Below are 72089 nucleotides of genomic sequence, written 5' to 3'. Positions count from 1 at the left end.
GTGGTGGTGGCCTGTGGTGAAGGGTGGGAAGGACTATAGGAGATCAATGGGAGAAAAAGGGGGACATATATAATACTTTCAAAAATAAAGATTTTTTAAAAAAGGATAGAAAATCTGAATACACCAATAACTAGTAAGGAGAGTAAATCAGTTATCAAAAACCTCCTAAACCTCCTAAGAAAAGCCTAGAAACAGATGGTTTCACTGGTGAATTCAACCAAACATTTAGATAAAATTTTGTGTTGCTTATCATTATTAATTCCTTTTTTAAAAATTCTTTATTGTTTAAAGTATTACATATAGTATTACAAATGTCTCCCTTTTTCCCCATTGACCTCTCCCTGACCACCCCCAACTCCCAACACATGCCCTCACACCCCTAGTGCCTGTGTCCATTGGTTATGCTTATATGCATGCATACAAGTCCTTTGGTTGATCTCTTACCCTCCCTAACCCCACCTTCCCATGCCTTCCCTCTGAAGTTTGATGGTCTGTTTGATGCTTTTTTGTTTCTGGATCTATTCTTGTTCATCCATTTATGTTATTCATTAAATTCCACAAACGAGTGAGATCATGTGATATTTATCTTTCTCTGACTGGCTTATTTCAATTAGCATAATGCTCTCCATGTCTGTCCATGTTGTTGCAAACGGTAAGAGTTATTTCCTTTTTACCACAGCGTAGTATTCCATTGTGTAGATGTACCACTGTTTTTTAATCCACTCATCTGCTGATGGGCACTTAGGCTGTTTCCAAATCTTAGCTATGGTAAGTTGTGCTGCTGTGATTGGGGTTTCTGATTTCTTGGGATATATTCCTAGAAGTGGGATTACTGGGTCAAATGGGAGTTCCATTTTTAATTTTTTAAGGAAACTCCATACTGTTTTCCACAATGGCTGCACCAGTCTGCATTCCCACCAACAGTGCACAAGGGTTCCTTTTTCTCCACATCCTCAGCCTCCTGTTTGTTGATTTGTTGATGATAGCCATCTGACAGGTGTGAGATGGTATCTCATTGTCCTTTTAATTTGCATCTCTCAGGTGATTAGTGACTTTGAGCATTTTTTTCATATTTCTCTTGGCTTTCTGTATATCCTCTTTCAAAAGGTATCCATTTAAGAACTTTACCCATTTTTTGAGTGGATTGTTTATCTTCCTTTTGTTAAGTTGTATGAGTTCCCTATAAATTTTGGAGATTAAACCCTTATCAAAGATAACACTAGCAAATATGTTCTCCCATGCAGTGGGCTTTCTTATTGTTTTGTTGATAGTTTCTTTTGCTGTGCAGAAGCTTTTTATTTTGATGTACTCCCATTTGCTTATTTTCTCCTTAGTTTCCAATGACCTAGGAGCTGTATCGATAGCAATATTGCTATAATATATGTCTGAGGTTTTGCTGCCTATGGATTCTTCTAAGATTTTTATGGTTTCCCATCTTATGTTTAAGTCCTTTATCCATTCTGAGTTTATTTTTGTATATGGTATAACTCAGTGGTCTAGTTTCATTTTTTTTTTGCACGTATCTGTCCAACACCATTTATTGAAGAGACTGTCTTGACTTCATTGTATGCTCTTGCCACCTTTGTCAAATATTAATTGAGCATAATGGCTTGGTTCAATTTCGGGGTTCTCTGTTCTGTTCCAGTGGTCTATATGTCTGTACTTGTGCCAGTACCAGGCAGTTTTGAGAACAATGGCTTTGTAATATAGCTTGATATCTGGTATTGTGATCTTTCCAACTTTGTTCTTCTGAGTCTTTGTTATTTGCAGCTATTTGGGGTCTTTTTTTATCCCATATGAATTTTTGGAGAGTTTGTTTTAGGTCTGTGAAATATGCCATTGGTATTTTAATGGGGATTGCATTAAATCTATAGATTGCTTTGGGTAGCATGGACATTTTAATGATGTTAATTTTACCAATCCATGAACACGGCATATTCTTTGATTTATTTATGTCTTCATCTATCTCTGTTTTCAATGTCCTGTAGTTTTCCGAGTACAGGTCTTTTACCTCCTTAGTTAAGTTTATTCCTAAGTAACTTCATTTTTTTGGTGCAATAGTAAATGGGATTATTTTTTGTTTGTTTGTTTCTCTTTCTGTGATTTCATTATTGTATGAAAAATCCATAGATTTCTGGGTGTTAATTTTGTATCCTGCTACACTGCTGAATTCATTTATTAAATCTAGTAGTTTTTTGATGGAGTCTTTAGGGCTTTCTATGTACAATATCATGTCATTTGATAATAATAACAGTTTTACTTCCTCATGTCTGATTCCTATGGCTAGCACTTCTGTACTATGTCAAATAGGAGTAGTGATAGTGGGCATCCCTGTCTTGTTCCTGTTCTTAGGGGAAATGGTTGTAGTTTTTGCCCATTGAGTATAATGCTGGCTGTAGGTTTGTCATATAAGGCTTTTATTATGTTGAGGTATGATCCATCTATTCCCACTTTGCTTAGAGTATTTATCAAGAAAGTTTGTTGGATTTTGTCAAATGCTTTTTCTGCATCAATTGATACGATTATGTGATTTTTGTCTCTCAATTTGTTTATGTGATGTATCACGTTGATTGTTTTGGGGTACTATACCATCCTTACATCCCCAGAATAAATCCCACTTGGTTATGGTGTATGATCTTTCTAATGTAATGCTGGATCTGACTTGCTAGAATTTTGTTGAGGATTTTAGCATCTATGTTCATCAGAGATATTAACCTGTAATTCACTTTCTTTGTAGTGTCTTTATCTGGTTTTGGGATTAGGGTAATGCTGGCTTCATAGAAAGAGCTTGGAAGTGTGCCTTCCTCTTGAATTTTTTGGAATAGTCTGAAGAGGATAGGTTTTAGTTCTTTGAATGTTTGGTAAAACTCCCCTGTGAAGCCATCTGGCCCAGGGCTTTTGTTTAGTGAAAGTTTTTTTATTACTGCTTCAATTTTCTCCATAGTTATAGGCCTATTCAGATTTTTTATTCTTCCTGATTGAGTTTTGGAAGGCTGTATTTTTCTAGGAATATATCCATTTCTTCTAGGTTGACCAGTTTGTTGAAATAGAGTTATGCATAGTATTTTTTTTTTTTTTACAATCCTTTGTATTTCTGTGGGATCTGTTGTTATTTTGCCTCTTTCATTTCTGATTTTGTTTATTTGGATCTTCGCCCTTTGCTTCTTGGTGAGCCTGGCTAGAGGTTCATCAACCTTGTTTAGCCTTTCAAAGAACCAGCTCTTGGTTTCATTGGTCTTTTATATTGCTTTTTATGGTCTCTGTCATTTATTTCTGCTCTGATCTTTATTATCTCCTTCCTTCTGCTCACTCTGAGCTTTTTTTTTATGCTGTCATTCTAATTCCTTAAGTTTCAGAGTTAGATCATTTATTACCCGTTTTTCTTGTTGTTGTTGTTTTTTGTTTTGTTTTGTGTTTGTTTGTTTTTTGAGGTAGGCCTGTAGTGCTATAAACTACCCTCTCAGGACTGTTTTCACTGTGTCCCATAGATTTTGAATTGTTGTGTTTTCATTGTCATTTGTTTCCAGGATATTTTTTTATTTCTTCTTCGCTGTCTTTGGTAACCCAATCATTATTTCTTAACATGCTATTTAGCCTCCAAGTGTTTGAATTCTTTTATTGTTTTTATTGTAGTTAATTTCTAATATTAAGCTATTGTGATCTGAGAAGATTCTTGATATGATATCAACCTTCTTGAATATTAAGAGACTTTGCTTGTGTCCCAATATGTTGTCCATCTTTGAAAATTTCTAATGTATACTTGAGAAGAATGTATACTGATACCACACACATACCACACACGTCCAACATGCCCCCTCACTCCTTTACTCTGTCACACTCTCTCCTCCCTGCAGTCCTGTCAGCCACGATGTTAGATATATTAATTCGTTTTTTAAAAATAGAAGAGGCAGAAAGACCTCCAAATTCATTTTATGAGGCCACCATTACCCTGATACCAATACTGTACAATGAAATAAAAAAATTGCAAACCAATATCTCTGTTGAACATAGACACAAAAATCATTAACAAATATTGATAAATAAAATTCCACTGTATAATAAAAAGAATTATACACTACTAGAGGCCCGGTGCATGAGGGGGGTGTTTTCCTCAGCCCAGCCTGCATCCTCTCCAATCTGGGACCCCTCAAGGGGTGTCTGACTGCCCGTTTAGGCCCGATCCATGTAGGATTGGGCCTAAACAGGCAGTCGAACATCCCTCTCACAATCCAGGACTGCTGGCTCCCAACAGCTCACCTGCTTGCCTTCCTGATTGCCCCTAGCTGCTTCGGCCTGCCAGCCTGATCACCCCCTAACCACTCCCCTGCCAGCCTGATTGATGCCTAACTGCTCCCCTGCCAGCCTGTTAGCCCTTAACTGCCCTCCCCTGCAGGCCTGGTCACCCTTGACTGCCCTCCCTTACAGGCCTGGTCACCCCTAACTGCCCTTCCCTGCAGGCCCAGTCACCCCCAACTTCCATCCTCTGCCAGTCTGGTCACCCCTAATTGCCCTCCCCTGCTGGCCTGATAGCCCACAGCTGCCCTCCCTTGCAGACCTGGTCTCTCCCAACTGCCCTCCCCTACTGTCCATCTTGTGGTGGCCATCCTGTGTCCACATGGTGGCAGTCATCTTTGACCACATGGGACAGCCATCTTGTGTGTTGGAGTGATGGTCAATTTGCATATTATTCTTTTATTAGATAGGATAGAGGCTTGGTCCATGGGTGGGGGCCAGCTGGTTTGCCCTGAAGGGTGTCCCAGATCAGGGTGGTGGTTCCCTTGGGGCATGGGGAGGCCTGGGTGAGGGGCCTGTGGTGGTTTTCAGGCTGGCCATGCCCCCCAGCGACCAAGAGGAGGCCCTGGTATCTGGGATTTATTTATCTTCTATAATTGCAACTTTGTAGCCTTAAGTGGAGACCAAGGCAGGTCAGGGCTGTGGAAACTTGGTTTCCTCCATCACTGGGGGCAACTCAAGCCTCTTGCTCTCTCCAGCTCTGTGGCTGCCGCCATTTTTGTTGTGATTTATTTATCTTCTATAATTGAAACTTTGTAGCCTTAAGCAGAGGTCAAGGCTGGCCAGGGCAGACGGAAAGCTTGGCTTCCTCCATTGCCGGGGAAACTCAAGCCTCTTGCTCTCTCCATGGCTGTAGCCATGGGTTAATTTGCATACTCGCTCCTGATTGGCTGGTGGGCATGGCTTGTGGGTGTAGCGGAGGTACAGTCAATTTGCACATTACTCTTTTATTAGATAGGATTGATTTGGTATAAACCCCAACAGTGCATCAAACATTAAATACAAAGTAATCATTAATATTTAAAATAAAGCATTGTGGCTGACTAAGCATTATCATTTTGAATGCTAAGTAGCTAACGATAAACTTATCAAAATTCAAATTGTGATTTTTTTTACATGCATTTGGAAATTAGAAGTATTCAAACCCTCAGGAATTTTATTGACTTTCAGGATATGTATTATTATTAGATAGGATGATCAATAGGATTTATTTCAGAGATGCAAGGATGGTTCAACATCTTCATGTCAATTAATACGTTTCACCACATTAATAAAACAAAGAATAAAATCATAATATTATCTCAATAGATGCAGAAAAGGCATTTGAAAAAATTCAACATTCATGATAAAAACTCTCAAAAGTATAGGGGAAACATACCTCATCATAATACAGGTTATGTATGTCAAGCCCACAAGTAATATTATACCCAATGGTATAAAGCTAAAAGCTTTTCCTATAATATCAGAAACAAGAGAAGGATGCCTACTCTCACCATTATTCATCATAGTACTGAAAGTCCTAGCCAGAGCAATTAGGTAAGAAAAAGAAATAAAAGTCCTCCAAATAAAAAAGGATGGTATAAAATTGTCTCTTTGCATATGATATATTATCTATAGAAAACCCTAAAACTTCCTATAGACTCTACCAAAAAAAAAACCTGTTAGAATTAGTAAACAAATTCAGTAAAATTGTGAGTAAAACTCAATAAACAAAAATTAGCTGCATTTCTACATACTAAAAATAAACTATCAGAACAAGAAATTATTTTTTTAAATCCCATTTAAAATAGCAGCAAAGCCCTAGCTGGTTTGGCTCAGTGGCTAGAGCATCAGTCCTATAGACTGAAGGGTCTTTGATTTGATTCTTGTCAAGGGCATGTACCTTGGCTGCAGGCTCTATCTCCAGCTCTGGTGGGGCCCATGCAGGAGGCAACCAATTGATGTGTCTCTCTCACCTCTCTCTCTCTCTCCCTCCCTCCCTTTCACTCTCTCTAAAAATCAATGGAAAAATATCCCCGGGTGACGATTAACAAAATATATATATATATTAAAATAAAATAAAATAACAGCAAAAAGAATAAAATATTTAGGAATAAATGTAACCAAGAAAGTAAAAGATCTGTACATTAAAAAATGTGATGTTAATGAGAGAAATTCAAGAAAATGCAAATAAATAAAAAGGTATTTTGTACTCATGTATTGGAAGAATGAAGGTTGTTTAAATGTACATACTAGCTATAGAGATATACAGAGTCAGTGCAATCCTATCAAAATCCCAATGGCATTTTCACAGGAAAAAAAAAAAGCCAAAACACTAAAATTTGTACAGATCAAAAAAAACCTGAAGGGCCAAAGTAATCTTGAGAAAGAACAAAGCTAGAGGCATTATACTTCCTGATTTTAAACTATATTAGAAACTATAGTAAATGAAACAGGATAGCATAGGCATAAATACAGACACAGATCAATGGAACAACATAGAGAATGCAGAAATAAACCCATACATGTATTGTTAATTAATTTATGACAAAGGAGCCAAGAATATACAATGGGAAAATAATAGTCTGTCTCTTCAACAAATGGAGTTGGAAAAACTGGATAGCTGGATGCCAAAAAAATAAAACCAGACCCTTATCCTACACCAAACATAAAATCAACCTAAAATGGATTAAATACTTGAATGTAAGACCTGAAACTGTAAAATTCCTAGGCAGTAAGCTCCTAGGCTTGGCAATGAATTATTTTCAGATTTGACACCCAAAACAAAGGCAATAAAAATTAAAAAGTGGGACTATATCAAACTAAAAACTCTCTGTATGGCAAAGGAACCCCTTAACAAAGTGAAAAGCCACCTTACAAAACTGGAGAAAATATTTGCAAATCATACATCTGATAAAGAGTTAATATCCAATATATATAACTTATGTAACTCAATAGCAAACAAAATAAAACAAGCAAAAAATCTGGTTAAAAAATGTGCAGAGGAACTGAATAGTTATTTTTCCAAAGAAGACATACAAATGGCTAAAGGTACATGAAAAGGTACTTGAAATAATTAATCATCTGGGAAGTGAAAATCAAAGCCATAATGAGATATTACCACACACTCACACTTGTTACAATAGTTATCAAAAAGACAAGCAATAGCAAGTATATGGAAAAAAAGGAACCCTTCTTCATTGTTAGTGGGAATGTAACTTGGTGCAGCCACTATGTAAAACAGTATAGAAGTCCCTCAAAAAAAAATAGCATATGATCCAGTAATCCTCCTTCTGGGTATTTATCCAAAGGTAATAAAGTCAAGATATCAAAGAGATAACCACACTCCCATGTTCACTGCAGCATTATTCAAGTAGCCAAGATATAGAAATACCCAACTGTCCATCAATAGATAAATAGATAAAGAAGATGTGGCAAATATATACAATGGGAAATTATTCAGCCATGAGAAAGAAGCACATCCTGCCATTTGCAACAACATGGCTGGACTTAGAGGATATTACACTAAGTGAAATAAGTCAGACAGAGAAAGACAAATACTATTTGATATCACTTATATGTAAAATCTAAAAAAGCCAAACTCATAGAAACAGTGACTAGAATAGTAGTTACCAGGGGCTGGGTGGGGATAGGTGAAAACCGGGAGATGTTGGTCAAAGAGTATAAACCTTCACTTAAAAAATTAATAAGTTATGGGGGTCTAATGTATAGCATTGTGATTCTAGTTAATAATGCTGTTTTATATACTTGATTGTTGCTAAGAAAGATCTGAAATGTTCTCACCACACACAGACACACACACACACACAGACACACACACACAAAAGGTAATGATATGAGGTATTAGCCAATTTTATGATAGTAGTCATTTTATAGAACAGAAGTGTATCAAATCACATGTCTACACCTTAAACTTACACAGTGGCATACATCTCAATAAAGCTGGGGAAAAGAAGCTAAAAGTGGGTTCTATATGTATTTTGTTTCTGTTTTTTGAACAAAGAGGTTATTCTTCTAGAGCAGTGGTTTTCAACCTTTTGTACCTCTTGGCACACATAAACTAATTACTAAAATTCTACGGCACACCAAAAAATGTATATTTTTGTTGATCAAAATAAGTATAATTTTGATTCATTCACACCAGACAGCTATTGTTGTCTTGGCTGTTGTAATTTTTTCATTTGATAATCAGTGCTCCTGACTGAATAGTCAGGTATTGCATGTTTTAAAAATTCTTGGAGTACATGACGGGTTGAAAATCACTGTTCTACAGAGTCTGTTTTTTTTCTATTGTTTCCACACCAGTGCAGGGCTGGGTGTGGCACCCAGAAGGAACACAGATCACCAATATTGATGCCAGGGAAGTCACTCGGGAGCAGGAGATCTGAGGATTTCCAGTGGTTGAAGGCAAGTCTTTGAAGAGCCCCTCTGCTTGGCAAGCCTTAGATCTGATTTGACTTTTTTGCTGCAGCCCTGATAAGTAAGATTCCTTGAAGCTAGAGGTCTGCAAACTTCATTCTTCCTTCTGACCGTACCCTTTGACAACAGTCTATTTTATCTATTTGTTTTAAAGATCATCACACTCTGAACCCTCCCCACTTCACCTCCTCACACAGAGAAGACTACAGAGCCTTTCTAAGTGATGCATACCTGGGCAACTTGAGATAAAGCTTTCCTCTTTCCATCCAACCCTTCGTTCTTGTGTGAAACGTAAATCTTGTAGGAAGAAACTGAAATCTCCATATGTGGGTGAGCTGGTGACATTCCTCTTTTAGGCCCCTCTCTAGTTTTAATGATCCAGCAAACTACCTTTACTAACACCACTTTCATTTTCATATTTAGAGAACATAATAATGGAAATAGATTTATTAAAAACAGTCCTAAGCATACAGCATCTGATAATATCATAAATGTTAACTTGGTAAGGAATAGAATGTATTAGTAGAGTTTTTAATTAATGAATCTATTTATTTATTTACTTATTTATTTATTTTTGCCAACAGTTTTAGAGAGAAAATAATTGCTAAAATTTCAGGGGAAATATGTTAAAATTCAAAAGTATAAAATCCTGTGCTGGTTAGCAAGAAATTATCTAAGAATATATAGAAATAGTTGTCTCTTTCTAATGAACTGTTCACAGTGAGGCCCAGAAACGACCACTGTGCCTTTGGTTGATCATCACGTGGGAAAACTATTGCTGTTTTAACATTGTTAGAGTGACCTCTCCAAAACAATGAAAACTACCCTCTGCACCATTTCCTGGAGAAGAAGGCTTCCAAAAATGGTGTGAGTTTGAGGAGTTTTATTACTATAGTACATAGAACAGATAACTCTTTCCCCTTCTCCTATCGCAGTGGTCGGCAAACTGCGGCTTGCGAGCCACATGCGGCTCACGAGCGGTTTGCCGCTCTGTTGACTAATGAGTTTGCCAACCACTGACATATACTACCCTTTTCTTCTTTGCACACAATATGTCACAATTGCCTAATCCTCACAGCTTCCAACTACACGGTAACATTTAGTCTAGTCCAGTGGTCGGCAAACTCATTACTCAACAGAGCGGCAAACTGTGGCTCACAAGCAGCATGTGGCTCAAGAACTGCGGTTTGCCAACCACTGTCCTATCCTAATATATAAAAATCCAGGGGCCATCACTACCTAAACAACTGAAAGAACGACTGAACAGGAGGCTGTGTGGGGCGACCAGGCCAGCAGGGGGGCGGTGAGGGACAACCAAACAACTGGGCATGGCAGAACTCTGGGTCTCCTGTGATCAGGGGTGTGGTTGGCCCTCAAACCTGGGGCCCAGAGCTCCTTGTTGCCGCCACACCCAGCCAGGGCTCAGAGCTCCCTCCTGCCAGGGTGTGGTGGAAGAAGGGAACTCTGGGCCCTGGCCGGGGTGTGGCGGAACTCTGGGTCTCCTACAATTGGGGGTGTGGCCGGCCTTCAAACCCAGGGCCCAGAGCTCCCTGTCACCACTGCGGCCTAGCCGGAGCTCAGAGCTCCCTTCCGCCACTGCGCCCCAGCAGGGAGGGCAGTTAGGGGCAACCAGGCCAGCAGGGGGGCAGTTAGGGGTAACAAGGCTGGCAGGGGGGACAGTTGGGGGTGACCAGGCCAGCAGGGGGGCAGTAAGGGGTGACCAGGCCAGCAGGGGTGGGGGCAGTTAGGGGTGACCAGGCTGGCGGGGGGGCCAGTAAGGGGCAACCAGCCCAGTGGGGGGGCAGTTAGGGGCAACCAGGTTGGCAGGGGGGTCAGTGAGGGGCAACCAGGCTGGCAGCAGGGGGCAGTTAAGGGTGACCTAACCCACAGTGGAGGGCAGTTAGGGGGGACCAGGCCGGCTGGGGAGGGGTGGCAGTGAGGGGCAACCAGGCTGTCAGGCAGGTGAGCAGTTAGAAACCAGTGGTCCAGGTCCTGGGGATAGAGCCTAAACCGGCAGTTGGACATCCCCCGAGGGGTCCTGGATTGGAGAAGGTGCAGGCTGGGCTGAGGGGACCTCCCCTGTGCACAAATTTTATGCACTGGGCCGCTAGTGGGACTATAAATTAGGTTCCTCTGAGATGACTTGGAGATATCAACTGAGGGGGGCATGAGGTGCCAACCAGGGGAGGCTCTGTTAATCCCTAACAAGCGTTAGACCTGTTGATGTATTAAATGTTCACTTCTAAATGTAAAGGATAAGTTAAGGCACTGTGTAACAATAACTCTTTAAATATACCTGATCTAAAGCTACAAAACCAATTCTAACCTTCATAGTGGTTGTTTTAACTTTTTATTTCAATTCAATTCAACAAAAGTTTTATAATTTTCTAGTACTGGTTTGGTTTGGTTTGTGTTTTAGCCAGGCTGTGCTGTATCACCTAAACCCACCACTTAGCACTACCACAGGGCCTGGGAGCCCTCTAGGTTTATCCTGTGCATGTTTCTCCGGCCCACTATCCCTGGGGCGGGACTGCTTATCTTGCCCTCTTGCTGCTCTCAGTACCTGGATATTGCCCCACCTCTCTCTTCTCACTCCTTGGGCTGGCTCTACGGCCACAAAGTGAAGAGATTTCTTTTTCCTTTTAGCCCTTACATCTCTTTAGCTTTCCAAATTACTACAAAGTTCCAGTTTTACAGTTTTGCTTATTACGTAGTAAAAGGAGTTCTTTAGAAATAAGATCAAAGAGAACTGGAGGCTACAACCCAATGCTGCATATTTTCCTTATTGATCACAAGGCTTGTATCTCAGGCCAAAAAAAGACTAAAAAATTCCCACACCACTCCTAACCTCAGGGCATGCTTTTGTGTAACCTCCTCATAGTTATTTCTTCTTTCTCTGCTGTCCTCAGAGGCCTGATTATTTGTCACCAAATCTTTCCTTATTCCCAGAAAGTCAATGAGGTATTCCTGAAACTAGGGCTCTGGGATAACCTGTCATCATCCCGGAATTCCTAAGTGGGCATATCATACACCCAACAATGGCCTTCATGTCAGTCTCCAGAAAATGTTGGTAGTCATAAATATGACTATCTATAAATAGAGACATAATAAACCAAGGAAACCACAATCTTCTCCAGTTTCATACACATTGCCTTTTGTCAGAATGATAATCCTAGCATTACGTATTCTTCTTTAAAAAAAAAAAAAAAGGCAATCACTTTTTATTCATCTTGTTATCAGAGAATTGCATGGGTGGAATTTCTCCATGGCTTTTGGGAATGGGGTTCTTGGGGTACAGCTGGAATAAGCCTTTCTGGAGGTACCCACTGGAGAATGAGATATGGTAAAATGCTTTATTTGTATGAAGTCATATCCCTCAGTTTCTAAAGTCCTATATCCCTTAAACCAGTCCTGGAAAATAAGCAGCTGTGGATTCCTCAGCGCCAACAGCAAAGCCAGTGTACAGAGCTTTCATTCCATGGTGGAGTTGAGTCCAGCATAGCATTAGACTAGTTTCAGTCCATCAATCCACTGTGTGGAGTCCACATGGCTATGGGCCATGCGGGCGAATGCAGGGGAGCACTCCCCCTGCAACAAGAGAAGAGAGCAAGAGGGCCAAGAAAGGGAACTCCCTTTGTTCAGGAGCTTAATGTATCTCAGATTTTGTGCCCTTGCAGTGGCCATTCCTGTTCTGGCCAATGACCTGCTATCAGGCGTGACTAATAAGTAATCACCTTTCCTACATCATTCAGACCTTACTGGGCATCCTTCTATTCTTTCTTTGACCAGACCCATCCCCCAGGATCTGTGGGGAACAGAGGAGAGTGTTAAACTGCAGCTTTCTGGCAAAGTTGTACAAATGGTATGCATGTAATGTCTAGCCTTCCCTTTGCTCCTTTCCTGTTAATTAATTAATAACTGGGTTAATTACAACAGTACCAATCTAATATGTTTTCTCAAATACAGCTCCATATTTCTGATTCATTTTTTCTCTTTTCACAGGTTTTTCTTATTTCAGATTATGTGCAAGCAATAGAGGGGAGAATTTAGATAAATTCTAAAGTTATCTCTTGATTTCTGAGACTTAAAACCTAAAATTAAAATAGTCAAGTCTGACATGATGTTGATAATAGTGTTGCTAAATTATAAATTAACTAAATAAGGAGATCATTAAACTGAGGTGGCGCTAATGTTGTGGTGGCCAACATAAGTGCACCAAAATCTAAGCCTAACAATGCCTCAAGTTATAAAATCAAAACCTAACAACAACTAACTCATCACAAACATCCACCTGCCTTTAAACGATAGCCAATCAATCATTCTCTTGCTTTGCTTCCATCTTTTCTCTATAAAAGTCTCTCCCCAGTTCCTGTCACTGGAGTCTGATAACCAATTCCTATTTGGTGCTGCTAGATTTGAATTAATTTTTGCTCAAATAAACTTGTAAAAATGTTACTACACCTCAATTTATCTTTTAACAGTGGAAACTCAATTAGTGTTGTTTGCCAGAATAAAAACCAAAGTTAAATAGCTTTTATTGCACCAAAGTAACATAACCAGGCTATACTAAACCTTCTTTCCTCACCTTATCTCAACACCTTGTTTGGCCACATGTCATAAAGTCACTTTTTTAAAATTATAATAAGCAGTTCTTCCAAAAATAAAAACCAAATTTCATGTGGAAATGCATATTGATATAAATACTATACCATATCTATAGGATGTTTAAATATCATAAAATATACTCCAAATGATGGTTCATTAATCACTAATTCTCAAGATAAAAATTATTTAAATGATAAAGTTGAATATTTAAAACTAGGGGTGAGTAGATGCTTTTACTGGAAAAACATGGTAGTTAGCAAAGTCTTAGAGCAAATAGAACTATATACTTATTTTTAAGAGTTGAAAACTGATTGTATTTCAGACAGAGAGGAAAGGGAAAGTCAGACATAATTAAAAGAGACATCTGCTTTGAGGATAAAGGCTACAATCCTTTAGCTCTCTAAAATGCTTCTGATTCTTTGTTCTACCAGAGATATTCAGAATTCATAAAGAAAAACATGGTATGTCAAGGTTCCAAAACTATTGCCCAAGGGTGGTCAAAAAACACAATTTAAAGATCAGTGATCTGTTTGTTTCTCTAGTGACATCTTTTCCTAGTAGCACTTTTTCCAAATTGGAAGCATCAATTCTCTAAATCTCAGAAATATTTCATAAAAACTCTGGTTGTCTTTCATCTAGAGCAACTATATAGCTATCAACAGCACATGGTCATCTAATTTTTAACTTAATTTTAAATGAAACCCAGTTGCATTAACAATTTCTTATGTCATGAATTTCCTTTTTATTGTTACTAAAAAGGTTATCTAATTTGTCAAATATCAAAATTATCTTGACTATATAGTAATGTTTAATTTATATTTGTATTGATCTCACATTTTCTAAGGTGTTTAATCACTTGTATGGCCAAATAAAAATTACTATATTTAATTTTTTATAATTAATTAATTTTATATCTTAGAGCATTTTTAAATTCACAGCAAAATAGAGCAGAAAGGACAGAGCGGAGGTTCCCCATATGTTCCCTGTTCACACATATGCATGGCCTCCTCCTGAAGCATCCATCTTACATAAAAACTGCTGTTTGAAATTTTAACCCTGCTATTTTGGCTTCTGTAGATGCTTGCTTGCTTAAATAATAAGAGAAATAAGACTACTCCCATTCCATAGAGGCCATAAACTATGCCTTAGACAGAGTTGTCAGTGTTGGCAACAGGCCAGGCCTTGAGATATAGTCTCATGGCCCCTTCCCAGCACCATGCAGGCCTTCTTTCTCAGAAGGCCCAGAAGTCTCATTCCAAATATGGGAGACAAAGAGCTAGAAAAAGTATAAATAGAAAAAGCTTCCTCCATGGAGTGGGGAGGGGGAGCCAGAATTTGAAAGACACATTTTTCTCTGAGCCTATGACCATATTAGAATAAAATGTAACTCCCTTTCTCTAAGCGTGGCTTGGTTTTTCTCCGGTCTTCTGTAACACTCCATTATCAACATCCCGCACCACAGCAATGCATTGTTACAGTGGAACCTGAAGTCCACAGTTTTCACTAGGGTTCACTCTTGGTGTGGTACATTCTATGGGTTTGGACATATGGGTATCCACCATTGTAGTATTATACGGAAGTTTCACTGTCCTAAAAAATCCCCTGTGCTTAGAAGTCATGATGTACCTGGTAAAAAGAACAATAGTAAATAGGCATTTAGTAATGTAGTGGAAGGGTGAAGGGGGCAATTTATAGTCCTACTAGAGGCCTGGTGCACGAATTCATGCACCAGTGGGTCCCTCAGCCTGGCCTGCGGTATTGGGCCTAAACCAGCTCTCTGACATCCCCCGAGAGGTCCCAGATTGCGAAAGGGTGCAGGCCAGGCCAAGAGATCCCACCAGTGCATGATTGGGGCTGGAGAGGGGCACGGGAGGTTGGCCAGCCAGGGAGGGGCCACAAGAGGGCTCCAGGACATGTCTGGCCCATCTCGCTCAGTCCTGATCTGCCGGACCCCAGCGGCAAGCTAACCTACCTGTCAGAGCATCTGCCCCCTGGTGGTCAGTGCACATCATAGTGACTGGTCAACCGGCCAACTGTCTGCCCCTGGTGGTCAGTGCACATCATAGCAAGCAGTTGAGGGGCCTTAGCATATCATTAGCATATTGCGCTTTGATTGGTTGAACAGCTGACCGGTGACTGGACACTTAGCATATTAGGCTTTTTTTATTATATAGTATGATCAGGTCTCAGTCTTTTGGTGAGGCTATGTCCCTGGACTGTGAACTTCACCAGTGCTTCTCAGGTTCCCTCTTCCCCTCCACCACTCTCCCTTGCCTGTGTTGGGACAGGATGGATGAGGATGCTGGAGTTGTGTGTTTCCCTTCTCCCCCTTGAAAGGTGAGAAGAAAAAATTTGAGATGCCCTAAATTAAATTACATCAGGCCAGACAGGGGTGAAAAAAGAAACCAAATCTACCAAATTGGCTAATCAGTTAATAACTGCAGGGCAAAACCAACAAAAGACAGCTTATATTCCTGAATGTATGCTGGAATTTTGAATTGGCTTCCAGGTAGCTATTTCTGTAATTTTCTAAAGAGAATAGCCAGGTGCCTCAAACCATTAGGCACCTCAATCCAATAGGCACCTCCATTTTAGCTTACACACAAGTGCTCCCAGCATTGCCCACCACCCATCCGGTGGAGCAAGTACTTCTCCCTTCGGGACTCTGCACCTGTCCCAGAACTAGCCTCGCTCCACCTTCTCACACCCCCTCCATCTACAACCAAGGTAAGTTTTTTTTCAACACACATCTATCTTCCCCAAACTGTTTCCATAAAAGACCCAGTCAACTCTAGGAATGCAGACATGCTTGTCTTTTCTACAGAGCCCTGCTGCTGGCGGTTTGGACCTCATTCCCCAGACCTCTTCCCTCTGTGGCTGGAGGAAAGTGCAGTTGAGGATTTCCCCTCCACCAATAAAATTAGTCTCTGATAAAATAATTTCTCCTGGAGGTATGGCTTGTTGAGAACAGAATGCCCTGGTGTATTTCAAAATGGTTCCTTTCCACCTCGCTGGAGGGAATTTTTCTGGATGGACCAGGAGTTAAACTCACAAAAATGTACACCTCCCCCACGATGGCAAGGTCTCCTTGGAGTTTTTAACTCTCAGTCTTACCCACACTGAGAAGCCAGATTTCCTCAGTGAGGGTTCAGATGTTCCTACCTGGCACTGGTTCCCATGGTGCTGTGGGTTTCTGTTCAGGTAAATGGTGATTCTTGGTACCCTCTTGTCACTCTCCCTTTGCCCTGCGACATCACTTTTCTCACGGATCTAAGAAGAGTTTTCATTTTTCAATTTCTTTAGCTTTATACCTGTTGTTAGGATGGGGTGGCAACTTCTAAGCTCCTTACATGATGGGTCAGAAACCAGAATTCACTGTTCCCATTTTAAGATAAGAAAACTAAGAACTATAGAAGATAAGTCACTTCCCAAAGATCATACAGGTATTGCAGATAGAATTGAGACCTGGGCCTACTGACCCCAAGTCTGAGTTATTAACCAGTTTTGTAATTGTGTGAAAGACTTGCATTCTTACTTACCTATTCTGGAAAGGAAGTGAATTAATTGGGATATACAATCAATTTCTTATGTTCTGGAAAGAAAGTCACTAAAAGAGCATTCTATTCCTAAGAATTTATCTAACTTAAATTATGAAAACTTATACACACAAATAGCTTTATTATACAGTGTGTTTTATAAAAAGAAAAATGTAAATAGCTGGAGTGGTTATGGTGATTATGCTCATATTTACAGTAGGATATTAAGAAAAGCATGTAACAGCAAAGTAAATTATTATGACACCATATTAAGTGAAGAAAGCTGACTATAAAACTCTATTTAAAATAGACAATGAAAGAAGTTTTTTTTTTAAAAAAAACTACTAGTTGTGAATATGGAACTTTATTTAAAAAACTAGAGGCCCGGTGCACGAAATTCGTGCATGGCGGGTGTGTGTCCCTCAGCCCAGCCTGCACCCTCTCCAATCTGGGACCCTCGAGGGATGTCTGACTGCCCATTTAGGCCCAATCCAGGTAGGATCGGGCCTAAACAGGCAGTCGGACATCCCTCTCACAATACAGGACTGCTGGCTCCCAACTGCTCGCCTGCCTGCCTTCCTGATTGCCCCTAATCACTTCTGCCTGCCAGCCTGATCACCCCCTAACCACTCCCCTGCCAGCCTGATTGATGCCTAACTGCTCCCCTGTAGGCCTGGTCACCCCTAACTGCCCTCCCCTGTAGGCCTAGTCACTCCTAACTGCCCTCCCCTGCAGGCCTGGTCCCCCCCAACTGCTCTCCCCTGCAGGCCTGGTCACCCCAACTGCTCTCCCCTGCAGGCCTGGTCCCCCCCAACTGCCCTCCCCTGCAGGCCTGGGTCCCCCCCAACTGCCCTTCCCTGCAGGCCTGGTCACCCCCAACTGCCCTCCCCTGCTGGCCATCTTGTGGTGGCCATCTTGTGTCCACATGGGGGCAGGATCTTTGACCACATGGGGGCAGCCATCTTGTGTGTTGGAGTGATGGTCAATCTGCATATTACTCTTTTATTAGATAGGCTAGAGGCCTGGTGCATGGGTGGGGGCCAGCTGGTTTGCCCTGAAGGGTGTCCTGGATCAGGGTGGGGGTTACCTTGGGGTGTGGGGTGGCCTGGGTGAGGGGCCTGTGGTGGTTTGCAGGCCGGCCACGCCCCTCAGCAACCCAAGCGGAGGCCCTGGTATCTGGGATTTATGTATCTTCTATAATTGAAACTTTGTAGCCTTCAGCAGAGGCCAGGGCAGGCCAGGAACTTGGCTTCCTCCATTGCTGGGGAAACCCAAGCCTCCTGCTCACTCTGTGGCCGCAGCCATTTTTGTTGGGATTTATATATCTTCTATAATTGAAACTTTGTAGCCTTCAGGTGAGGCCTGGGCCAGCCAGGGTGTGCAGGAAGCTTGGCTTCCTCCATTGCCAGGGGCAACCCTAGCCTCCTGCTCACTCCGTGGCCATAGCCATCTTGGTTGGGTTAATTTGAATACTCACTCCTGATTGGCTGGTGGGTGTGGCTTGTGGGTGTAGCAGATGTATGGTCAATTTGTATACTACTCTTTTATTAGATAGAATTATTACATAAGAAAGTTTTTTTTAAAATGCCTCAATGACACTTTTATATGCAAATTGGAGACAATGTACTAGTCCAGGAAAAAAGGACAGCTTGTTTCATACAACTTTAGTTTAAAATTTAGAATCAAAAATATCAGTTTTTGACAGGAATATGTCATTGTTCACATGCAGTAGTATGCTAACATGATGGGTGCCAGTGGTTCCCCTTGCTATAACATGTACACAAATGCATGACTCTCCAGAGGCTTACTAAAATGGCATTGTGTCCTAGTTTAAACCAGGTATTTATGCTACAACAATGTAGAGAATAAAAGGAATGGAACACTGAGCCATTTCTATAGAAAAAGGATTTTCGCAATGTCTTAGGTGCAAGGTGCCATCAACGCAGAACTGTATTCACTCTCATTCATTCAGCACACAGTAGAAGATGCATGTGTCTAAATCCAAGAGCATAGATAAGTCTGACTTGAAAAGTGTTCTCTCTTTTGGTATAACGCTTTTTTTTTAGGTCTTTTTCAATAATTCCTTGCAGCTTCAGTTCACCCACAATGAATTATTGGCTTCTTTATTGAAGGGGAGGGGGAAAATGCCACTTTTTAAAGCCAATACCAAAGAAGATAGCTCCTTTTGTGAATAGAGGCATCAATAGTAGTCTCTGTATTCTTTCTACTTCTTGTTTGTATTTTCTATTGATGTGTACAAAACCTTGACTTTGGCTTAAAGTGTTGTTTAAAAAAATTTTTACAAGATGAAAACAGAGTAATTTTAACCATTGTTGACCTATTTTAAATTTTTTTCATTCTATTCTATTTTATTTTATTTATATTTACATGATATTTATTCATTCATTCATTCATTCATTCATTGGTTAATCCTCACCTGAGGATATTTCAACTGATTTTTAGAAAGAGTGGAAGAGAGAGGGAAAGACAGAGAGAAACATAGATATGAGAGAAACACATTGATTGGTTGCCTCCTGCAGGAGCCCCTACCAAGGTCCCGGCTGGGGTGGAGCCTGCAACCAAGGTATGTGCCCCTTGGCCAGAATAGAAGCTGGGATCCTTTGGTACACAGTCGGACACTATCAACTGAGCCAAACTGGCTAAGGCTCATTCTATTCTTTAATACACATGCCCCAGCAAAAGTAGAAATCTTGATGCATGTCTACATGCCAAAACATTTCCTAACTTAAGTTTCATTATTTCCACTAGGGCAGTGAATGCAATTGTGAAAGAGATCTAATTTGAATTACTTTAAGATAAGAAATTTTCAACCATGTGAATTATTTACCTATAGCCATTTCTGCATTTAATATTATGGCATATGATTGTCTCCCTTTGAACACTTGGCTGAAGAGAAAGGAAAGAGGAGAATTTCCTTCCCATGTGATGGCCATTTTTCATATGCAGGCCTTGGTTGTTTTTATACAAAATTGGAAATGGAAATGCCCAAACCCATAGGAATGTTTAGTTTTTTTCATAAGTAATATGTATTAAAAAGCCATTTTCCTTCAGAAATTTATAAGCTGAATAGGCAAACAAAACAAGAAATTGCTGTTTAGATAGACTGAAGGGTTAAATGACTTAAGAATCAAACTCAGTAATGTCTACCTGGGTTTAACTTATCTATGGACCAATTAGCTAAAATACATAAATAAATGTATTACATAATGAAAGTAATCTAGATATGTCTCTGATTGGAAACTTGATCTTTTTTTCATTTATTCATCAAATATTATTTATTGTATACTTGGTCATGCACCACATTAAGGACTATAGATAGAGGATATCAAAGAAAGGCATTATTCCTGCTTTCTTAGAACTTAAAACTGAAATACAGTTGTAATGTAGAGTGATATAATCTACATTGAAAAGGCCATAAATTCATAGAACAGCTATCTAGAAATAGTAAGTTTATTAGTCAGAGTTCTCCAAAGAAACAGAACCAATAGGAGACAGAGACAGAGAGACAGAGAGAATAAGGAATTGGCTCAAATCGTTATGGAGGCTGAAGTCCAAAGATCTGCAAGTTGGCAAGCTGAAACCCAGGTTTGCCAATGGTGTAGTTCCAGTCCAAGGGGAGGAGAAGACCAATTCTCAACTCAATCAATGAGGCTACAGAAGTTTCTTCTTACCCAACACTTTTGTTCTATTCAGGTCTTGAATTGATTGAGTGAGGCCCATCTACATTCTGAACAACAATGTACTTTGCTCCTCACTCAAATGTTAATCTCATCTAGAAACACCCTCACAGACACACCCAGAACAATGTCTGACAAAAAGTCTGGTTACCCCATGGCCCAGTCAAGTTGACACATAAAATTAACCATAACAGTGGGTTAGGTTAAGAAGGATTTCTGGAGGAAGAGAATCCTAGCCTGAACACTGAAGGACTGTATTTCATAAATAGAATCTTAAATTACTATTTCCTCAAAATTAAATCGTACCACTAAAGTATACAGGCTGTCCTTGGGTTAAGTCGGACTTGATATATGTCATTTCGTGGTTATGTCGCCATCTCCCATTTATTTATACCAAAAAAAAGTTCTGTCATTTGGACATATGTACATCTGTGCTTTGTGTTTTTTATTATTTATTTACCACAAGTAAAGATCAGGAATTATCTTTCTTTTAATTTTTTTTTACTGTTTCACTTCATTACTGCTGTGTATGTACTCCATGTGAGTAACGTAGGTGCTTATGTAGGTGGGTTCTATTCAGGTCTTTGATGAAAATTGTATTATATCGTGCCGTAGAAACAGATTTCCGATGTAACCTGAGGACCTACTGTATATGTGTCTTCAGAAATGCAATGTTTGCTTTCATTTTTAGGGGAAATTATTAGTTTTTTCATTATATTGGGTTAAAATCATAGAAAAGCCAGTATTAGAATTTAATTTATAAAATGAAGATCTCACATGACATTTTGCTATTATGTCAATAGGATATATAATGATTTCACTTCCTCAAAATATTTTTACTTAGATTACCTTATTTTAGGCTACTGGTTTTCAATGAGATGTTTCATTACTGAGAAATACATACATTAAAATTTTTTATTGGAAATAAACTTTTCAAGTGACTGCAAAAATAATGGGAATACAGAGGTCTTAATTTAATATTTTTGAATGGTGTGTGGGTCCTTTTTCTAATACTTTAAAGATGAAGAGGCATTCTAATTGGGATAGTCCTTAAGAAGGCAATTTTATTTGAGTGATTACAGCTAAAAAGACAAAAATACTGAAACATTCTTCTTTAAAAAAATAAGCATTTAGAAAACATTAAGGTGTTTACTACTTTCAATCTATATATATAAAAGGCAAGCGATTAGAATGCCAGAACAACAGGAACGAGCAGAATGACCGGTCACTATGATGCACGCTGCGGCAGCCAACTGGCCTGATCAGGGCCCTGATCAGCACCCCCCAACCTCCTGTGGCCACTCCTCAATCACCCCCCCAATTGTGGCGAGGCTGGTTGGCCAACTGAGTGAGGCCCCTCCCCTGACCATCCCCACCCCTGATCAGCCCCCCAACCCAATCAGGGGTGAGGCTAGCCAGCCAACCACATGCAGCACCCCCTGCCAGCATTGCCCCCCAGCCAGCCTGGCCCCCATTGGCCCACATCGGGGAGGGCCAGCCAGACCCCACCTGGGCACAAATTTGTGCACCGGGCCTCTAGTGTTTGACATAGAGAAGTAAATCTTTGTATTCAAAATTACTCAGTTTCTTGTTAGATACTTTGCTTCCCCCACTCCCACCCCCTGTATTCCACCTTTGGCTTTCTTCACTGTAGTGTTCTTGTTGCTAAAAAAGTATGCTGCTTCTTGTGGAAACAAATAAACAACAAAAAAACTCTACTGTAATTGAAAAGGAGACAGTGGTTGCTCTTCTCCTGATGACCCATGTGCCATTGCTTTCCTCATTTTTCTCTTTATTACTTTTTGTTAAAAAATAACCTGTACAAATGTTTTTAAAATTTATTGAGACTGTTTTATAGCCCAGAGTATGGTCTATCCTGATAAAAGTATCATTGTACTTGAAAATAATGTGTATTCTGCAGTTGTCTGAGCTATTAAATATAAATCAAGTCAAGATAGTTGATAGTACTGTTCAGATCTTCTATGTTTATGTTGATTTTTTCTTTTAGTCCTATCAAATGCTGAGAGAGATAGGTTTTTAAATCTCCAATGTAGATTCTGTAACTGTCTATCTATTAATTATGTAAATTTTTGCTTTATACTGTCACCTGGAGTCAGTATATAGTTGGGTCTTATATTTATTTAAATATCGCTATCTTTTAAGTGGAATGTTTTGGTCATTCATGATTAATATAATCATTGAAATGGTTGGTACAGTAGGCAGAAAAATGTTCCCCAAAGATATTCATTTCTTAATCTTCAGAACCTGTGAATATTACCTTGCATGACAAAAAATAAATAAATAAAATAATAACATTGAAACTGGGTGATCATCCTGGATTATTTGGGTAGGCCTATTCTAATCTCATAAATTCTTTAAAGCAGAGAACCTTCCTCAAATGTGACCAAAGCGAGATGTAACCATGGTGAAAGGTTTATAGAGATGCAACATGAGAAAGACTTAACTCACTATTGTTGGATTTGACCAAAAGCTGGTAGCATTTATTTCTGGGAACAGCCCTCAGTTTGCAGCCAGAAAGAAAACAGGGACCTCAATCTTACAACCTCAAGGAACTGATTTCTACTACCAACCCAAATGATCAGGAAAGAGATTCTCTTCTAGAGATTTCAGAAAAAAAAAAGTACCTTGTGGTTACCTTCAGTTTATTCAGCCCTGTGCCATATTTCTGACCAACAGAGAACTCCAAGATTATAAATTTGTGTTGTTTAAAACCACAAAGCCAAAACCGGTTTGGCTCAGTGGATGGAGCGTCGGCCTGCGGACTCAAGGGTCCCGGGTTCGATTCCGGGCAAGGGCATGTACCTTGGTTGCGGGCACATCCCCGGTGGGAGGTGTGCAGGAGGCAGCTGATCGATGTTCCTCTCTCATCGATGTTTCTAGCTCTCTATCCCTCTCCCTTCCTCTCTGTAAAATATCAATAAAATATATTTAAAAAAAAATAAATAAATAAAAAATAAAAAAAAATAAAACCACAAAGTTTGTGGTAATTTGTTATGACTACAAAAGAAAATTAATTCAGCCCAGCCACAGTGGCTCAATTGGTTGAGCCTTGTCCTATGCACCAAAAGGTTGCAGATTCAATTCCCAGTCAGGTCACATACCTGGATTGAGGGTTTGATCCCTGGTTGGCGCAAGAGTGGAAGGCAACCGATCAGATCAATGTTTCTCTCTCACATCTATTTTTCTTTCTCTCTCTCTCCCTCCCTTCCTCTCTCTAAGTATGTCCTCTGGTGAGGATTTAAAAATATATTTTTTTATTATTTTAGAACTTGAGAATTGTATAAAAAAAATAAATGCATCCACTTCAAAATGCATATATTCCCCCTTCTCTTAGCTCCTAGGAACCACCACTCTACTTTTTGTCTCTATAAATTTCACTACTCTAGGTAACTCATTTAAGTGGAATCATATAATATTTGTCTTTTCACTTAGCATGATGTCTTCAAATTTCATCCATGCTGTAGCATGTATCAGAATTTTCTTTCTTTTTAAGGTTGAATAATATTTCAATGAATCCATGTATCACATTTTATTTATCCATTCATCCATTCATGGACACTTGGGTTGCTTCCACTTTTTGGCTATTGTGAATAATGCTACTATGAACACGGGTGCTTTTTCTTGTTTTCTTAAACAATACTTGGAAAATGTAAAAATCATTTTTAGCTTGTAGGCTATTTTGGCCCATGGGCTATAGTTTGTTGACTTCTGAAACAAGCTCTTTTAGACTCATTTGTGTAACTTGTTTTTTTCAAGTTAATTTACTCTTTCACATGGCATATTCATTTGGCTGATGTGTCCAAGCAGATATTTTTTTTTAATTTATTTCAGAAAATATATTATTTAGTGCTAACATTTTCATCTCAGGTATTTTGATTCATTGTAAACATGTTTAGTTTAGGGTTTATTAATGATAGTTATAAGTGTTATTTTAAAATCTTTGAGTTCCAACATCTTGTTTCATTTTGAGGCTGGCTTTGATCCAACTTTTTTTCCCCCCTTGAGGTTGTTTTATTTTTATTTTATTTATTTATTTTGGTTTCATTCATGTTGGATAATTTTGCATTGTCAATGTTAAATTTTAGAGATTTTGAATTTTTTTTTTATTGATATGTTGTTTCTTTTAGTTGGTAAATACAGGGTGAGCAAAAGTAGGTTTACAGTTGTGAGTACACAGAACACAGTATTCTTGTACTAGAGGCCCGGTGCACGAAATTTGTGCACTTGTGGGGGGGTGGAGGTCCCTCAGCCTGGCCTGTGCCCTCTCTCAGTCTGGGAGCCCTGGGGGGATGTCAGACTGACGGCTTAGTGGGCCTAAGCCATCTGTCAGACATCCTTAGCAATGCCATGGAGGCAGGGGAGGCTCCCACCACTGCTGCTGTGCTCGCCAGTCGTGAGCCCGGCTTCTGGCTGAGCAGCACTCCCCCTGTGGGAGCACACTGACCACCAGGGGGCAGCTCCTGCATTGAGTGTCTGCCCCCTGGTAGTCAGCGCGCATCATAGTGACTGGTCATTCCACCATTCAGTCATTTGCATATTAGCCTTTTATTATGTAGGATATGCTGTAGATGAGGCCCCCCATAAGAAATGCAAAAAATTCACTGTTAACTCATTCTCAAATTGCCCCCATTTAAAATCAAATTGCCCTCCCCCGCCCCTGTGGGGCATGTGCTGCACCTTGGAAACCATTGGGCTTGACACTTTTCCTCTCTGAGCTTCATTTCTGAATACATATGCATATACTATGGGAATTGTAATCTTTTCCTGCCTACCTCACTGGGTTGTCATGAAGAGGTTCTGAGCTAATAAACCTAGAAATGTTCCATCAAGTAAGTGATGTCTAAACAGGAAGGGATTGTTATTATTAAGCTCATGGGTACCCTTGCAGGTAGCAGGTGCTGATTAGGGGAGGAGGGCATGATTATTTCCTGAGACTGTAGCTATGGAAGCTTTGCAGAGGGTTCCGCAGGCCTTGGAGGGGCAGATTCTGGCCAGCAGCCCTGTAGCGGTGGTTGTCCCTGGAGGTGCTGGCGGGGGGCAGGGTGATAGGGGGGTGCTAGGGGGCCAGCGAGGCCAAAGGGGGAGTAACTGTCAAAACTTCCCACTTGGTGCCATTCTTTAAATTGTATGTGACTGTTTCACAGCTGTACCTGCTCAGGGCGGGGCTCCAATCTCCTGGAGCGGGGTGGGGGTCGGGCCAGGGCAGAGCCAGGCAGGCTAGGAGGGCAGGTTTAGCCATGCCCCCAGCTAGGTTCAGCGCACTTCCTATGCAGAGACAGTGCTGCTCCTGTCGGGGGGTGGGAGGACGGGGGGAGGGATTACGAGGGGGGAGGGTATGACTCTGGCGGCCACTCAGGCCTGCCTCCACTTAGGTCTGGAGTTGTAAGGAGGAGAGGTGTGCCCAGCCCCAGCAGAGGGGACCCGGCAGCGGCAGGCCACGGGCCTTGGGTGCTTCGGGGGTGCTGACAGGTGGTCACCGGCGTGCTATTGTTGTGGGCGCCCCTGGCAGGGGTGGCTGGGGAAGAGATCAGGAGTCAGAGGTGCGGGCTGCAGCTACCCCCAAGGCTGAGTCTTCTCCCTGTCTGGTCAGCCTCCCCGTCCCCTCAGGGGTGCAGGGGCTGAGGTAGGGTGTCCATGCAGGGGGATTGGAAGAGCTCCCCGTGGCCGCTTCCTCTTCCTTCTTTGCGGTCTGGGCTCCTGTCAGGCACTCTCCTCAAACCTCCAGGAACTTGGCTCTGGCCGCCCGCCCCCTGCTGTGCGCACAGCCTCCTGCTGGTCTGTCAATATGCAAATTGGTCATTACTGGGACACCGTAATGGACAATTAGCATATTACCTCTTTATATGTATAAATTATTATTTGTTTATTAATTATTATGTTATATATTATAATTATTAACCCACTTTTGCTTACCCCAGTTTTATTGTCCTGGCTTAAGCTGCCTGCTCTGTTTCTTGAGCACTTGCTCTGTTCTATTTAGATATTTTTATTTAGTTCAACTGCTTAGCCTCTGTCCCACACATGCATAGTTCCGGGGTCAAAGGAATGGATTAGGCAGAATTTAGGAGTTTAGTGTTTGACTCATTCTTTTCTGGGATTCCCCTACTCTGCAAGGCATTCACAATTTCAAAGCTTCAGATTCTGATTCCCCTACCACAACGATTATCAATGTTTCCATGCGTGCCCTGCTACAGCTCTGCTCACCACATGGACGGCACTTGACCAGACTAACAGCCACAGGGAGAAAAACTGAATTGATACCTTCAGCTTCCCTAAGAGCATGCACTCCTCAGCACAGTGCATTTATTTCTATGCACTTTAGATAGTTATACCTTCAGGGAATTGCTTTTTGTATGGTCTGGTTTTATAGTTATTTTCTACAGGGGAGTCATCTGGTAGGATCTGAGTCTGTGTCTATTCATACAGATTTAATCAAAGATTAATAAATCTCAGTATTATAATAGCTGGGAGGAAACTTTTTTCTATGTTTTGTGCAGGAAATAATTAACTTCTTCCCCCACACTACCCACTTTCATGTATTGATTAAGAATCTTATTTTGGTGACTTAATGTTCAGTAAGAGTTCTTGTGAACCAAAGAAGTAAAAGCACTAATAATAGGCAATTCCATTAAGAAGGACATGAATAGGAGAAGTGTTATCCACCAGGGCTCTAAGAAGATTTAGAATTTAATACTCCTAGAAAGGTTTATATTTAATATCCTAAGTATTTTAACATAAAATATGGACAATGCAGCATACAGTACACACCAGACCTTCAATGTTGTACTTACTCAAATACTTGGTTTCAAGAATTGTATGACCCAATTTAAGAGAATTTGTACTTAGATTATTCCCCCTACCTTATTTCTTAAGTTAAAGACATGATTAAGTGTGAGTGGAAAACTAATCCCTTGCTACATTGGAACAGCCATTGCAATATTCAATACTTTTATATTAAACTGTTTTTATGTTTATGTAGAGAAAGAAATAAAACAGTCGCACTACAGTGTTCAATAATGTGGCACGCCTGAGTCTAACGAATTTAAGGGGAAACAGACAATAAGGTACCTAAGAATCCAAAGCAATTTAAAATTATTTGTCCCATATTAATGCTTAAGTTGTTTATGTTTAAGCTACATTTTACTTTTGTTACCAAGTGAGTTTTACCTCAGAGAAACATTTATTTCAGAGACCTCAAATAAAGCGGAATTATTTTTTTAAATAAAGACCTTAAATGCAAAGTTCAAAGAATTTTCACAGTGTGAATGTGAACATATTTATTTAACAAGACCACAAATCAAAAATAGCATATTACCAGTCACTATTTTGCCCTAGATGTAAGACCTAGTCTGATTTCTTACAGCATAGATTCATTTAGGCTGTTTTACAAATGTGTGTAAACACAGTCATACAAAGGGTATTTTTTCTGACTTTTTCCCTCAACATTATGTTTGTAAATGTTATTTATGTTGTATAGCAATAATGTATTCATTCTTACTGATTTATTCTTTTTCATTAAATGGCATTTTTTTTTACCTATTCCCCTTAAACATCTAGTTTATTTCTAGTTTGGGGCTCCAACAGAAATATTGTGAAAATTCTTGAACCTGATTTATTGGTGTACATTTGAACATATTTTGATTGAGAATATGCATATACCTGGAATTTCCAGATCATAGGATAAGCATAAGTTCAACTTATTAGATACTGACATTTTCTAAAATTATACTATCAGTTTATACTCTCAACAGCAGTGTTTAAGGGTTTTGATTGTTCAAGATTCTTGACAACACACAGTATTATCTTTTTTTTTTTAACTTTAGTCATTTTAGTTGACATGCAATGAGAAATTTGGATTTCAGTTTGCATTTCCATAGTAACTAATTAGATTAGAATCCTATATAATAAAAGTCTAATATGCAAATTGTCCCCTCGACTGGGGGACGGGGCCAGCCAGCCAACCACCTGTGGCCCCTCCCCTAGCCAGCCAAATCCCTGATCGCCCCCCCAACCCTGATTAGGGGCAGGGCCAACCCACCAAATGCCCGAGGCCCCTCCACCTGGCAGACCCACCCTTGATCATCTGCCCCCCCAGATCAGGGGCGGGACTGACCAGCCAACCTCCCACATCCCCTACCCCTGGCCAGCCCAGCCCAATTGGCTCTGATTGGGGTGGGCCAGCCCGACCCCAACCATGCATAAATTCGTGCACTGGGCCTCTAGTCCTATCTAATAAAAGAGTAATATGCAAATTAACCACCACTCCGCTACACCCACAAGCCATGCCCACCAGCCAATCAGGAGTGAGTATGAAAATTAACCCAACCAAGATGGCTGCAGCCACGGAGCGAGCAGGAGGTTTGGGTTTCCCTGGCAATGGAGGAAGCCAAGCTTTCCACACACTCTGGCCAGCCAGGCCTCCACTCAAGGCTACACAGTTTCAATTATAGAAGATACATTAATCCCCCCAAAAATGGCTGTGCACAGAGTGAACAGGAGGCTTGGCTCCGCTGAAGGCTACAAAGTTTCAATTATAGAAGATAAATAGATCCCAGATACCAGGGCCTCCACTTGAGATGCTGGGGGGTGTGTCCAGCATGCAAACCACCACAGGCCCCTCGCCCAGGCCACCCCACACCCCAAGAGAACCCCCACCCTGATCCGGGACACCCTTCAGGGCAAACCAGCTGGCCCCCATCCATGCACTAGGCCTCTATCCTATCTAATAAAAAAGTAATATGCAAATTGACCATTACTTCAACACACAAGATGGTTGCCCCCATGTGGTCAAAGATGGCTGCCGTCATGTGGACACAAGATGGCCAGTAGGGGAAGGCAGTTGGGAGGGACCAGGCCTGCAAGGGACGGCAGTTCTGGCAATCAAGCCTGCAGGGTAGGGCAGTTAGGGGTGACCAGCCTGGCAGAGGAGGGAAGTTGGGGGGGACCAGGCCTGCAGGGGAGGGCAGTTAGGGGTGACCAGACCTGCAGGGGAGGGTAATTAGGGGCAAACAGGCTGGCAGGGGAATAGTTAGGCATTAATCAGACTGGCAGGGGAGTGGTTAACAGGTGATCAGGCTGGCAGGCAGAAGTGGTTAGGGGCAATCAGGAAGGCAGGCAGGCAAGCAGTTGAGAGCCAGCAGTCCTGGATTGTGAGAGGGATGTTCGACTGCCCATTTAGGCCCGATCCAGGTAGGATCGGGCCTAAATGGGCAGTCGAACATCCCTCGAGGGGGTCCAGATTGGAGAGGGTGCAGGCTGGGCTGAGGGTCACACCGCCCCATGCACGAATTTCATGCACTGGGCCTCTAGTATTTTTATAAGTTAACTAGAAGCCTGGTGCACAAAATTTGTGCACAGGGGGGTCCCCTCAGCCCAGCCTGCACCCTCTCCTATCCAGGACCCCTCGGGGGATGTCCAACTGCTGATTTAGGCCTGATTCCAAAGGATCGGGCCTAAACCAGCAGTCAGACATCCCTCTCACAATCCTGGACCACTGGCTTCTAATGGCTCACATACCTGCCAACCTGGTTGCCCCTCACTGCCTCTCCATGCCAGCCTGATCGCCCCTAACTTCCCACCCATGCTGGCCAGGTCACCACCAACTGCCCCCCTCTGCCTGCCTATTCACCCCTAACTGCCCTCCCCTGCTGGCCTGGTCACCCCACGCAGACTGCTTGTTCAGTCGTTTGGTAATCCCTCACTAACCCCCCTGCTGGCCTTGTTGTAGGCAGCCATCTTGTGAGGGCATGATGGTCCATTTGCATATCACCTCTATTAAATAGGATTGAACACTTCTGGAATGTGATTGCTTATGTCTTTTTCTCATTTTATTGAGTTTTCTTTTTTTTATTTATAAAATTATTTATATATTTTGTATATGAGTCCTTTGTAGCCTATATGTATTTTATATTGTAAATATATTTCCCTTCTCTGTGGTTTGCTCTATACTCTTTTGATGAATGTAGTTCAATTGTCATGTAACCCAATTTATTAGTTTTTATTTTTATAGTTAGTTCTCTGTATTATTTTAAAGAAATAGTTTACTACTTCAAGTTCATGAAGATATTTTCCTATAGTATCTTCCAGAAGGTTTTGTTTTTTTCAGTTTTTTTGTTTGTTTGTTTGTTTGTTTTACCTTTCATCTTTTTATATGATGTAAGGGTAGGGATCAGGATTCTTTTTTTTTTTTTTTAATTTGGCTATCTAATTAACCTAGCACTATTTTTGAACAGCCCATTATTTCCTCCACTATACAGTACTGCATTATCTCATTTGTGGTAAACATGTATCAATATATATGGGTCTGTTTTTATAGTCTTTGTTCTGTTTTATTTCTACTCTGGTTTATTTTTTCCACTTTATGTGAATACATTGATGACCTAATTATTGTTGATTTATAATAAATCATGATCTCAATGGTGTAAATCTTTATTCAAAATTATATTGGATAATTTTATAATCAATTTAACATGTTTAAAAAGTATTGAGATTGCCCTAGCTGGTTTGGCTCAGTGGATAGAGCGTCGGCCTGAGGCTGAAGAGTCCCAGGTTCGATTCCAGTCAAGGGCATGTACCTTGGTTGCAAGCACATCCCCAGCAGGGGGTGTGCAGGAGGCAGCTGATCGATGTTTCTCATCAATGTTTCTAACTCTCTATCCATCTCCCTTCCTCTCTGTAAAAAATCAATAAAATATATGTATTTTTAAAAAGTATTGAGATTTATATTACAACTGTAGTTAATCCATTAGTTAACTCAGGGAAAACTGGCATTTTTTTCAATAGCTTCTTCAAACTACAAATATTCTATTTCCCATTTCTTTATGTCTTTAATTTCTGTCAATAAACTTTGTTGATTTTTCAGTATAAGAATCTTATATATCTTTTATTATAGTTTTTTGGAATATTTTATGTTATTCTATGCTGTTACAAATAGTAACATTTACATTTTATTTTTAATATATTTTATTGATATTTTACAGAGAGGAAGGGAGAGGGATAGAGAGTTAGAAACATCAATGAGAGAGAAACATTGATCAGCTGCCTCCTACACACCCCCTTCTGGGGATGTGCCTGCAACCATGGTACATGCCCTTGACTGGAATTGAACCTGGGACCCTCCAGTCCGCAGACCGACGCTCTATCCACTGAGCCAAACCAGTCAGGGCTACATTTTATTTTCAAATTCTTTATTGATAATTTATAAAAATAAAAAGGCTGAATATTGAAATTCATTCCTTGATCTTTTATATGTGACAACCTCCAAAGCAACTGATTTATTGATTGATAATCATTATTTCAACCCCTCTCCATTTCTACAGATAATATATTAAGTTATATGTTATACTATCTCCTAATTTACTGCCCTAATATTTTACCCTAACTCGTTTTCTATTTTAAACTATTATCCCAGTCTTCACCTTAACTTACCTCTAATCCATTTTCATAAATCCCAAACTAATCACATCACTCTTCTGATTTAAAACTTTTCATAACCTACAGATAAAACTCCTTCATGTGCATGGTCTTTGATGGTTGTATCTCCTAATTTAGCTATGTAAACCATTACTAAACTACTAACAGGTATTAAAACAAACAGCACTCTGTATGTTTTACCCTGTGGGTGTTACTCTATTTGTAATGTATTTTCTTATCTTCTCTACTTGGTTAACTCCCACTTTGCCTTCAAGACTTAATACAAATGACAGTACTTCTGAATAGCCACTCTGACCTCACCAAGCTGATATAATCACTCTCTCCCCAATGTTTTGTTTACACAGCTATAAAACACATACACACACACACAAAACAAAACAAAACAAAACAAAAAAACATATCGCCTGGGTGTCCTGGCTCAGTGGTTGTCAACTTACGAACCAGGAGGTGATGGCTTGCGGTCTCGGTCCCCAGTGCGAGGCATGCAGGGGGCAGCCAATGAATGATTCTCTCTCATCATTGATGTTTCTATCTCTCTCTCCCTCTCCCTTCTTCTCTGAAATCAATAAAAATATATTTTAAAAAGAGCAACTACATAGCTACTATTTGCTATCATATACTTGTTAATTTTATCTTAATTTACAAACATAAAACAACTTAATAAACATGGAATTAAACAAAAAATGTTTCTCAAGACAAAAGTTCACGGTTATGTGGTGGCTTCAAAAGTCCCCAGTACAGCATCAAGTCTTCCTTCATCTTTTTATTCTGACTTCCTCAGTGTAGCTTCCATCCTCAAGGCCCCTGTTGGTCCAAGAAGCCAGCTGGAGCTCTATTGATTAGGCCTGTTTTTCAGGTTGCAGCTTTTTTCAGGTTGAAGCAAGAGAGATAATGATCATGGTAAAGGACACATCTCCCAATTTTCTTTACAGAGCATTCCAGACAGTCCTACAAGATATATATTTACATGTCATTGACAATAAATAAATAAATAAATATCACATGACCACATCTAGCTAGAGGTAAGGATGGGAATATAATCTTTTTTTCTAGGTAATTTATTGTCCAACTTTTGTCCAAATAGTGTGTTGTCCAATTACTATGAAATAAAGTCAAAATTGATACTGAGTTGGCCACTAACAGCCTATGCTATATTCTTTACTATGTTATGCGCTATGAAGCATTGTCTCCTACATTCTCTTAATCCCATGTGAACAACACAGGGGTTGGCAGAGTAGGCACTCACGAAAGATTTGTTGAAGAATGCCTTTGAGATAGTTGAGAAGTTTGTGAATGTAAATCGCAACAATGCTTATTTCAAGAGATTACAAGCAACTAGCACTTGAAATGAATGTAAAGTTTTGCCTCATTTTTTAAAGATTTGTAAAATTATGTCCCTGAAATGTTGAGTACTTTTAGCTAATATTGATTTTATTGATTTGAAGTATAATTGGGCATATTCAGCCACTGAGAGGATTAGAAAAAATATTACAAAAGAGAAGAAAAGAAGAAACTTTGGCTATGAAAAAATAGATAGATGGTAAGTCACTCCAACAGATTTTAGAAACTTTCTCATTCGGAAAGAACTGTATTCATACTTTAAAATATTTCAATGATAAAATACTATGTAGTAGGATAAAACAAGAAAATATAAATGGGTGAAGGGAAAGTTCACAAAATATTACCCTTGTTTGTGGTCCCTTTCTAGCATGAGTGGGTAGATTAAGGTCACAAGAATTACAGCACCAACAAATGATTACTAAAATTCAAAGTTCTGAAGCTAATTATTTGGCCAATTTTCATAAATTAATAGTCATTCAGTTTTCCAAATGCTACTACTTATTTTTAAACCTTTAAATTAACCTAGGTTATATTCCTTAAGTTTCTCATTAATTATCAGTGGATTTGAAGTGGTTTACCCATTATATCAAGTAAAAGGGAAAGTGGTACAAATTAAAATACAGTGAACTGACAATGCATATTACTGAGAAAAAAAAGTGTTGGTGGACATTCAGAGTATTTTACGTACTGGAAGGCAGGATATATTGAATTTTACTCCCACCCAGTGTGAATAAGTTTTGCTCTCACATTCAGTATTTTATTGAGCATGTATTAAATGTCAGACTCTGTGAGTAAAAGAGGCATGCTTCTAGTTATATAGAGCTTAGACCCTGGTAGAAGAGACAGATTTTAGTAAAATAATCACAGTAGTGAATGTATAATTATGAAGAGAAAAGTGAATTGAGTGAAATGAGCATGATACCATAATAGCATTTATAAAGGATCCTTGCCCAAAAGGAAAAGGAAGGAGGTTCCATATAAGACTTTCCTAAAACATGATTTCCTAACACTATTGTTGGGAAATACAAATAATTAACTATTGATTAGGAGGTTTTGATTAGTTGGTTGTATTATTTTAATTCATGTAGTAAAGAGTTTAGTGAACAAGATATCTTAAAAAGCTGTATTTACCAAAGCACAGGAATAAATTACAGGTACTCCACACATTAATTTTTCAGCAACTTTTGATAGAGAAAATGTCTACTAAATAGTTTTATTTTCATCTAAGGGTCACACTTATAGAGCTTTATCACATCACTTTTTCCCACCTATCTGGGATTTTCCTCCTCATTCAGTTGTAGTTCAGGGCATGTTGTATGCTAGAAATAGCAGGAGACAGGCTCTTTTCTGAGTTGCTCTTGGACTAGATGTGTTTTTTAGGTTACAAAGGTATCACTTCTGACAGTTTAAACTGTGCAATTCAGTATGATACTATTGCTAAATGTGGCTATTTACACTTGAATTAAAATTTTTATTTCTCAATTTCACTAGACATATTTCAAGTACTCAGTACTCATATGTAGCCAGTGGTTCCTGTATTGAACAACAGAGAACATATCCATCACCAATAAAATGTCTATTAGAAAGCACTGGTCTAAGTACATAAAGTGGAGTGGCTTCTGCGACTGGCAGAAAATGAGACCTTCAATCATCAAATGGCTGTATCAAAATCTATGCTGGTTTGGTAGCTGGGAGCAGAGGGACCTCAGTGACTAACCTTACATCGATCCACTTCGTTTGAGACTCTTACTCCATTTTATTAAGAAAAACAACAAATAATGGTGAGGGATTTAGCAAAAAATTAAAAAAACTAAAAAGAACAAAACAAAAACACAGGCAAAAGTATGGTGATCGCCAGAAGGGAAGGGGGTTGGGGGAGCTGGAAGAGGGCAAAGGGGGGATAAATGGTGGCGGAAAGAGACTTGACTTTGAGTGCATGTAGATGATGTGTTATAGAGTTGTACACTTGAAATCAGTATGGCTTTATTAACCAATATCACTCCAATAAATTCAACTAAAAAATCCACTTTCCACTTCTATGTCAAGATATTATATATTATTGGATATTTAAAAGATGAATCTCATTGAATGTAGAATAATGTCAGGTTACAATAATGGTTAAAGAAACACACAGTTAGTTTAAACTCTAAAACTAGTACATGTAAACAAGAATAGTAAGATTTGCATTGTAATTCTGTACTTTGTATTATTATTAAATACTGGATCACTATGTCTTTGTTATATAACACATCTGATTGCTAGTAAACTCGACTTTTGATTGGAAGCACATGCCACTGGCTACATGTGACTACTGAGCACTTGAAATATATCTAGTGAAACTGAGAAAATGATGTGAGAGCTTAAGATTAAAAGTTTTAGCACATTGATAAGTAATAGAAATGTGGTAAATAATACTTGCATATTATATTTAGTATGTTTTTATATTGAGGCCTTTTAAATTACAAATTTTTGGAAGGAAGGAAGAATGTTGTATCCTTAGAAAGTAGTATTTGAAATGCATGTTGTGATAGAATTATGTAATTTATGTCATTATTAGTATATTTTGTACACAAATGATGTAACAGAATGTCTGGTTGCATACTTCACACATATCACACATAGCCAGTAGAATCCCAGAAAATTTTGTAATAAATCATATGCTTTGCTTGTAGATTGTTATTGTGTGTGTGTGTGTGTGTGTGTGTGTGTGTGTGTGTTTTGCTTTAAAATTATCAAAATTATTGGTGGTCATTGACCAATTATTGGATGTTTAAAGTTTTTTCTAAATATAGAAATTATATATGCCATTTTTATTCCCTTAAATTTAAAAGCTGAGAAAATAAAGGTAATTGTTAAAGATGGACAAAAAAAAATGTAATTGCAGATAAAATAAAATCAAAGAACATCCACTAATAAAGGAAGCAGAAAAAAGATATTATCTTGTGGCTCATTAAGCATTGATTGTGCATCATCTTTCTTAAGCACATGATCCAAAATGAAGGATCCACTGGAATAGAATACAGTATCTTCTTATTTCACCTTGGAAGTTTCTTATTGATTGCCCTGTGGTCTCCACAGAATATATTCACAGGTATTAACTATTTATCTTTGTTCCAGAATTCTAGTAAATAAAGTCTGAAAAGGGAGAAAGTCCAAGGCAGTGAACATGAAGAAATTAAGAGAAATGAGGCAAAGAAAGACACAAATGATGCAATAAGAAACAGTGCTAAGCAGTACACGTTATAAAGAGACAAGGTAAGTCACTCAGCAGTACACGTTATAAAGAGACAAGGTAAGTCACTCAGTTTTCAATCAGTATATAAGACTTCTCTGGAAAGTTTGTAAGGAGAAAACATACTTTGGAGCAGTCTATGAAAGGGAAAGATAAAGAGATATGTATGTGCCCTACTTTCTCTCATCTCCCATTTCCCATTGGTCAAGGTTCAGATAATGAGGAACCCGCTCACAACAAGATGTATAATCAAACAGAGTAGCACTCCATCCAAGTTTGTGTGTGTGTGTGTGTGTGTGTGTGTGTGTGTGTGTGTGTAAATAGGTCACAGTCTATGGTCTGTGCAAGACCTGGGGTTCAATTTGCACTCCATTGAGACTGGAAAGATTGACAAGGGCACCAGCAAAGGAGACAAGTGTGGACCAGGAGTAATGTTGGAGTGAGAGCAATTGAGACTACATCCTATGTTTTCCTAGCATGCTTACTCTTGAATGAAAGTTTAGGTTGTATATAATTAATTGTAATATGGTGTCTACTCCCCAGTACTTTGAAGCTATTACTCCATTGACTTCTGACCTTTATTGCTCATCAATGCTTACACTCATTCTAATTATTAGATAATTTGCTTTTCTCCCAGGGAAGTTCTAAAATTTTCTCTTTAACTTTAATATTTCACTGTTGTACAAAATTGCTTATCTTTGTATCTATATTTTCTAAATGAGGACTCAGTACTTTGATCTAGATATTTCTAAGTTATGATCTCTTTAAATATGGTCATTTTCACTTTTCCAAAAATTTTATGGGTGGAAAATTTTAAGTCAGACCATTCTCCAAGTCTATTATAAATTTAATGGCATAATTTCTCTTCTTTATCTTTCTTTCATATGTTCTGTATCAAATCCACAGTATTCTTTTCTAATTCATTAATTTTCTCTTCAGTTCTTCCAACCTTATGTTTATGCAGTTTACTTGGCTTTTTTGGTTATTGTTGTGTAATTTCAAGGGCTACATTTTTTCCCCCAAGATTCTCCTCAATACTTTTTTTTTATAGCCACGTGTTCTTTATTTTTTTACCATCTTTTTCATATTACAATCATTTGTTCATTCTTTCTTTTATGCATTTTAGGATTTTAAATAGACATATTAAGTCTTTTTCAAATTACTCAAATATAATTATGTTACCAGATTAACACCTGTTTGAGGACTATCTTTCATCATTAATTTTTTTGCTTTGTATGCTTTGCTTTCTTCAATGTGCCTTTCCTGGTTTCTGTGTTTGTTTATTTGTGTTTAATCTCTCCTTTCTCACCTTTCCACATGTGGCTGTTTTACAGTTGTCTTTACCTGCCTTGCTCTTTTATTGGCAACCAATCTCTCATCATGCAAGGATATTATGGAAATATTATTAAGCTAGTTGGGGCTTGACCCAGCTTTGGTGAAGCAACTATTTGTGCTTTCTCCCAACCCTCTAGGTAACAGCTTGATATTTGCCTGAAACCGTAGGTGCCCTGGCCTGGTTTCCTATGTTACACACTGAACCTGGCTCTGTTCTTCCACCCACTCTGCTTCTTAGAAGCTGAATATGTGGTCATTTCTGCTTGTGCCTTGTCCTAGAACTCAGAAGGCCTGTGAATTAAGCCGCACATACTGTTAGTGTTTTTATCTGCTTTTGGTCTTTCAGGATGTTTATCTTGCTTTTGGTTGTAGCCATGTCTTTTAAATACATATACAATATATCATCTATCTGTTGTGATTTTTGGAGGAGGAACAGGGTAAATATTCTGCATAAACTGCCAGTGCCAACTTGAACAGCAACCCCATTGCAGGTGACTTTATGTAAACAAAGACCATGAGAAGCTGTTAACAAACCTAAATACACACTTTACGTGAAAGTAGTAAAGCACTAGTCCTTCTGTCACAGTTACAGCTGTTGGTGCCACTTATTTAATTGGGGAGGATCACTTATGTAATATGATTTCAGTTTATTGATACTACTTGTGTCCCAATGTCTGAAATTTTAGGAAGAGTTTCAAACATTTGACATAATTTCCAAATAATCTTTTCCCCATAGATTACAGAGTATTTTCTAGTGGTAAAATACACACCTCCTTGTGTTAGGTATGAATTTAACTCTTATGAGTCATCTATGTCCTATAGCCTTATTGTGTATCAGTTTGTCAATTCTTTCCTGAAATCAAGTATTGATAAAAAAGACAGAAAGAATATGAGGAGGTGCCATCACTTACAACTGTGTCATCTTGGAAAGATTTTTACGTTCTATGGTTTGGTTTCCTTAGTTTCTAAAATGGAATCTTTATGAAGATTATATGAAATGATATACTGTACATAGTAGTAATTGGAATATATTATTACTCAATAATTGCTAGTGGAAAGACAGAAAGTAAAAAACACAGGTAAGATCTGGAGCTTCAAAGAGGTTTCCAAAGTCCTCTTAGTTTTGCCTTTGTCAGTCACAAATTCAGAAAACTAATCTAGTAAATAATTTAGGTTCTAATACTGCAAAATTAGACATCTGGTTATTAACTTTGGGGACACATTTAGGTATAAAGATCTTATAATCATGGCCTCAAAGGAAAACATTAAAATCAAATTGGCTTGAATTAACTACTAAAGCCAAAGATTCTGCATAAATTTGTTGTCGTTGCCTATTTATTATTTTCATTGACAATTCATTTCAGTGGAGACTCTATAAACTAACACATTTGCAAGGAGCAAAACAAATCACTTTGCAGAATGGCTAAGTAGGCAGCAAAGGACAACTGAGTTTGTTGATAGTTAAATGTGTTTGCTTTTATTAGGCCTATAAGAAATATCATGGCCCAGAACTAAGTCAAATTACACATACAGATAATATAAGCCCACAAATTAGCCTCACATTTCCTACTACTCTTATGAAATAATCACAATTAATTTCCATGTTATTAAAACTGAGCCTAAAGGATAGTAATAACCATGCCTTATATTTTCATAGTTCATTGCAGTTTCCAAAGTACTCTTATAGACATTGTTTTACTTCAGCCTCACAATAAATGTATAAAACAGGAATAACTTCCTTCAGTACACAGATAAGGAAACCGAGGTTAAGAAAATTGAAAGGATTTTCTAGAATAATTTGTAGCTCCTCCATATATACTGTAGTCAGCAGGGCTGATCAAAATTTGCAGTGCCTAATACAGTGTTATCTACACTGTGGGTTAAAATTTTTATTACAGTCTATAAAATTCACTGAATTAGTATGATACAGTATATTCAAAATTGTATTCTCAAGATAGTTTAGATGATTCATGCTATAGGAAATGTGCATTTTGGGCATGTATAGTGAAAGTCAATGATTTCTAAATCTCTGCTCTTGGGAAATTATTTTTTACATTTTTATGTTGGAGATTTCTAGTATTTCACAACTTGTTAAGTGGCTCCAAACTATTAAGAAAAGCAATTTGTAAATATAATTTTGTACAATACCACAAAACTGAGTTTCAAGAAAGGAAAGACTCCTCCTTACTCTTGGTTAAGTATGACACGTCCTGATACGTCCAAAATTATCTTATGAGACATCAGATACCGAGCTCAAATAACTGCACCAAGGATTAAGCCCAGGGCTTGCCTTAGCAACAAGTTCAGATTCTTTTTGTTAAGACTTTGCACTTAACATGTCAGCATGTTTTAAATATAGCTTAGTTCCTCTTGAGCAAAGGGGCTATTGTAATATCTGTAGCCTCACATATTTCTATGACTTTATGTTTCAGCTCTCCAGTGAGTTTTAAAAATTATTTCTATGATTTTAAATGAGGTGCTGTTCCTCATATCTGAAGAATAGTACCTTTTCCCTATTATCTGCATGACGCTCCTTGGCCTTATTCATCTATATTTCCTTCTGCTGTGTCCTTCCACATGAGAAAGTTACTGTGCTGACATATGTCAATATCAGTCTGAGAAAAACATACCAGAACCACTCTAACAAGACAACTGCACCACTCTACCTAGCCACCACCATGCCCCTCATCCCTCCACCAACAATCCAGCAGAAATAACAAATGAAACTCTACTGTTTGCTTTTCAACTGACTCACTATGTCTCCTGGAGAAATGTCTATTACCTGGACATATCAAGCAGGGCTGACTTAAAACTTCCAAAGGCCTTTGGCAGTTCTTTCTTCTTAAGTCCCTTCGTCCTTAAAAAAAAAAATAAGTAAAATTCTTTGAATGTTAATTTACAACATCAGTTTAAACATGACTATATTGATATTATATATTTTTACCTAAAAGTTTATATTTTTCTTCTGATTAAAATAAATTAGAATATTTACTAAGCCTACTGTACCTAATGTATAAGTCAGCCCTAACTATAAGTCCAAGTAATCCCCAGGAAAATGAATTTTTAAAAACTATTTTAAGAAAGGTTTTCTAGAAAACTATATTAATATTGATGCTCTTCCTGATGTTCAAGTATTTGAAAAGTATTGGGCCCTCTTCAGCACCTGAGACAGAGGCAAGTCATACAATGAAATGAAGACCACAAATAATTTGCCTAATCTCACATAAAAAAATTAGTCTAACATTTACTAAGGCCTTACAATGTTCTGGGGCTATGCTATGTGTCTTCTATGAATCATCACATTTAATCCCATAAATACAACAAGAAATAGCTGTTGTTTACTTCCCTGAGACAAATATGGAGCTGAGGGTCAAAAGAATAATGTAATCTGTCTGGTGTCCCATAGGAAATAGATGGTAAAGGCAAGATCTAAACTAATATCTGATCCTTAACCACAATGCTTATGCCAGTTGTTGTTTAATATATTATTTTAATGATTATAATGTACTAGAGGCCCGGTGCATGAAAATTCATTCACTGGAGGGGGGTCCCTCAGCCCAGCCTGCCCCCTCTCACAGTCTGGGAGCCCTCAGGGGCAGGAGGTGACCCAGTGATCAGGGGAAGGTGATGCCCCATCACACCTCTGCTGCTGCCACTGCAGGCAGCGCAAACCTTGGCCGGCCCTGGTTACCTGAGCCTTGGGTGGCCCTGGGCAGCTGGGCAGCTACCATCTGAAGCTTGCCTGCACCTTGGGCTGGCTCTGGGGGTCTAGGGGGCTGAAGGGACTGGAGGACTCTTGAGGCAGGCGCATGGAGTGGCCAGACCCGCCTAGGGGTGGGTCTGGCTGTGCTGTGTGCCTGCTGCCCCAGTGGGGCTGAGGAGACTGGGCGCCGCCATCTTTGAGGGCATGGCAGTCAATTAGCATATTCCCTCTTTATTGGCTGTGGGTGCTGCCATCTTTGAGGGTGTAATGGTCAATTAGACTAGTCCCTCTTTATTAGAAAGGATTAGCATTACTTTTACAATGCAATGTACAAAATATGTTAATATTCATTGTTGAAATGGGAAAAGAAAAGAATCTGTTTCTACTGTTTTATATCATAAGGAAGAATAAGGAAGTCTAATTGTAGCCTGGTTTTAACCCACCCCCTTCCCTACACACATCCTATATAATAAAGAGGTAATACGCAAATTGACCATCACACCCTTGCACAAGATGGCTGCCCCCATGTGCTCACAAGATGGCCACCACAAGATGGCCAGGCCAGCAGGGGAGGGCAGTTAGGGGTGACCAGGCCAGTAGGGGAGGGCAGTTAGGGGCGACCAGGCCTGCAGGGAAGGGCAATTGGGGGCAACCAGGCCTGCAGGGGAGGGCAGTTGGGGTTGACCAGGCCTCCAGGGGAGGGCAGTTGTGGGAGACCAGGCCTCCAGGGGAGGGCAGTTGGGGGCAACCAGGCCTGCAGGGGAGGGCACTTAGGGGCGACCAGGTTGGCAGGGGAGGGCAGTTGGGGATGACCAGGCCTGCAGGGGAGGGCAGTTGGGGGTCAATTGGGCCAGCAGGGGAGCAGTTAGGCATCGATCAGGCTGGCAGGGGAGTGTTTAGGGGGTGATCAGAATGGCAGGCCGAAGTGGTTAGGGTAATCAGGCAGGCAGGCAGGCGAGCGGTTGGGAGCCAACAGTCCCGGATTGTGAGACGGATGTCCTACTGCTGGTTTAGGCCCAATCCTACAGGCAGTCAGACATCCTCCAAGGGGTCTCAAATTGGAGAGGGTGCTGGCTGGGCTGAAGGACACCCCCTACCAGTGCATGAATTTCGTGCACTAGGCCTCTAGTATACATATATTTGTTTGTGCACCTTGCACACCCACACATATGACATACATGCAGTCTTGCCTATCCCTCCTCCACAGGCATGGTTTCAGATTCTTCATGGACTATTAAGTCTCTTTTTCTTTTACTTTTCATTCAACAAATATTTTTAGTTCAATTTCTAAACCCTACTCAGCACAAATAATGTAAATATGAAAAAGACATACAAGGAAAAATGAATCTTTTTCTTAATTAATAAAAGCATTTATTTTTAATGAAAGAATACACTTCTTTTATTATTTTGACTAAGGGGTCATATCAGGTCCCAGTTCTGCTGATGTCCACAACCCATTAGCTCCAGGCAGCCTCTGTTCAGCTAAAAATAATGTGTATGAAAAGAATTGCATATTACTTGCCAAAGTGAAAATGCAAGTGAGCAAATTAGTAAACATGTGGGATGAAGAACTGCCACCGACTAATGGCCTGAATTTGCACTAACTGTTTGGAGTATATGGTGCTAAGATCCGACCCAGCTGCTTCGGAAAGAAGCATGATGGATATCATGACCTTGCTCAGTCAACTGTGCCTATACTCTGTCCCTATCCACAACTGTTTTGTGGCTCCAATTCATACGCACAGTTTTTCTTAGTGGATGCTAACATGCTTAAAGAATTTTTAGCAATATCAATTAACTTTGAGTCGAAGAACAATGAAAAGGTCGGCCATTTGTCATTTTACTACAGTTCCACATATAAATCTTTAGACATATTAACACAGAGCATTGATAAATTCAGATTATACTCATTAAATGTCTTGAATATGTACTAAAGTGGGGAGTGGAGCATTAAACACTTCAACTGATTTGTGAAGCTATGTCTTACCTCATGAAAGTCCCTGGGCAGACACTGCTAAGTCTATGGGCATCATTTTCACAGGGTGGGTTGAGGTGACCAACAAACAGCACAATGCAAATTGTACTCATTTCCTCTTTCTATTCATGATCTTGTGGGCAGGGGCCTCCTGCCTCAAGAGTGAAAGGCAATTCGGGAATAAATTCCTTTCTTTTGGAAAGGGAAGTCTTAGGTTTTAAAAAATGTGTAAAGGCAACTGTAGTGTACTACCTAAGAAATAAATAATTACGTATTGTCTTAGTACCAAAAATTATTTTCTCTGAGTCATATATAGAATTTTTTCCAATCATGATTATTTTAAGACTTCAGATTTTCCAATTCTAAGTTGGAGTCAAACTGACATAGGGAATAGACTGGAAAAATTAGAGCATGATGAGACTGCAGTGGTTTTCCAAACTGTAAATCCCTGTGTGCTGAAGTATTTTATTGCAGTTGAAGCCTGGGTAAGAAACATCTGTGGTTTATACTTTTAGACCAGTCCCATACCACACTGGGGCTACTGACCAACTTCCTCTAGCAGCGGCTGTAAGGGCCACTTTCAAAAATGCCCTCAGCACTTTACATGTTTTCCAACCAGTCTGCCATTCCATTTAGCATTGATAATTTAGACTCAATCATCTTGATCATTCTGGCTTCTTATCATACCTGGCTGGCTATGAAAGCTCACATTTTAGAATACAAACCTATATTGAAATAAACTAGACTCTGAACAAAACCACCATATAAATGAAATACTATTAGAGATGTAGGTGATTACAAACGTAATCAAACATTTAAACATGGATGTGTGAGTGGCAGTGGATTTTTAACTACCACATATTCTGTTATATGTCTGAGGCGCTATGCTAGTAGTTTATCTACAATTTTCATATTTTTGCTTAAGTTCACAGAGCAACAAAGTGGCAGAAATAGGTCCAGTGATAATAAGAAAAGGGGGAGGGGTTTAAGAAGAAAATTTGATTTGATAAAATGTAAATTAAAATCAAGACAAAGCAACAAAAGATAAGTAAATAAAACCAAAGATTAGGTAAATATATATATATATATATATATATATATATATATATATATTTTTTTTTTAATCAAGAAGATAGTCTATTTCAAAAGAATTCTTAATCCTAGGAAATGACCAGGCTCCTTTCTCTCTCATTCCTCCTTTTGACTCATGGCCCCAACTTCCTCTGTCCTACCCAATATTTTAGGGACTGTTCAGTAATTCATGGCTCTCACAAGGTATTCCAAAACATTTTTGCTTAGAACTCATCTGTCCCTCTGCTGTTCTCATGTTGCACTTGTGGCTTGCTTATGATTTTTGTATGTTTCTCTCGCTCCTACTAGATTGAAATAAAGGAGTCTAGAATATGCCACTGTGGCATAAAAATTATTTTGAGCAGAAGACATTTAAATTCCTGAAATTTCTTATCTGCCTAAAAGTTGGGCTTCTCAAAAGAATTCAATTAAGAGAAATTCCCTGCTTTGGGAGCAACCAGGCAAGATTGACTGTTATCACTGGAGATGAGAATGTCCCACATCACACCTAAACAGATGTCACAAAATGATATCTCCTATCTGTCCTCCTAAGGGCCCATTTGTCTTTCCTAAAAGTCATTTATTTTCCCCTAAGTGCCTTTCTCCCCCTACTCTTCTCCTGATAAGAATTATGCCCCAAGTTCTAAATACCTCCTAAAGTCACATTTTTCTGTGCAAACTCACTCTCATACATACTTAGTGGATAAAAATCTGTCTTTCCTCTTGCTAATCTTTTGTACGCAAGACATGAACATAGAAGGTAGAGAAAGACCTACAACTCCCCAACAAAAGACAATGAGGATCAGTCATCTCTGTCATCCCTCAGTGCCAAGTCATAGGAGGAATCCAATGTGGTTTTGCTGAGGGGATCTCAACTTAGGTGAATCGAATTAAAATATACTACACTAAATTGGTGACTAAGTATTCTGAAATCTGTGAAAAGAAAAAATGCAATCTGTAATTAAGAGGTAATTGAAGCCAAAGTTTAAAAACATAAAAGTAGTTTATACGAGACCTACAAGAGCTTCATAAGGCTGAGGCTGAAATAAACATGAATTAAATGGGCGATAGCATAATATATCAAGAGTCTAATTTGTAGGTTAACATCTGACAAACTAGACTAAAATTTGGTCTTGCCTTGTCATTATGTATTTATATATTCATTGTATTTTTAATGTTCACATAGTGTGGTAGTTTTGCATCGTGAAATAGGTAAGGCAACTTGACTGAGAGGATGATGTGACTAGGATCCCAGAGTCACAATGTTTTGAGGAGAAATGCTTAATATACTCAAAGTAATCAGAAATTTTATCATTCAGAAAATCATAGTGAATTCATCTTAATAGCATTCGGTCCGAGACCTGTTTTATCGCATTGTTAGTGCTTTGGGTTCTGATGTTGATTTTAACTCTTTGAAATGGTTTCTGACTTTGACCTCAAACTTTTTTTAAAATTTCTCTTTATTGTTGGAAGTATTAGAAGATGTTCTTGATTCATGGTAATATGAGTTGTACCCTTTCCTGCACTTCCGAGGTCTGATGTCTGAAGAGTTTTGAAGGCCATTAACATTGAGATTTACTCAAACATGGAACTATCCCCAAGGCTCAGAGAAGATTCCAGAGAGGCTTCCAATCCTCTTTCGGGGAGTGAGAAAGAAGTACAGAACAAACCAGGACAAAACATCTCTTAGACTTGTGTTCCTCACAGGAGGTCTAGACCAAAAAATATTAAAAGTGCAAAAGCGGCTTGATCTGATGCTTTGCAACCATCACCACATCAAGGCCACCATTACTCTTACTGCTGAAACTTGTCCTTCAGGTTTCAACCTTACCAAATGTCCCAGGCAGGGTGAGTTCTCAAAACCAGCACTTTCCTACAAGTTGCTGCATCCTAACATGATGTGCTGAGAAGCTGAGGTATTGCTCTCCTCCACCCTCTGTTGATCTCAACTGCTAATCATATGCCATCATATGCTGTCACATGGAGCAGTGTACCTTGACAGGGAAAATGATGTGACCTCTGCTGTAACCACAGACATTGCTCTCTCTTTCCCTTTCCTGCTATGTACCATAAATATCTCTATAGTCCTCCAATGCTAGGCAGGGTGTAACACAAGGACAATGACTCACCCCCTTACACAGTGCAGATCACCTATGCCCTGCAGTGCCTGGATCCCAGTGTGTCATCAATACACAGTTGTTGAATAGCTAAATTAGTTGGCCATGTCTACATTTCATAGCCACTGTAAAGACAAAGGGAATAATTTTGAGCCCAATCACCTTTTCCAGATAGTTTAAATGAAAGAACCAAAAAGGTGGGTCCCCTATTGGTTCTGAGAGTGGGGGATTTCAGAGCCAGGGTAGTAAAGAAAGAGAATAGGGTAATAAGAGTTAAGTGGAGACTGGAAAGATGTCAGAAAGCATTAAATTAAGCACTGGTGAAGAACAATCAATGTTATGCCTAGTTTGTCATAATAGGTGCAATTGTTGGTTTCAGGGAAGAGGAAGGAGGTGGGTTTTAAACAAAGGAAACCAGAAGAGACACAGGAAATGTATTTTAAGTTCCTTAATACTACAGTGGAGCTCTAAGTTTTAAAGTCAGGTTTATTGAGATAATTTACATGTTGCAAAAATTCATCTTTTATAGCACACAGTTCCATGATTCTGACAGGCCCAAAGATGTATGACAACAGAATCGTGATAGGCAACATTTCCATCACCTCTAAAATTCCCCCCGTTCCTTTTTCCAAGTCTCCTTCCTCCATTCCTTCTGATCTACTGTCACTATTGTTTTGACTTTTCCAGAATGTCATGTAAATGGAATCAATTTATAGACTTTTGAACCTGGCTTACTTCACTTAGCATAATGCACTTGAGATTCATCCACGTTGTATCACTATGCATGTATCAATAGTGCATGTCTTTATTTTAATTTAATTTATTTTGCTGAGTACTATTCCATTGTGTGGACATATTACAGTTTGTCTATCCACCAACTGATGGACATTGAATTATTTTTAGTTTTTATTATGATTAAGCTACTATAAACATTGCTACACAGGATTTTTAGTGGGTGCATGTTTTCATTCATCATGGGTAAAGACCCAGGAATGAGATTGCAGGGTCATAGGGTGAGTATATGCTTAGCTTTATAAGAAATTATCATTCTGTTTTCCTTAATTCTTCCTAAATATTATTTTCTTATGTCACTAACATCCTATCTTCTCACATAACCATTGGCAAGGCTAAGGTCCTGCAGATTGCATTTGACAATTATAAAGAAAAAACAGAGATACAGATTTGATGGAAAGGGAATAATAGACCACAAGTGAAAGTGTGGGTACCTGGTACCTTCTGAGCTAGGCTTGCATTCCATAGTTTGAAAACGTAAGTTAGGATAAAATCAAAGTGGGACAATGCTGCCCATCAACTACCATTTGCAAGCACCCGCTCCTGGTTCTAAGGCTCAGTACTTCTCCTGACACACACATCCTACCACCACACACCATCCTGACTCTGAGTTCTGCCAAAGGTACGAGGAGTGTAATTACTAGAAATGTGATGTGTTCCAAGAAAAAGCAATCATGCCACTCTGTTTGATAGCATTAATGGTGTCCTGGAGATTTTTTTTAAGAGGAAAAAAAAAAGCAAAAAAAGAAAATCTTGCTCATAATACATTATTTTTTTTTTTCCTCCTGGCACATTTACTGAATTCAGCAGGAACTGGAAAAGCATGTGCCAAAACGCAATTTGGAAAAGTGTTCATATTTGTGGGTGTTTCAGCCCTGACTGGAACCAGGAAGTAGCCGAAGTCATAAATGTGAATGAGTTTCCCCTTGAGTTTTCCAAACCAGATTTACAGTATTATTTTGCTACACATTATTGCTATCCAAAGTTCTAACTCCAAGTCTCCCGAGATACATTTTCAGGCAGGAAGGATCTACTTACATTAAATCAAAGATTAATGAAGATTGGGACGGAGATGCTTCTTTGCTTCTGGTTACTGACACTGTCAGACTCTTGCATGAAATGTATAAGGCAAATGCCTTCCAGAAGAGAGGGAAAGGATTTAAGGGACAGATGAACCCTGTACCTTTAGATCTTGGAGCCCTCAGTTGGTTTGCAGATCTTCCTGTGACTTAAAGGAGCAAATGCGCTCCTGTCTATGTGTCATTTTTAAAATTGGCAGGTGCTATAAAGAGTTCAGATAACTCAGCAATGTAGAGTCCTTTAAAATAACTGTTCACAGAGTTAAAATAGCACTCTTGATGAGTAGCTCTTCACAAACACGGACTGAGAGTCATACTTTAGTCAACACACATGATCTATCATTTATGACTTACAGAGCACAGCTGTTTGTGAGTGATCTGTTGAGTTGTCTTAATAGAAGTTGAGCAAGTAACTTACAGGCTTGTTGCTCATGAAATCCTCCTTCAAAGTACTTGAGAGATAGAAGAAGCTGCCCAGAATTTAATAATCATAGGACAGTAGTCATAAACCTTGTGGAAAAGGGACATACAGAGAAATTAAGCCATTTAGAATCTGTCAGAGAACAGGGAATTTCAAAAACAACCTTTAGTTTCATTAAAAATTTATTTATTCAACTCTAATGTACTTTGAATTAAATTTGCATTTTATTAAAAAAACACAGAGTATATTTTTACAATGCTTCATCAAGGAAATACCACCCAGAAAGGTCACTTATATGCTATGACAATGTCATATGGGTTATGTTTTAAATTTGACATGCTTGAGTATTAAATTCTTATTCCATAAATTACTCAAGATAGCATCTTACCTTTATAATAAATATAACGTGGTTCTTGATCAAAACCTCCTTAAAATACACTTTGCATTTTAAGGTCCTTTAATCTGAATATACCCAGTCTTAATTCCTATCAAGGAAATATGTATATTACATCCCCTGAAAGAGCACATAGCAAGAAAGATAAGAAATATAATTTTTGCTTCTCAAATAATCTTAAATGCTAAATGGCCTGCCATGCAAAATTTTGGCTTACAGACCTGTACTTCCAGTTTTCTGACAAGGAACTTCTGTTATCAAACCACATCGTAATTTTCTAGAATATTTTCTTTTTCATTAAAGTGGAATTATAACATGTTAGTCTATTAGGGAACTTTATCTATTATTTAATTTGGTGGTCTGCAAACTATGGCCCATGAGCCAACCAGGTATTTTTTGTCAAGATTTATTGGCAACTTCTGTTCATTTAAGCCATGTCTATAACAGCTTTCCTCTATCAAAGCAGAATTGAACAGTTGCAACAGGGACCAGAGAAAGCTTAATCCTCTTATTATTTGACCCTTTAAGGCAGTGGTTCTCAACCCTTCTAATGTCGCGACCCTTTAATACAGTTCCTCATGTTGTGGTGACCCCCAACCATAAAATTATTTTCGTTGCTACTTCAGAACTATAATTTTGCCACTGTTATGAATCGTAATGTAAATATCTGTGTTTTCCGATGGTCTTAGGCGACCCTGCTAGCGTTCTCAACCTGTTGCGACCCACAGGTTGAGAACCGCTGCTGTAGAGCCTAAGACCATCGGAAAACACAGATATTTACATTACTATTTATTAACAGTAACAAAATTACAGTTCTGAAGTAGCAACAAAAATAATTTTATGGTTGGGGGTCATCACAACATGAGGAACTGCATTAAAGGGTCGCGGCATTAGAAAGGTTGAGAACACTGCTTTAAAGAAAGGTTTTCCAAGCTGTAATATAGTCTATCTCCTACATTTTATAAAAAACAAAACACAAAATATTTAACATTTTCTGTTACTCTTTGGAACAGCACCAGGGGAATAGATTAATATGTCATAAAACCTTAAAATTCCCAAAATATGTGCTAGTTTGCTTTACATTAATACATATGTGGAGAAACTGCCTTATATCCCTTTGAGATTGAACTAGTATGTCTGATGGAAAAAAAAAAAATTGAGTCCATGGTCTCTCTGAGACACAGATATAAAAGGCTCATGGAATTACAGCTACTTAGTAGTTAATGAATTTAAACATTTTATGCAGAACTGAGTTACCATCAAGAAAGAGGAAGGATTTAAAAACAAACTAGTCACATGCAATGAAGAAACATTTCTCCTTCTTTAATGTAAAAAAAAAATGCAGTAAGGACATATGAAATAAATCAACCACACATCTCTTCTTGTAACCCCTCTCCTTTTTTTCAGTTGAGTAATGACAAAAAAAAAAAAAGAAGAACCAGATATTTGGAAGAGTAAGTGGAATGTTCCTCAATTAAACTGTAAACTGACAACTTTCTCACAAGTTGACAAGGGCCATACTTTAAGAAAGCCCCTAAAAGCATTTGATGCCAGGAATTATTAGGGACAGTTCTTATTTTAAGGTCACTTGGAAAGGACTTACAATGCCAAGTAAAATTGTGGTAAAATTATGTTGTAGAATTCATTAATGGTACCCCTTGGAGTTATGCAGTGCACAACCTGTGTGAATATATGTGACAATACTGTTTCTGAAGTACTGGTACTTATATTTTTAAAGTAAAAACAAATTTTATAATAGAAAAAATATTTAGAGACAGAAGCATCAATGATGAGAGAGAATCTTTGATCAGCAGCCTCCTGAAAGCCCTCCACTGGGTATCTGGGGATCGAGCCCACAACCAGGCATGTGCCTTGACCTGGAATAGAACCTTGACCTCCTGATTCATAGTTCGATGCTCAACCACAGAGCCACACCTGCCAGACTAGAACTACCTTCTTATTTTCATTATAACTACCACAGTTCTGTCCAGCACAGAATCTTCTCTTATATAATACAAAATGTATTTCTAACTCTAAGTATACAACATTTTAAATACAGGCATATAATTTTTTTATAATCCTATTCTTTTTCTTTTTTAGAAGAAATTTATTGAGCTATAATTTATACACAATGAAATGCATCTATTTTAAATATGATTTTATGTGTTTTGACAAACATGTATACACTGTGAACACCATCACAATTAAGTTATAGAACATTAGCATCACCACAGAAATCTTTCTCTTGTCCTTTTGCAATTACCACCCCACATACACAGACAATTATTGGTCTGTTTTTAATTATCATAGATTAGTTCTTTCTGTTCCAGAAAATCACATGAATGGAGTAATACTGTACACATTATTTTTAACTGCTTTCTTTTACTCAATGTAATGTTTTTTAGTTTCACTTATATTATTGCAAGCATCAGTATGTCTTTTATTTTTTATTGCTGATACTACTCCATTATATGAGCATACCATAATTTGTTTACCCATTTACCTATTGATGAATATTTGTTGTTTCTAACTTATGGCTATTAGGACTAATATAGTTATGACATTCATGTAAAGTCTTTTTGAAGATACACACTTTCATTTCTTTTTTGTAAAAAGCTGAGTAGAATTTTAGTTTTAAGTATTCATCTGAAGTTCTTAATCCTTTTTCTGCTACTTTTCTACCAGAGAACTATGTTCTCTGTTCTTAGTATTTTTACATCTATGTTCCAATTTGTATCAATACCTATTAAAACAAAATAGGATTAATATATATACCAATATATGGTTAAAATGCATTAAAAGTGAAAAAGTATTTACAAAATGCCTGCCCTTTTCCAGTAAGTGTTCACTAAAATAGCTCTGCTTAAATCCTCAAAACAAAATTCAAACCTAGGAGACACTGATTATATGAATTCTTCTTTTACATGAACTCCTCTTTATTTGGGAGGAATCACAGAACAAAAATGAAACTTGGGGTGACGCAAGACCTGAATAGAAAAGGTCTGTCCCAGCATGAGAGAAATGAAACTCTGAGTTTTCTAGTGTCTTGGTGACACATTTTCATGACCTATGTGGTGTGAAACCTTACTTGTTACAAGTTTTGTCAGGGAGAAAAGGAAATATAACCAAGAGATGTGTGAAAAGATAACATAAGAATTTCTACTATCAAGATGACATGTGTTTAAAGGTCTCATGCCCTAAAAGATGGCTTAGTTGAACAATGGTGCTTCTTAAAACCATAGAGATCTCTAAAACTTAAAACACACATTATGAGTCAAAATAAAATAATGTACTCCGGAATAAACAACAAATGAGTACAGCTGTGTCAAGGCTGTCAGAAATTGGGAAGGAAGTGAGAATTTCCCTATATGCAAGCTAACAAGTTAACCTGCCACAGCTTCATAGATTCTGGCAGAATATAGGAGACTCCTCCTGGTAACTTGGTGTTCTGAGACTCAATTTCCAATGGGGGGAGGGGAGGAGGGAGGAGTTCCTCGCACCTCCAATAAACAATTCTCAGAAACCAGCAGGGTGTCCAAGAATTCAACTTAGTTCTGACACTATGTACCCAGAGATAGCTTCAAATTTCACAAGACTGTTCCCACCCTTGCATTTCAGATGCTAGTCTAAAGCCCAGGCTGTTATCTGTGCTTCTGATCAAATGACTATACATCAGAGGTTCTCATGACCACCTCGTTGGGTTCCTTTTATTTGCTACAGTGGCTCACAGAACTCAGAGAAACCTTTAATTACTAGCTCACTGGTTTATTATAAACAGATGTAACTCAGGAACAGACAGATGGAAGAAATACATAAAGTAAGGTATGGAGAAAGGGCTCATAGCTCCCATGCCCTCTCCTAGCTAGCTGGCCACTCTCTCCAAATATCCAAAGTTCACCAACCCAGAAGTTCTCTGAACTCCCGCCTTTTGGATTTTTATGGAGACTTTACTATGCCTCCCCAAACTCCAGTCCCTCTTCCCTCCCTGGAGATCAAGGAGTGGGCTGAAAGTTCCAACCTTCTAATACTTGACATCTTTGGCAATCAACCCCTGTCCTTCCAGGCTTTCTAAAAGTAAATTCATTAACATAACAAAAGAACCTTGATCACTCACAACAGTTAGAAAATTCCAAGGGTTTGGGGAGTTCTGTCCCAGAAAGGGGGGGTGAAGACTAAACATATATTTCTTATTATAAATTACTAGAGGCCTGGTGCACAAAATTTGTGCATGGGTAGGGTCCCTAAGCCCGGCCAGCAATCAGGACCGATCAGGTTCCTTCCTTCCAGCCTCCCCGCCTCCTCCTTCCCTCACTCCCTCAGCGCTCCGCCACTGCCGCTGGTCACCCACCATGTTCCACACTGCCCCTTGGTGGTCAGCGCACATCATAGTGAGCGATCAAACTTCTGGTTGGTCAAACTCCCTAGGTGACACTTTGCATATTAGACTTATATATATTTATACTAATAAAAGAGTAATATGCTAATTAGATCGTACATCTTCTGGACAGCCTTCCGGACAAAGCCATGGTGGTGGGGCTGAGGCAGAGGCAGTTAGCGGGATCAGGTTGGCAGGGGAGAGCAGTTAGGGGGATCAGGCTGGCAGGAGAGAGCAATTAGGGGGATCAAGCCTGCAGGCAGGTGAGTGGTTAGGAGCTAGTGGTCCCAGATTGTGAGAAGGATGTCCGACTGCCTGTTTAGGCCCGATCCAACTGCCTGTTTAGGCCCAGGGATCGGGCCTAAACAGGCAGTTGGACATCCCCCAAGGGGTCCCAGATTGGAGAGGGTACAGGCTGGGCTGAGGGACACTCCCCCCCCCCATGCACAAATTTCATACACCAGGCCTCTAGTATATAGATAATACTATACCTGGGTAAGAGAAAAAGATTGTTATTACTCACAGCAATATCAGTAGCCAGAGTTGAATATTTGTACTGACTTCCTGATTAGGAAAATGTGAAGTCCAGCTCACACCAGCAGACAGCAGTGGGTTACATTACAAGAGAGGGATTCTTAGCTTTAGGAATCTAAATTTTTTTAATGGGTAGCCATGTGTAGTGAGCTTGTCTGACATTTTCCTGGAAAGGAAATATTACCTTTATTACCCTAGACAATTAACAAACCTGTCTTTTGATCACTGTTCACAAGAGAGAAGGAGGGGGAGGGCAAGGCTATCCTATTTTGCGAGGCTCTTTGCTATAAAAATATCCTTGAAAAATGGTGCAGAATAAAGATAGTCAGTGGTCAGTGCTTCTGCTATTATATACAGAAATGCAAGAGACCCATGAAGACTTGCTTCTTAACAATATGTCATTTGCTTTTCCCTGGTAAAATAATCTGTCTCTACCAAGGGTCTATAAACATAAACATTGTAGAGAGCATGGAAAGTTCCAGAATAATAGGAACCAGCATTGTGCCCCTCCCATAATTTCTATGCACATCTTTTCTTACCATTAATACTTCCAACATTATACGGCCTGCAGGATTGTATAGCCCAAGCAGTAGGATGATTGCGCTGCATTTTGGACCTCACACAAAGCTAAAAGCTTTTCATGCCTCCTGGCATGTGGGTTGGAGTAGTATTTCTAGTTATAGCTTATATTGCTTCCAGAACCCAAAGAAGCCTATCACACTATTTTGTAGTACAGTATGCAAGATGCAACAATTTGTCTTTTACTTTAGAAGGGATATTCTAGCATAATCCTGACCACTAGACCCTTTAGTGGTAAACCATCAGTGAGTGGCTATTCTCTAAATCTGTGTAGGATTTACTTCCCACCTTCTGGAGTGTCTTATCAAAGCCACCAGCATACTATCCACCTCTTGCTTGTCCTGTCCAGTCAGTGTGATGGCAATTTAATGCAGTGGTTCTCAAAAATAGCATTATATCCCAGGGTGAGGGTGGAGGTTGTGGCAGAGACTGGTATCACCATTAAAAATGAAAGGAGAAAAGGGAGAAAAATGGCGGCGGAATAGACAGACGTGTTCCGAGCCTTGTCCCGGAGCAGAAAGAAAGAACAGCTGAGGGTCGCACTAGGAGTGTTTGTTGGCAAGTTGGGGGACAGCTGAACTCCAGAAGAAGGTGGGAGACTGCTAGACGGGGTTCCCCTAACCTGGCAGCTCCCACTGCGGCTGGGTCCCCTCCCGGAGCTGCGGGCTTGGACGCGGAGTCGCCGCCATCTGGAACCGGAAAGTGGAGCTTATCGGAAGCCTGAGAATCCACAACTGCGGCACCCACGGAACAGCTGCGAGCCCCAGAACAACGCTCCCCAATTGGCGCAAACACACGGGTTCAGAGGAGCTGTACACTCCACCACGGAAAGGTCAGATTTCGCCTAGGATAAGGTGAGGTCTCTGGTCCCAGCGCGAAAGAGGAACGCGCGTTTTGCGGGAGCTGGAGGACCAGGGAAGTCTGTGCCTAGAAAAATCGGTGGCTGCTGGGGCTGGCGTGATCTGTGAATGTGGAAGGGGGTCCTCAGAGCTGCTAACAGAAGGGCTCTCTAAAAAGCAACCCATTTTGATCTGAAGTGCAGGGACACCCTAAGAATTTCAGGGGTGTGCTAGACTTACGCGCAGCCACGGAGTGCGCACACTTGGGCTTTTTCCTCTTGAAATTCTTGCTTCTGATTACTAAGCCCAATTCATAGGTTCACCCAGTTGGGGACACCCTGGGAGACTGCAGGGGAAAGTTGTTTTTCTGGAACCTGGGGATCGGAGCGGGGAGTGACCATCGGAGAGCCAGCTCTGAGGCAGCCCACTCCCACAAACCGGGGAAAGAAGGCTCTAACACTCCCTAGAGAGGCCATAGATAAACCCGGAAGTCAATCCAGAAACACTGCCACCCAGGGGCTGAATCACAAATTGACTCTTGTGTAATCAAAAATAAAGGAATACGAATTAAGACACACCGCCTGCTTAAAATCAGGACTGGCTTACATCACTGAAGAGCAGTGGAACGCAGGGAACTGCAATACTGTCCGGACTGAGAAACAGGCGTGCCAAACAGAACAACAGAGGAAGTGAATGACCTTCACTACTCCACATTTTATTTTTATTTTTTATTTTTTTATTTTCATTTTTTGCATCTTTTACTCAAGAAACTAATTTTTTTCCTCACTTGATTTTACCTTTTTAATTATTACATTTTTATTTTCAATCCGTATTATTACTACTGCTATTTTATCGTGTTTTTTTTTTAAGTGTCATTTTATTTTCTCTTCATTTTGTTTTGGGATTAATGTTCTACATTCTATTTTTATCTTTCCTTTAGCATCATTTTACTCTATCTCAAATCTACCTTTATGCCATCACTCTCTTCCTCACTTTTCCCTTTTCAGTGTCCTGTTTATCTTACCCCTTTCCTGCTTTAGATTTTCCCTATACTTTCTGTTTACCCCCTTTTAAAATTTCACCCTACTTATATATCTAATCTCCAATCCCCTGCTCCAAGTCCATACACACCTCTCTCTTCGCTGTCTTAACTATCCAAAAAATTGTTTTTCTCTCTGTCCTTTTGTTGTTGTTCGTTTGAATGTAGATTATATCGAATTTTTATGCTTTTTTGTGAGATTGTTTTGCTTATTCTTCTTTTGTTTATTTTTTTTGTTTGTTTAGTGCTTCTGTTTTCCCTTGCCTCACTCAATATTAGTTGGTGTTGTAGTCTGTATTAATCCCCAGGTACTTGTTGCTGGCATTTGCTGGGATAAGTGATTGTTCTATTGGAGTTTTATCCCCAATATATATAGTCTGTTTCCCTTTCTCTCTTAGTCTCTTTCTTGTCTCTCTTACTTTTTTTTCTTCTTTTTTTCCCTTTTCCCAATTTCATTTTGACACCCCTTTTTTTTTTCTTCTTCTTTCTTTCTTTTTCCTCTTCTTCTTTCTCTACTATCCCCTAATTTGCCTTTCTCTCTCTGGTGGTCACCTTTATTGGAGGTTATTAATATCGTGAATACATTTCTGTTCAGTGCCTTGTGTGTTGTACCTGGTAGTGCTGTATTTTGTGCCTTTAAATCGACGCAGGAGAGAGAGAACTACATAACCAGACACCCAGAGAAGAGAGACCATGGGGAGACAAAGAAACAGCCCGCATATGAAAGAAAAGCAGGCATCACCAGAAGAGGAAGTAAACGAAATGGAAGCAAGCAACCTTCCAGAAAAAGAATTCAGAGAAATGGTCATAAGGTGGCTGAAAAGAATGGAAGACAAATTCGACAATATGAGCAAGAACCAAGAGGAAATGAAGAAGAACCAAGAAGAAATGAAAAATGACATCGCTGCTGTAAAGAACTCAATAGAAAGCATCAAGAGTAGACTAGAAGAAGCAGAGGACCGCATCAGTGAGCTAGAAGACAAGATGGGAAAAAATACCCAAGTAGAGCAACTTCTAGAAAAAAAAATTAAAAGGCAGGAGGAGAGCCTAAGGGAACTTTGGGACAACACAAAACAAAACAACATCCGCATAATAGGGGTTCCAGAAGGAAAGGAAGCTGAGCAAGGAATAGAAAACCTATTTGAAGAAATAATGACAGAAAATTTCCCTGATATAGAGAAGAAAAAACCCACACAAATCCAAGAAGCTCACAGAGTCCCAAGCAAAATGAACCCCAAAAGACCGACGCCAAGGCACATTATAATTAAATTGGCAAACACCAACGACAAAGTAAGAATCTTAAAAGCGGCCAGAGAGAGACAGAAAGTTACATACAAAGGAACCCCCATCAGACTAGCAACTGATTTCTCAACAGAAACTCATCAGGCCAGAAGGGAATGGAATGAAATATACAAAGTCATGCAAAGGAAGGGTCTGAATCCAAGAATACTGTACCCAGCAAGGCTGTCAATCAAAATTGAAGGTGAAATCAGGAGCTTCACAGACAAAAAAGGACTAAGGGAATTTATTACCACCAAACCAGCAATGCAAGAAATGCTAAAGGGTCTGCTGTAAAAAAAAAAAAAAGAAATAGGAAGCGAAGAAGGAACACAGGTGTAAAGAATAGGAATGGCGACAAATAAGTACCTATCAATAATAACGTTAAATGTAAACGGATTAAATGCCCCAATCAAAAGACATAGGGTAATGGATTGGATAAGAAAACATGACCCATATATCTGCTGTCTACAAGAAACCCACCTCAGAAAAAAAGACGCACACAGACTGAGGGTGAAGGGATGGAAAAAGGTTTTCCAGGCAAATGGAACTGAAAAAAAAGCTGGGGTAGCAATACTTATATCTGACAAATTAGATCTCAAACTGAAGGACATAACAAGAGATAAGGAAGGCCACTTCATAATACTAAAGGGAGCAATCCAACAAGAAGAAATAACTCTGGTAAACATATATGCACCCAATACAGGAGCACCCAAATACATAAAAAAACTCCTGGAGGATATCAAGGGAGAGATTGACAGCAATACAATCATAGTAGGAGACTTCAATACCCCACTATCACCATTGGACAAATCCTCTAAACAAAAAATCAGCAAAGAAACATCAATCCTAAATGACTCACTAGACCAGATGGAATTAATTGACATCTTCAGAACATTTCACCCCAAAGCCACAGAATATACATTCTTCTCAAGTGCACATGGGTCATTTTCAAAGATAGACCATATGTTGGGACATAGGCAAAGTCTCTTCAAATTCAAGAAGATAGAAATCATATCAAGCATCTTCTCAGACCACAGTGGCATAAAACTGGAAATCAATTACAATAAAAACAACCCAAAGAAATCAAACACATGGAGACTAAACAGCATGCTATTAAACCATGACTGGGTTACCAGAGAAATCAAAGAAGAAATAAAAAACATCATGACAACAAATGACAATGAAAACACTACAATCCAAAATCTATGGGACACAGCGAAAGCAGTCTTGAGAGGGAAGTTCATAGCTCTACAAGCCTACTGCAAAAAACAAGAAACAGGGGTAATAAATTACCTAACCCAACAACTCAAAGAGTTAGAAAAAGAGCAACAAGAAAAGCCCAGTGTAAGCAGAAGGAAGGAAATAATAAAGATCAGAGCACAGATAAACGACATAGAGACCAAAGAAACAATACAAAAGATCAACAAAACCAAGAGCTGGTTCTTTGAAAGGATAAACAAGATTGATGAACCTCTAGCCAGGCTCACCAAGAAGCAAAGAGAGAGGACCCAAATAAACAAAATCAGAAATGAAAGAGGTGAAATAACAACAGATCCCGCCGAAATACAAAGGATTGTTAAAAAATACTACAAACAACTCTATTCCAACAAACTGGACAACCTGGAGGAAATGGACATATTCCTAGAAAAATATAACCTTCCAAAACTCAATCAGGAAGAATCTAAACAGCTCAATATGCCAGTAACTATGGAAGAAATTGAAGCAGTCATCAAAGAGCTTCCGGCAAACAAAAGCCCGGGGCCAGACGGCTTCACAGGAGAGTTTTACCAAACATTCAAGGAAGAACTAAAACCTATCCTCCTCAGACTATTCCAAAAAATTCAAGAGGAAGGAACACTTCCAAGTTCCTTCTATGAAGCCAGCATCACCCTAATACCAAAACCAGATAAAGACAACACAATGAAAGAGAATTACAGGCCAATATCCCTCATGAATGTAGATGCCAAAATCCTCAACAAAATTCTAGCAAATCGGATCCAGCAGTACATCAGAAAGATCATACACCATGACCAAGTAGGGTTTATCCCAGGAATGCAAGGATGGTTCAATATCCGAAAATCAATAAATGTGATACATCACATAAACAAATTGAAAGATAAAAATCACATAGTCATATCAATTGATGCAGAAAAAGCATTTGACAAAATCCAACACCCTTTCTTGATAAAAACTCTCAACAAGGTGGGAATAGAAGGATCATACCTCAACATAATAAAAGCTATATATGATAAACCCACAGCTAACATCATACTCAATGGGCAAAAACTAAAACCATTTCCCCTAAGAACAGGAACAAGACAGGGATGCCCACTCTCACCACTCCTGTTTGACATAGTACTGGAAGTATTAGCCATTGCAATTAGACAAGAAGAAGAAATAAAAGGCATCCAAATTGGAAAAGAAGAAGTAAAGCTGTCCCTATTTGCAGATGACATGATATTGTACATAAAAAACCCGAAAGACTCTATCAAAAAACTAACAGACTTAATAAATGAATTCGGCAAGGTAGCAGGATACAAAATTAACGCCAAGAAATCTATGGCATTTCTATACACCAACAGTGAACTTACAGAAAGAGAGACTAAAAAAGCAATCCCATTTTCCATCGCACCAAAAAAATTAAGATACTTAGGAATAAACCTAACCAAGGAGGTAAAAGACCTATATGCGGAAAACTACAGGACACTGAAAAAAGAGATAGAGGAAGATGTAAACAGATGGAAGAACATACCATGTTCATGGATGGGTAGAATCAACATCATCAAAATGTCCATACTACCCAAAGCAATCTATAGATTCAATGCACTCCCCATTAAAATACCAACAGCATATTTCACAGACCTAGAAAGAACTCTCCAAAAATTCATCTGGAATAAAAAAAGACCCCGAATAGCCACAGCAATCCTGAGAAAGAAGAATAAAGTAGGAGGGATCTCAATACCAGATTTCAAGCTGTATTACAAAGCCACTGTTCTCAAAACAGCCTGGTACTGGCACAAGAACAGACATATAGATCAATGGAATAGAATAGAGAATCCAGATATCGACCCAAACCAATATGCGCAATTAATATTTGACAAAGGAGGCATGAGCATACAATGGAGTCAAGACAGTCTCTTCAATAAATGGTGTTGGGAAAATTGGACAGATACATGCAAAAAAATGAAACTAGATCACCAACTTACACCATACACAAAAATAAACTCAAAATGGATACAGGACTTAAATATAAGACGGGAAACCATAAAAATACTAGAGGAATCCACAGGCAGCAAAATCTCAGACATATGCCAAAAGAACTTTTTCAGTGATACTGCCCCTAGGGCAATGGAATCCAAAGAGAAAATAAACAAATGGGACTACATCAAAATAAAAAGCTTTTGCACAGCGAAAGAAACCATCAACAAAACAACAAGAAACCCCACTGTATGGGAGAACATATTTGCAAATGGTATCACTGATAGAGGTTTAATTTCCAACATCTACAGGCAGCTTATACAACTTAATAAAAGGAAGATAAATGATCCAATAAAAAAATGGGCAACGGACCTAAATAGAATCTTTTCGAAAGAAGACAGAAGGAAGGCCAAGAGACACATGAAAACATGCTCAAAGTCACTTATTATCCGAGAGATGCAAATCAAAACGACAATGCGATACCATCTCACACCTGTCAGAATGGCTATCATCAACAAATCAACAAACGACAAGTGTTGGCGAGGATGCGGAGAAAAAGGAACCCTCGTGCACTGCTGGTGGGAATGCAGACTGGTGCAGCCACTGTGGAGAACAGTATGGAGTTTCCTCAAAAAACTGAAAATGGAACTCCCATTTGACCCAGTAATCCCACTCCTAGGAATATATCCTAAGAAACCAGAAACACCAATCAGAAAGGATATATGCACCCCTATGTTCATAGCAGCACAATTTACAATAGCTAAGATTTGGAAACAGCCTAGGTGCCCGTCAGCAGATGACTGGATCAGAAAACTATGGTACATCTACACAATGGAATACTATGCTGCCATAAAAAAGAAGGAATTACTACCATTTGTAGACACCTGGATGGAATTAGAGAACATTATGCTAAGTGAAATAAGCCAGTCAATGAAAGAAAAATACCACATGATCTCACTCATTTAGGGATAATGAAAAACATTATAAACTGATGAACCAAAAGATAGTTACAGAGGCAGTAAAGCATCAAACAGAGTGTCTAATTACAGCGGTAAGGTTAGGGAGAGGTGGGGGAAATAAGAGATCAACTGAAGGACTTGTATGCATGCATATAAGAGTAACCAACGGATGCAAAACATTGGGGGGTGAGGGCAGGTATGGGAGTGGGGTGGGGGGGGGCAATGGTAAGATATGTACACATATAATACCTTAATAAAAATTTGAAAAAAATAAAAAAAATAAAAAAAATAAATAAAATAAAAAAAAAATGAAAGGAGACAGGAGTGGTGGTCTTTAGCATATCTCTATTTCATTTGGCAGTCTGGCACCTAAAGAAAACAGATGGGAAATGACTGTAGACTATTTCTTATTTAAACATGGAGTAGCCATGATCACGGCCATGCCTTCCATGATAAAAGTTTATCCCAGAGACCAGGAAGTTAAGGTGCTACTCCAACTGCCAAGTACAAGAATTCCAATTGTGCACTCAGAAACAAGGGAATTAACTGCATTGGCCCACTGTGAACTGGACTTGAGTTATGACTCTATTTACGACCTGACTCCCATAGGCCCCCACTCTGAAGGGATGCTTTTAAGCTTTGGGTATCTGAAGGGATGCTTTTAAGCTTTGGGTATCAATGTCAACTCTGACCCTGTGTTCAGTACAGGCATGCCTCATTTTATTTTGTTTTGTTGCTGTTCACAGATGTATTTTTTTTTTTTTTTTACAAATTGAAGGCAAAATCCTCCATCAGCAAAAAAAAATTACAACTTGCTTTATTGCAATACTTCTTTATTGGTGGTCTGGAACCAAACCCATGCTGTCTCAGAGATATGCATGTAATTGTCCCCAAAGTGGACATGCATACAAGTAAATGGCCATAGGCCCCTTTGGGGAAGGATTGGAGGAACCATGCTGGTATATATCTCCCATGGTCTTGCAGGGTCCTTCTTCCCAGAGACCCAGCAATCACTTCAGTCAATAGGTTCAGGATCTGAAAACTGGCGCAGATATGGGAGCAAAGAGAAGGAGCATAAGTTTTTGTTGAGAAGACCATCCCCACCCTCATGCTCCACTGTTCTTGATTTTGGTCTACTTGGTTTTGATTTTTGGTTACAGATGTTGAGCAATACCCTATACATGCACATATGAGAATTTGGGCAAAGATTCAAAATGACTCCTATGCAGAATTCTGAAATTCTTTCTCTGCCTCGCTCCCTCCTGTCTCATAATTTACTCTGCAAATTCAAGTCACCTCTGTGTCCTCTAGCTCCAGTCTCTGCCTCTTCAGTTTCACAGGGCCACTGTGCTTTGTTTGACATCTACAAAGAGAACTGAGACGGAAAGTGTACCTCACGTGTTTCCCTTCTTACAACAACCACACATCCCTCCTCCCCGATGTTCAATGTCTGAAAACAGATGTTTTCATATGTTTTGTTGTTTTCTAAGTTGTTTATGATGAGAGGTTATGTCCATGCCCACCTATTTTATGGCAAAAAGAGGAAAGGCCTGCTTTTAAACATGTATTTTTACCATAATAATGAATTTATTTTAAAATTTAAATGATCACTTTTAAAAGCTAACATTTACCTAATCACTTAATGATAATAACATCTGTATTCTTCAAACATTTTATGGCAAAGGCCTACCCTGATTCATTTCCTCTACCTTTCCTGGCTGCTCAGCCATTTCATGGGTATAAAAATAGCCTATATTCACAAGTTTAATGGGGCTTCAAAATACTTGGAATAGATTGTAATGTCTCTCCTGAAGTCTTTTTCTTCCAACAATATCTTATTTACTCATTTCTATTTCAGAGGCAGTACTAGGGACTACACAGTGTCACAGGACTGAGTGATCTTCTGAATGAACTCTGATACTCCAATGCTTCTCCAGCTATCCTACTCAGAGCCTGCCTCCAACCTCCCATGTCTCAGTTAACAGGCTACAGTTGATAGTCTTAGTTCTAACTGTTCATCTTAAGCACAATTCAAGCTCTTCACCTCCCCCCCCACAACAAATTAATCTCCACCTTAAACAGCAGTACATTTTGCTGAAATTCTGATATTTTGAGAGTCTCACACTGATTTTCTTTCTATTTCTCTTTTAGGAGTTTGAGACCAACTTTCCACTTTCTCTGTCCTTAGCAGAGACAATGGAGAACAGGCTGAATTTGATTACTAGCTCTACTTCTTTCTCTTCGTGTGATCCTGGGTACATATGTAATGTTTCTTGGTCTCTGTCCTTATCTGAAAAACAGTGTTATATCTACCTCAAAAGATGGTTGTGAGGATTGAGCTAATATATATAACAAAACACTTAGAATAGTACCTGGCATCCAGTCAGCACTGGATAAATATTAGTCACTATTATTTCTCAGAATCATCAACACCTGGCTTCCAATCATCTCATCAGCATATAAATTCTAAGCTGCAATACATGCTGTGCCTTAGTCATGAGTTTAGATGCCCTCGATTCCAAGAATTTTGGAAAGAAAATTCAGACTTGATCCTTTTAAACTCTTGGCCCAGACTGCTGTTGCACTCTTCAAGTTGAGTGCCTGCAGCCAGGCCACTTGACTCTATCCCGACATTTTCAGCTTTCTCTGCCCTGTGTCTCCAAGGCATTGGACTACTGCCCTCATAAGACAACCTACCACATAGCAATAATATCCACAAGGCCACCATAAAGCCAGGCTTTGGCTCCTGAAGTGGCAGCTAAGGCCCCAAAGTGTCAACTATGATTGTATGCATTTTAAAAAATGATGAGAAAAGAGAATAAGAGGTGACAGGTAAGACAAGCAAAGACTTGTGTATTCAGCCCTAAAAGGAAAGAAAAATAAGAAAGAATTCATCTTGGTCAGAGCATGTTCTGAAAGAATGTTGTGCAGCCTGCAATAGATGCTTCCTTAAAATAAACTGTAATTACCCAATCTGCGTTTTAGAGAGGAGACCCATTTGAGACTCAGAGGGATTTAGAACATGTCTATAGCTAAAATGTAAAGTCTGTGTACATAAATAAGTAAAAGAAATCAGTCTTATTTTATTAATAAATGGATACTTATATCCCAACTAGAAAGTACTGACTTCTGCCTCAGATAGAGGAATTATAAGTCAAACAAACATCTTATAAATCAAGTGCCTGAGCCATTCACCACTTCCTGAGATTATAAATCAGTCATGTTCTCAAAACAGTTGCCTGACTTGGAAACAACTCCTTGGATGAATAAATCAGTCACTTCCAGATATATGAATAAGTGACATGACCCATAAATCACATGGCTACATGCTCGTGCTTCATCAGTCAGAGAATTTTAGTTATAATTAAAAACTTAAAACACTTATTGTGACTAAGTCCTAAATGCCCACAGCACTGTAAGGTGATATGTATAAGAAATGTAAAACTTTACCCGTGCCAAATAGTGTTTTTCACCAAATAATAGTTTGCCAGTTTTGCTGGTAATTGTGCTTGTAGTTACACCTCATTGTCCTAAATGGAAAATGTTGGCAAGTACAACTAACTTATTCACAATCATCTTTCAGATAAGGCCTTTTGAGCTACATGATATAAATGCATCAACTGTTGGAAAATTTTTTTTTTTGGAGAACGTTTTTGAAAATAGTAAAGAAATAGTAATTGTAACTAAAAAAAAAAAATAAACATGCTAATTAGCACATATAAACTTTACTAATATAATCATGTTTAATGTTTGCATAGCATTTTATACATTTACTAGAGGCCCAGTGCACGAAATTTGTGCACTGGGAGGGGGGTGTCCCTCAGCCCAGCCTGCACCCTCTCCAGTCTGGGACATCCCTCTCACAATCTGGGACTGCTGGCTCCTAACTGTTCACCTGCCTGCCTGCCTGATTGCCCCTAACTGCTTCTACCTGCCAGCCTGATCACCCCCTAACTGCTCCCCTGCCAACCTGATTGATGCCTAACTGCTCCCCTGCCAGCCTGATCACCCCCAACTTCCCCCCCCCGCTGGCCCAATCACCCCCAACTGCCATCCTCTGCCTGCCATCTTGTGGTAGCCATCTTGTGATGATGTGAGGGCGAGACGCCACATAGGCTTTTATTAATATAGATTATTTTTCCTATAATTGTTATACACATTACCACCATTTTATAGATGAGGAAAAAATCTAAGATGATTAAAATACAAAGCTACATGTCCAGCCCATTTAGAATTCAGGTTTTCTGTCTTCTATTTCAGTATTCTTTCTGTTGTACCATGTCAGCTTTTCATACATTTTTCTGTCATTAGAAGTACATGGATAATTTTTAATCTTTCTATGAATATACAAAATTATGAATTTAGGGTTAAAGGTCAGTAATTTAAGCTTAAATTTTACTAATTTAGGCTCATTTTTACAGGCTCAGAGAAGTTACCCACATTCTGAAGCACTTACCAACTGGGGGGTTTTAATTATAAAATATGTATTTATACAGCATTATGCATATGACATGAGCTGAAGCCTAGATTTTATGCTTTCAATAATTCATAACCCTTTTCCATGTAGATTCCTTATAAGCGATTGCAAGTTTAATGACTTTGTCATTGAACTAAGATCACTATTGAATGGTTGAATTTCATATGTCTTTAATGATAATTCACCTGACTGCATAGTCACAAATTACTAATAATTTAAGTCTGTTCAAATGTGTGCACACATATTAACTTATGATCAGACACAATCCAAGATCTGCCAGGCTGCCCACTGAGCTTATTCCTATGATTTTATTTGGGTAAAAGTTCAGATACTTCAATCTTTTATTATCAAACAGGGACCTTATGTAAAAGCAATTCAGAGTCTAGCAAGGACAAGTAATTCTCTACCTTTATAAAGTATACAATATTCAGTACACATGATAAATAATACTAATTAGAAATCACTTTTACTTATTGGCTTGGTTTAACTTTAATTTCAGATTTTTTTTCAGTTGAACTGTTTTCTTAATTAGCTTGCAGACTGTTGGGCAACTTTTCTTCTAGGGAAGGAGAAAGTGAAATAATATCAACTTTAAAGTAATGCATTTAGAGTTGTACTTTTTTTGAGTTGTGGCTCAGTAATTTGCTAAAGAATTATAATAACATATCCATCACATCTCTGGAGGGATAGATATCACAGAGTCATTAAATCTTGCCTGTTTAGCATAATTATATGGGATTCCGCATTATTTCAGTTTATCAACAGAGTGAGTCACTTGGGACCATGTGATCTAGGAGAAGACTGCTAGTCAGGAAGTTAATTTTATTTCAGGTTCAGGTGATGCTTTCATGGTCTCTCATCTGGTCCCAGTTTCTCTGTCTTTAACATGGTTCTTGAGTCTGTCTTTAACATGGTTCTTGAGAATACTGTAAGCAAATTAACAAAATAGATGTGCTCTGAGTTCTTTAGTTAAGAGATACTATATAAGTCTAAAAGTGTGTGATTGAGTTGTGTCAAAGCTCAGGATTTCAAGATTCCATTGGGTATACATGTTTGGGGAAAAATAATCCATTTTAACATTCAGAATTCACTGATTTTAAGATTTGTTGGGCAAATCATGCCATTCACTTTAAACCTCCCTTGTACTATATATAGATTTGCATTCCTCATTTAATTCCCATTGTGTATTTTTTCTTAGTAGTGAAAACATACACCTGGTCTCTATCTTTGTTACACTAATACAGTACAGTGGAACATCAGTTCTCAAAGTTAATTCGCTCTGGAAAGCTATTTGAAAACTGAATTATTGGAGATGGGATACATTCAAGAACTGAAGTTTGACTGTAATGCAATTCCCCAATATAATGATCATCTTTGCAGCACTTCTATGAAGTTCTTAGATTTAATGAATTTCTTAGAGAACTTTTACACTAAGCTGAAACATGTTTGACCATTGCAATGTGCTAAACATGAAGCAAATACTCGATAAATACCAGTTAAGTCATCAATTAAATATAATGTTAAGTTGAAGGCTTTTAAAACAATATTAATAGGAAAAGTAATATTAATGAAGTTCTATTTAGGTGAAATGTCCTCAGTCTAGCTTCCTTTATTATCATAAGAATTCTAGCATCTATGGCAGCATTGTATTTCTTAGGTCTCTGTCCCCTCCACCACCCCCTGAGAAACAAACTATAAAATAATCCTCCTTTACCATTCCATCTACACAGCCTTTCTGTCCATCTGGATGTCAGATGGAAGCAAAGAGATTCATGGCACTTTGAAATAAGTGAGGTGGCCTGGGTAGCATTTCACAGTGCAATTTACAAAACCAGGTTATAATATCCACATCTCTGTTTGAACTATTGCTAAGAGGATAATAGAGGCCACATTTTCCTCCACAGTCACTCTATTACCACATCTTTTAATTCATTATTCTTGAAGTACTTTGAGATAGCTAGAATAAAATTAAAAAGTAAGCAATGCTTTTTATCCTTCAACAAAGTATATTGTAGAATCATCTTCTCTAAGTCCTTGACCTTTTCCCAACAGAACATTTCCCTTGTCTATACTGAGTCAGCGTATGCTTTCACATGAAATTTGTTATTCTTGGAATGCCTACGCAACACAAAGGGGAAAAGGAAAATGGACAAAAATGGGGGAGGGAGGAGGGGAGGAAATCAAGCAAGGCAGCACAGCTCCAAGAAAAATTTTAGAAGAATATAAGGTAAATGAATTTATCAGGTGTAAAAATTTAAAAGTTATCTATCAGATACTCTCCCAAAATAATATTAATGCCTTGGGAAACATTTGACAGAATTCCTGAACATATACTTTGGTAGCCAGCAGCACTGTTCTGATTCTCCTTGCCCCAAGTTCATTATAGGATTGCACTTCCTAATTGTTTATGGTTTCTGGGCTACGTAACTGGTCTGGCAAATGAAGTGTGAATAAAAGTGAAGGGAATCACTTTTGAGATGTTCGAGTGGTCTTTTCCTTCTGGCACAATAGGCAAGATTCAGGTTGTTGACTGGTCAGTTACCCCGCACACCTGAGTTCCTATGATGAGTACATGGCAATGTGCAATTGTCAAGTAACATGGTTAAGAAATAAACTTTAATTATTTTAAGGCACTGGGATTTGGGGTTTTGTTTGATGGCAGTATAACTTACCCTATTCTGACTAGTACAATACCCAACTTTGTTAAGAAGAATTAAAGAATAGTGTTCAGCAAGCACTTTCCAATCTTCAAGCAACTTTCAACCTGTATTTATTCTAGTTCTTAGACCTTGATTTGATGTTAAATAGTGATGGCTTAGACCCATTCTATGATGCTCATTAGGTTTGTGAGGACAAATAAATGATTTTCATGTAATTATTAAATACTTTATAGTATTCAGTGGGTTTATTTAGTCATACCATGCATATGCAGAATGATCCCATTCTAAGATGAAAAATGTCTACCCTTTATATAAATGTCTACCCTAATAAAATGGGTTCACTGCTCCCCAATGGCTGGTTGGTACCCTACAATATGCTGTTGTATCAGGAGCTAACCATTGTTCTCTACTAATGCCATATTTAGCACACCACAATGTAAGTAATAAGATAAACACTTTAGTGAGAAAAAAATGTGGATTCCCTGTCATTATGTCCACTTTGATCATGAGTCCAATGGACATGAGGTCCACAATGCAGATCATAATGATCTACCTGAATGAGAGTGCTCAGAAAAGGGGGCCATTTGGTGATTATTTACATGGACAACAAATTATCTTCCATTTTAATCCCATTTTAAGAAATCCATTCACATATCTTCTCCCCAAAGCTCAATGTGACCAATCTCATATAACCTTTTCTTCAAGTCTCTGTTTATCTGGCCAAAGAAATTCTTCTCAATTCATGAATCACCATAGGCCTGTATTTCTGACAGTCTCTATAGTTGCAAAGCCTTCACTTTGACTTTCTTAACAAAGATAATTTTTTTTCTCCTCTGGTAACACAGATCAAGTAGGGAATTAGTGGACTGCTCATCTCTTTCAGTTCTAGAAATGCCAGGTACAATTAGTTACCACCAAAAATAACTGTAGATCAAAGCACTTTTATTACCACATTGGCTCTGCTGCCTGTTAGAATAACTCTTGTCCCTTTTTATTAAGTGTTGGTACTTTGCTTCTGACACCAAGAGATTTCATAATCCCATTGAAATCAGAAAGTCTTTTTTCATGTAGCCATTTCCCACCTTCGTTCTTGGACTACAGAGAACAGACACTATAGGGCTTTAGCTAATGTATTTATCTACACTGACATAATTCCCAATTCTTGGGAATGAGAATATAAATTAAGTCCTCTTAAGAAGACAGAAATAAGGGGTGACTGAACCAGTTTCCTATAAAAATAATCCATTTCAGCAGTCCTATTTCCCTAAGACATTAACATTTTTTCTACATTATACTAACAAAATCCCAGCATCCCAATTTTATTTATCATAGCTCAATATGAAGTCTATGTTTTAATAAACTCACCTGGGAAGTATTTAGAAGCATTCCCAACTGCTAAAACTAAAACTAAATAAAGAATCTCTAGTTAAGTAAGCTCTAGTTATATAAAACCATATTAACACTATTTAAGCCTTTCTAAAAATGATACCCTTCCCATCCTTGTCTAGAATCTCAGACTGTATTTCCATAAATATTCCTCAAATTTTCCTTTTCATGTTAATAAAATATTGTAATTTTTTATGTGGCCACCTTTTTTCTCCTGGTTTGTTTTGTAATTGGCTCCCCATGACATATTGAAACCTGTCTTCATTTATGGGCCTTGAGGCAAAAAAGGAAGCAGATTGAAATTAGAAGAATTGACATTATCTTGTCAAGATAACTCTCTTGTGAGGCATTTCCTGTTTCATCATGCAAGAACCAGACACACGAGCCAGAGAAGAAGTTGCTTCTACTGACACTAGAGTTAGGGGATTCAATGAACTCATTTATTCAGTTCACCAAATGTCATTAATCAACAATCTAGGTACTTCTTATTACCAAGCATTGTTTTAATTTTTTACTCAAGAACTGTGGGATAGCTGTGAATTTTTTCTACAGTATAATTTAGCTCTTCTGATATAGTGAGTTTTAGCGATTTTGTTGCTGATAAAATAAGATAAAAAGACAATGAGGTGGCAGTACCACACAATGAGCTTTATCTGGCCCAACACTGACAGATTTGCATGTGAGAGAAGTCCTTCTCAGCTTGAGACCATCCAGAGGTTATGGCACAGGGACCACTATTCAGAAGGAAAGGAGAGTAAGAAAACTCCTAGGGAAGAAAGATCAGAGTGGGGGGCTTGCTTCTTAGGGTAAAAAGTCACAAAACAGTCCATCTGGGAGGCTGAGAACTTTGAAGGGTAGCAGCCGTTTACCATCTTTTATACCTTCGGCATTCATTTTCTCCAAGGCTAGTAGATGTTGGGTGTAGTTTCATAGGCTATGGAAATCAGGCAGGCTCTCAATAACTAAAAATATTATTTGGGCCATGATTTAAACAATTGGATATGTAAAAACTTTAGATTGGCATGCTTTGAGCTAACAGGACTCAGTCTCCTGTAAACAAGTACATAAAGAGGCCATCTTTGGCTCATTTATATAACACTGGGAAATCAGAAGGTTTCTGATTTTTTTATTACTGCTGATAGAAGAGATGAGATATCATCTTAAAGCAGTCATAGAAATTCTTTGGTTCTCTGGTGATATTTTGAGGCATTCAAAGCTCTACACAGTGCACTTAGAGGCATTCAAAGCTCCACACAGTCCTTTTATGTTTGAACAAGCATTAATGGACTATGCAAAC

At 38.8% G+C, this 72089-nt stretch overlaps 1 long non-coding RNA gene across 2 annotated transcripts; it reads right to left on the bottom strand.

Moving 5' to 3' along the window:
* Positions 1-30705: 30705 nt before the first annotated feature.
* LOC308241630 lies at positions 30706-48830 on the bottom strand. Of its 2 annotated transcripts, none has more exons than XR_013959873.1 (4): positions 48610-48830; positions 40696-40770; positions 31728-32953; positions 30706-31079 (listed from the first exon to the last, which is right to left on the bottom strand). It is a non-coding gene; the product is annotated as an uncharacterized lncRNA (long non-coding RNA). The 2 variants fall into 2 exon arrangements; XR_013959874.1 differs by having other exon boundaries at positions 31738-32953.
* Between the last annotated feature and the right edge of the window lie 23259 nt (positions 48831-72089).

The sequence above is a fragment of the Plecotus auritus genome (genome assembly GCF_963455305.1).
Source record: "Plecotus auritus genome assembly, chromosome: 2".
Classification (NCBI taxonomy): Eukaryota; Metazoa; Chordata; class Mammalia; order Chiroptera; family Vespertilionidae; genus Plecotus; species Plecotus auritus.
This window is presented reverse-complemented; position numbering and strand designations above follow the sequence as displayed.